This window comes from Phoenix dactylifera, chromosome 17, assembly GCF_009389715.1.
Source record: "Phoenix dactylifera cultivar Barhee BC4 chromosome 17, palm_55x_up_171113_PBpolish2nd_filt_p, whole genome shotgun sequence".
Lineage (NCBI taxonomy): Eukaryota > Viridiplantae > Streptophyta > Magnoliopsida > Arecales > Arecaceae > Phoenix > Phoenix dactylifera.
Window position 1 is genome coordinate 6,855,142 of NC_052408.1, and position 57,506 is coordinate 6,912,647.

Consider the following 57,506-nt stretch of genomic DNA (forward strand, 5'->3'; position numbering starts at 1 on the left):
GAGCTCTAGATAGATTTGTTGTCACAAACAAAGAAAAAAAACCACATCAAATTCAACTCAAGAATTAACAACAGAGCATGCACCCGAAATAGAGTTAGAAAATGACATAAAAAGAACGAAACAAAATGAAATTGACAACCAAATTCATAGTAGTATTCAAACATCTACTGAAACAATATCTAGTGAAGAGCACAATGAATAATCGGATGGAGATAGGATAAACAAGGAAAAATATTGTGAAACTAGTTCTATTCTTACAAATTTATATGATCCTACTCAATGGAAAAATATTGATACAAAGTTGAGAGACTTAATAGTGGAAAAAGGTCCAATTAGAGATTATGATATTCATTTTCCTATAGATGAAAATAATAGACACTTCTCTATAATATATTACATTCGTAAGTTATCAAATAGTGAAAAATATGATAGAAGGTGGTTAGTGTATTCGAAGGATTTGGATAGAGTATATTGTTTTTGTTGTAAATTATTTTATTCAAAGCCTAGCACAAGTCAATTAGTCAATGAAGGAACTAAAGATTGGAAAAATTTAGGTATCAAGCTCAAAAGTCATGAAATAACTAATGAACATATCACTAGCATGAATAGGTGGATTGATTTAGAAGGGAGATTGCTAAAAAATAAGACAATTGATAAAAGTCTCCAAGAACAAATAAACCAAGAGAAAGATCATTGGAAAAAAGTTCTATTGAGAATTATTGCTGTCGTGAAAAATCTTTCAAAAAATAATTTAGCATTTCGAGGAAAGAACGAAAAGATCTATCAAAACAATAATGAAAATTTTTTAAGTCTTATTGAAATGATTGCAGAATTTGATCCAATAATGCAAGAACATGTTCGACACATTCAACATAGTGAAATTCACAATCATTATTTAGGTCATAATATTCAAAATAAATTGATTCAAATATTAGCATCTGAAATTAAAGCTATAATAATTAAAAAAATTAAAGAAGCAAAATACTTTTCTGTAATACTTGATTGCACTCCTGATGCAAGCCATCAGGAACAAATGACCTTAATTTTAAGATGTATAGATACTTCAACAAGTCCAGTAAAAGTACAAGAATATTTTTTAGAATTTTTAGAAGTAGATGATACCTCTGAAAAAGGTCTTTTTAATGAACTTATAAATATAATAGAAAAACATAAACTTGAAATTAATGATATAAGAGGACAAGGGTATGACAATGGGTCTAATATGAAAGAAAAACATCAAGGTGTACAAAAAAGATTATTAAATATAAATCCTAGAGCGTTTTACACACCATGTGGATGTCATAACTTGAATTTAGTATTATGTGATACTGCTAACTCATGTTCTAAAGCTATATCTTTTTTTGGAGTGATACAACGGATTTATACCTTATTTTCTTCTTCTACAAAACGATGAAAAATTTTACAAAATAATATATCCACATTGACTCTTAAACCCTTATCATAGACACGTTGGAAAAATCGTATTGAAAGTGTCAAAGCAATTAAAAACCAAGCTCCTAAAATAAGAGATGCTTTAATTCAATTAGCAGAAACTAGTGAAGATCCTAAAATAAAGAGTGAAGCCATATGCTTAGCTGCATATGAGATTGAAAATTTTGAATTCTTATTAGGAATGAATATTTGGTATGATATATTGTTTGCTGTTAACTCAGTTAGTAAGACTTTACAATCTGAAGACATGTATATTGATGTTGCTATAGATCAATTAAAAGGTCTTCTTTCTTATTTGAAAAGTAATAGGGAAAATGGATTCATGAATGCTTTGAATTCATCTAATGAAATTGCAAATGAAATGGAAATAGAACCTACATTTCGTGAAAAACGTATGATCCGTAGAAAAAAACATTTTGATGAAAATAGTGTTGATGAGACAGCAAGATCAGCTGAAGAATCTTTTAGAATTGATTACTTTTTATATATAGTAGATCAAGCTATTTCTTCAATTCAAAATAGGTTTGAACAATTTACCATATATGAAAATATTTTTGGTTTTTTGTTTAATTTTAGAAAGTTAAAATCTTTGAATGAAGATGATTTGAAAAAGTGTTGTCTTAATCTTGAAAACTTTTTAAAGCATGGTGAATATTCTGATATTGATGGTCTTGATTTGTTTTCAGAGTTAAAAGTTTTAAAAGAAGTTTTACAAATAGAAACTAGTACCCCTATTGATACTTTAAGTTTTATAAAAAAAATAGATTCTTTTCCAAATGCATGCATTGCTTACAGAATATTGTTAACAATACCTATAACAGTTGCTTCTGCTGAAAGAAGTTTTTCAAAATTAAAGTTGATAAAATCTTATTTGCGGTCAAATATGTCACAAGAAAGATTAAATGGATTAGCTATATTATCGACTGAAAATAGTATTTTAATAGATCTTGAGTATAAAAATTTGATTAGTAATTTTGCATCTCAAAAAGCTAGACGAGTTATTTTTAAATAAAATTTTAAAGTATTTTATACTTATTAAAAAAATTTCATCATTTAAAAAAAAAGGCCTCGTTTTGTGAGTTCGCCTTAGGCCCCCAAATGTTTTGGGCCGCCCCTGATTGTCAGTACATCTCATGTACAAAATGTACTAACATTGCCTATCTTTGATGTGAAAACTGATAAACATTAGATTTTATCAAAAAAAGATTCCAAATGAGATTAAGACCTTCCACTGAATAGAACAATTTCCTATTATAATTAGCTCTAGATTAGTTTTATCAGTCTAATAAATCCATCATCTCTGATGCTAATTGATGGGGGGGGGGGGGGGGGCGAAATGGATCGTCCAACCCACAATAAAAAGGCCACCCAATTTCGGCCCAACAGACACCAACGCCGACCGGACGTGTCCTCGATCCGGCTCAGAATTAGCCCGACCTTGAACTCCACCGAAAGCTCCTCCGACCCCAGATATCTGCTGACGCACCCCAGCCAAGCTCGGGGCGCCTTTCTTATTCGCCGATGCACCCCGACCAAGCTCAGGACGCCTTCTCCAATTATACGCCCCGACTCCTGAGCTCGGGGCGCTTCGCCGGGCATATCTCGGCACCCGTCAAGCCGACCTCGCTAAAAGCATGATGCGACTTCTCAACGAGTTTGGACTTACCGACGGCTACACTCATGTGCGTGCCTACGCCCTCCTATGTGGCCGTATATTGTGACGCCACCACGACATACTACTCCGACCATACCCTGCTGATGAGAGCACAAAAGTACGATCTACACGCTGCTTAAATTAGTATTACTGCTAACATATAACGATAAAATCACTAAGTTAATATTATATTTTTGTTTGGCACAGGTTAGTATAAATTAAAGTTTAAATGCGCATTTGGTAGGGTTTAGAGGGATGCATCATGGCCCCAAACCATGCGGGCCCAATCCTGCCATGATCTGATCGAGCACATTTGCACCCAAACATTCGAGCCCGCGTGCGATCTCCCAGTGATCCTCGCGTTCCTTCCTTTCCGGATTAGCACCTGCACTCTTCCGGAATAGAGATTCCCACTCTCACTTCATCACAAAGAAAAAGAACTTTTTAACCTCCAATCCTATGAAGAATAGCTGAAAATACTATTCATTCCTGAAGTTACTATTCATGCTGTAATCACTGTTCATATGAACAGTGTTCCGAGATGACACTGTTTATATGAACAGTATTCCGAGATGACACTGTTCATACGAATAGTATGATGTAAAAACACTGTTCATATGAACAGTGTTACGGAAATTTTCTTTGAGTTCATTGTTCTTCTTCTTCCTCCCGCAGTGCATCCCAGCCGTCTATCTTCTGTGATCAACATCCACAGCATCTGAAGCTCTCCTACTCCACGATCCGCCCAGCCACGACATCCCACGCTGCAATCAAGCGTCTTCCATCCGATTGCAAGCCGTGCTCCCAGCGATCCCGAGAGATCACGCGTGTTCTTAGCATCCAATCTTCAACATCCCAGTAAGGCGTGATCTCAGACACCATTTCCAGCTTCTTCCGGAGCCGATCCAGCCTCCGTCGTGATCCATTTCTTCCGCATTCCCAGCTCCTTCCAATCCCGCGATCCGTGCGCACCTCCAGCCGTGGCATCCGTCCCAAATCCCAGCTCTCCCGTGCCATGAACGGCCCAGCCGGCACGTCCAAAGAAGGAAACCACGAATTACACCCGTCCATCTCCTCCGTGATTCAGATCATCCACCGCGTCCGTGATCCACCTCTTCCGCAACATCCCAGCTCCAAGCCATGATCGGCTCTTTCCAGCAGCCCAAGAGTCCGTCGGCATTCATCTTCCACGTCACAGCTCGCGATCTCAGCGTCCAGAGCATTCCACGCCCGATTTCAAGCCTCCCAACGCGTTCACAGCAGCATTTCCTCCTCCATTTCAGGATCCCAGCATCGCGGACGACCCATTCGTCCTCCGCATCACCCAATTTCATCCTCCGCATCACCCAATCCCAGCCGCCCGTGATTCTCCCCCAGATTTCCGCATCCCGCGGCTATAAGAGGGGAGGGGAGGCCATCGGTAGAAAGGGAGGAGAGAGCTCGGTGGGGGGAGGAGCTCACGTCCAAAAAGAAAGAGAGGAGGAGCTCTCGGCTGTGCAAGGGAAGGGGGGGAAAAAGAACCAAGAACAGGGGATGCTCTGTTCTTGGAAAGAAGAAAGAAAAAAATATATAGTATTTAATGTTCCACCGTGGGAGAGAGAGGGAGAAGAGAAGTGATTTATTTTTGTTTTGTTTTCTTTATTTTATTTGCAAAATAGAAGGAGTATGAGGCCTCTAATCTCTACTTTTATTTGTAATCAGTTTTTTTTTTTATGAAATCCATCAATTCTCTTTTATGCAATCCTTGTTCTAGGTTCAGTTTAATTTCTGCAATCCATAAATTTATTTTTATGTAATCTATGTTCTAAGTTTCAGTTTTCTTAAGCACTGTTTTCATCCATGCCCAAGTTTTCCTCCGAATAGTTAAATATTTCATTAAATATATAAATACTTTTCGAATCTATACCTGTCTTTTAGTTAATCTCAAATAGAAAACATTCTCTGGTAGACTAGAGAATCATTCCATATCTCCGAAGTAATGTTTTTTCTTTTGTTATTCAAAAATCCATTTTGAATCCGAGTGAATGTTTTAATTTTTATGCAACTCCAATCGCCTCCCTGTGGTTCAACCTCTTATGACCACTATTCTTCGAGTAAAAAAGATAAGAGTAAAATTAAATTAAACTTTGTTTGTCGGTTCTAACAACGACCTGTTTAGCATATTTTTAGGTAAACAGGAACCGAACAACACCTGCCAATGTCTTTTCGCTCCTCTTCCTCCGCACTCCGGCAGCTCCTCCGACTCCTCCGGCGTGGTCATCCTCGGGCCAGATTTGAACCACAACACTAATCATAATAGATTTTCACTTGTCATCATCCCATGATGAAAGTAAAAAAAAAATTATAGCTCATCTACTATATCAACAAATACCCTATTTTTAAATAACTTTCATCCCTTATCCTCATATCTAAATAATTGAACAATGAAATGAAACAAGTGAGAGAGCTCAAACAACTTTCTATTTAGGCATACTCACCTTTGGAATTATAATTATCTAATCTAAATAAAATTAAAGAAAATTTGCATTTTTTTAATCTGTGTCTAATTCAACCCATGACTAAGCTTTAAAACAGCATATATAATCATCTCTAACCTTGTGACAGGTGTTGAGGAAACTAGTCATCATATGAACTAGCTGACTTGCTGAAATTTAGACTTGATAAACTTTGGTGCTTATCTTTATAAATACTAATTGAAATTAGAGATCTATATGTCCTAATATAATCCATATTTTATAATTTTGACTCATTAAAATCTGATTACAAAATGATATGCTTATAGGATACCGATTCACAAACTACACTAGGTGTATTGGATTAGCCCTTGATGATATTTTATCCCATCCCTTTTTGATTCAATTTAAAATTTATCTGAACCAAGATCAGAGGTCCATGGTTGCAGGAAAACTTAAGATCCTAGAAGTAAACATGCAACTATAAGCTGTTACATTAACTACAATCTACCAAGCTAAAAATTAGGGTAGCACTCATGCGATTAAGTTGGCTGATCAAGATTGACCTAATGGCATGTTTGCACACCACTAAAGGCTCTTAGACATGCTTGGTTGGGTACCTAAAAGGGTCCAACTTGATAGGATCAAAGGTGCATAGATCTAGTCTTTTTTTTTTTTCTCTAAAGCACGTATTTCATACAGTATGTGTACGAATACACCCAATAAAATTAGAAAACAAAAGATAGCAGAGTGCCCGAGGCAACTCCCCATCTCCGGCTCACATGGTACTCCCAGAATGATTGGGCACGTAGGCAGCCACCCAGTCCGTAGCCCTATTAGCCTCTCTAAATACGTGCTTAGCTTAAAAGGCCCTTTCATCCCTAACCATCACCTAGATATCTCGGAGTAAGGGGTGGTCCATGCCACCACCCCTCGGGCCCCCTAGATCCAACTAATCACCATGGCTGAGTCACCTTCCAAGATGATTGAGATGGCCCATAGCACTCGCCACGCATAATGGAGACCCTCCTAGACAGCCTTCAACTCCACGCCGGAGACCGAGATGTCAAATAACTGGTAGCCGCCTACTGCCACCACTTTAGAGTTCGGGTCCCTAATGACAAAACCCGCACCTCCCCTCATGCCTCCGTCCGAGACGGATCTATCAAAATTGATCTTGAGGAAGCTCGAGAGTGGGGGCTCCCAGATGAAGAACACCGTACGGATAGCTGCATAAGCAGGATGCTTGCTATCAAAGGCTTGTTTGAACCTATGTCATGATTGATCTCCGCAGCCTGCGCCTAAGTGCACTCCACTACGAACCTCGGTGACATATTGCACTCTCCAAAGGCTCGAGCATTCCTTGCCAGTCAGACTGGTATACTGTATAAGTCACTCTAATAGCCTCCTGGCACGATCGTGGACTATCCGCCCATCGATGAATGGCCTATAAGAATTGATTCCTCTGACTCTAAGCATCAGGTGGAGCCTCTGTGATCCGCTAAGTCTTTCTCGCCCACACACATTGGAATAGTGCATGGTCTACTATCTATCAATACCACACATCTTGCACTCTGAGAAAATTCTCAGGCCACGTCTGCTGAGTACCAAACTCGTCGGAAGGCGCTCCCAAGACACCTTCCATACATAGATCTAGTATTAAAAGATCAGTTTTTCCAGAGTTCTAGTCCAACTAGGATTCCTATGAGATTTTCCTATTTTAAATACACACTTGTTGAGTAATTTTATGTGACTATCCTTTTCTAGATCTAATTAGAAGCATTTTAAGGTGTTGTACACATGCATATAATGTCATAAAAGTTAGGAATCCTGTTCAATTAAGATAGAGGTGGGTGGTCGCATATCAAGAAGCCTACTTTGACTAGGACAGGTTGACTAAGAAATCTATCCTTATTCAATTATCGAAGTTAATGTTAATTTTAGATTTTCCTAATCCGAATCCAATCCTAGTTTAGAGAGGAATCAATCATGGGGCTGCCTAAATAAAATATCTAACTTAGTTGGAATAGGAGCCCAGGTCCTAGATATAAAAGCAATATAGTTGGAATAGGACCAGGACTTACTATATGGGTATATATTGGGGCCAGCCACATGGGACTTGCTTTGAGGACATCCTAGACAAGGTTCTAGGCATGGGAGCAAGGTTTTATCCTCCAATTCAATAGAAAATCACTACTAAAAAAATGTAACAAAAATAGGGACACAAAGGATTTATCATATCATACAAAAATTTAATGATTCAATTAGAAGCCCTAGAGTCCTACTCCAACTAGGACACTAGTGTTCTCATGTCTTGGACTCTTGAAACTCATCATATGAATTTAGATGTGACTTTATCCATATTGAGGTTTCCATGGCTACCCTGCAAGCACAAGATGCAAGTCAACCAAACTAAAAGGTCCTCAAAATAAGGAATTACATTCGATTTTATCAAGCCAATAAATATACACCTATCTTTGTTAACCTAGGTATTGATTTTGATGATTACAAAATAATTGAATAGGTTACTAATGATAATATATTTTGGAGCAACTTAAGTTATTTTTCAGAAAAGCCTTAGAAGTTTGAACATGTAAAGAAGCATAGAGAAGCTCAAGAGACGAAATTTTTAAGTTGGAGACAAGCTCGAGGAAGTTTGGAAGCTTCTGAAGTACGAAAGTGAACTCTACTTGGCTGAGAGTTGACTTTAGGGTGTCCACCGAACCAAATGATAAAGAATCAATACTTTGGGCATTAGGAGTCGACTCCAGAAGCCTACGAGTCGACCCTCTTGGTGGACTTCGGCACTCTGGAGACAAGTGGCATGCTTGGTGCAGACCGGGAGTCAAACCTGGGGTCGACACCTAGACCAAGAATCAACTTGCATGTCAGCCCCTAATATACCACAAGTGAGAAATAGAGAGCACTATGTTCTAGTTCCTTCTGGGTCAACCCATGGATCACGAGTCAACCTGCAAAAAAGAAGCTTATTTAATGGATGCTATCCTTTCTTCAACGGTCTCTAACAACTAGTAATCACTCTCCTGCAACTTTTCGTCATAAATAGGCTTCCAAAAGTGCAAAACAACAACAAGAATCAAGAGAGAAAGCATTCAAAGCAAAAAGAGCATTCGAGTGAGAATCATTCAATTCAACTTCAACAACTACTTTAAGAGCATGCATTGAGCATTCCTAATTGAAATGCATATCAAAAGGCTTCTCCCAACATTTCCAAAGAGCGCGTAATTGGTTTTATATCTGCTCACTAAGGATCTTTTATTGTATTCATTGTATATTCATTGTTGTCATCATTGTATTTTCAATGTATTTGTGGGAACAAGTTACGGTTGAGCTGAAACTTGAGAAATATTGATTCATACACATACCTTTTTGATTATGACAAAAAGGGGGAGGATAATGAAAGTAAAGAGAAAAATATGGAAGTAAAGAAGTCTTTATAAAAAGGGGAAGAATTAACAACTTTTAAAAGGAAGAATTAAACCTCTAAAATGTGGGAAACAATATTTAAAACATAAAGGGAGAGAACTATGTTACAAAGCAAAATTATGGTAGTTTTCAAAGAAACTTCCCATTACTCAAGCAATATTTTTTCGCATGATTCAATTGAAAGTAAAAGTGAACTTTATAAATTGACTAAGTATCAAAAAGTATGTCATTTTTGTCTATACTATTTTTTTTCGATACTCAAATATTTTGTCATCATCAAAAAGGGAGAGATTGTGCACAAAAGGTTTGATTTTGATGATACAAAATGTTTAAGCAAAAAGTTTATAAATCAATTGCTTGAAATGTACTAGAATGCTCGTAAGAAGCTAAGAAGATGTCATTCTATAACTCTCAATATGAAAGAATGTAACTTAATTTTTTAAAGCTTTACACAAGAAAAATCAACTTTAGGACCACCTCGAATCGACCCCAAAACACTTACAGTCAAAGACTGAAGATTTGAACCTTGGGCTACTCAAGAGTCGACCCCTAGAATATAACGAGTCAACATTGACACACTAGTATAGATTGGTATGCTTTCACAATTTGACCCTCTAATCTCCGAGTTGATCCCCAAACAATTTCAGAAGACAGACAAAGAGCAATGAAAATTTATGCTTTCAGGAGTCGACCCATAAAGATTATGAGCTAACTCCTATGGAACAAGAGTCGATCCCAGAATGGCCATAGTAATATGGAGAGCAGTCAAAATCAGCATGTTAACGAGTTGACCCATGAAGATCATAAGCTGACTCCTGTGGAACAAGAGTCGACCCTACAAGAAAATGAGTTAACCTCAGAATGGTCATAGATAAAAGATAGAGAGTGATTAAAATCAGCATGCTGGCAAGTCGACCTATGAAGATCCCAAGCCGATTCCCGTTAAATAAGAGCCGACTCCAAAAGCAGACGAGTCAACCCTATAATAGCCACGATGGAAGACAAAAGACAACAAAATTTAGTATGTTAACAAGTCAGCATTGGAAGATAATGAGTTGACCTTGGAAGATAATGAGTCGGCCCTAGAAGATAACGAGTCGGCCCTAGAAGATAACGAGTCGGCCCTAGAAAATAATAAGTCAACCTTTGTCAATAGATGAGTCGACCCCTAAACTAAAAGAGTCAACCTCATAATGGCCACAGATGAAAGACAAAGCATAGCAGAAACAAGAGCTATTTCGAGTCTACCCTCGAAGATTATGAGCCGACCCTTGAAGATCATGAGTTGACCCCTAAAGAAGTCGAATCGACTTGTCTGCACCTTACAACAGTAATAACTAGTTTTTTTGTAAATCATAATGGCCGTTTTTGTCTCATAATGGCTCTTTCTACCTATTTAATGGTTAGAAGCATTTTCCAACCACTCTTCAATGGTATAAGGACATGGGAACACCAAAAAAAAGTGAGGAGGATTGAGCATAAAGAAAAGGAGATAAGAAAAGAAAGAATATATTTAAGGATATTTATTGAGAGCTAAAAGATCACACCTTTCACTATTAATAAAGAGTTGGTAAGAGCATTCAAGATCATTCAAAGCCAACTAACTGCTTCTAGGGCTCTATTAATTCTTTGCTCATTTATCTTTAAGGAGCTGTATTTTATTTTGTTTCTTATCCTTCTCATACTTTGTTGTAACAAGTTTTAGAGATTAAAACTTGGAAAAAAGGTCCATCCAAACTTGAAATTAGATTATATTGAGCCTAGAAAAAGGCTTGGTAGTGGTTTTAGTTGATTTTTAGTAAAAATCAACTGGGTTGATTGTGAGCATGGTCAAAATAATTGTTTTGGAAAGTGGATGTAGGTGAAGGGTTGGCATCAAACCACTACAACTTGTTGTATTTATGGTATTTGATTCGTGTGCTTTATCCTCTTGCATATTTTCTTACAGCTCATTTTTCAATTGCAAGTCACACACATATTAAGTTTTCATATCGCTGCATTTGCTTAAAGTTTTTTGAAAAGTCTAATTCATCCCTCCTCTTGGGCTGCATAGCTGGGCAACAAAGATGATTTCCAAAATTCTAATACACTAGCTTGTCCTCTCTATGATATCATTTTCAAAATCATTATATAATCACATATATGGTAGTTATTCAAAATATGATCACCATTACTAGTAGAATCTATAAAAGTATGATTACAATCACATACAACTTCCCCCTTGCTGCATGATTTGTAAGCTCTCTTCTCGCCTTAGCACATTCTACCTTCAACCTTGTTGCCTCATCTTTGATGTCATTAGCCTCTTTTTCAAACCTCTGATTCTTCTAACAAGCCGATTGTCTCTCCTTTCAATTCTCCACATGTTCCTTTAAACCATAACATTCTCCTCTATACCTTCCAATAATTGTAGATAATCTTCTCACCTCGGCTTTCATGTCTCTTGCTTCATCCCTTATGTCAAGAAGGGTAGCTGTCGCTCGACCCCATATCTCAGGATTAATCTTTGTCAAACATTTGCAATAGGAATCATTCAACTACTAACAAATATCCGCAAATATCATTACAATTAAACAACCCATAGTAGGACAATTCAATATTTAGGAAATTGAAAACATAAACTCAATATATTGATGACACTCACCTGATAGTTTGAACAACCCATAAATCTTCATCTAGGGTTGTCATCGCTCCATGAATTCCATATTTTAGGTATAATGCCACACTTGCACTGATATGGACTTTCATAGCTTCCGATTAAGTATATACTATACGATGGGGATTCTTGTGAAGACCTTCTTATCATTTCTACTAACTCTCCCTTTCTTTCTCATACTTGCTGTATGCCTTGTAGTTGGAGCCGAGCTCTAATCGCCAGATGGGCAGGAGGAATGGATTTAGGAAAGTGAAACCCTAGGCGAAAGAGGGGAAAAAAGGTGAAAGAAGGATATAGGGTTTTCTTGCACTATTCTTCTCTTTGGCCATATAAGTAGACATTATGTGGCAATTCCTTACGACATCCAGATGGAATTCATAGCTGATTCCTAAGAATATAATGCTTAAAAAAATAGTTTTGGTATTTTTGGTTGACTATAAAAAAGTAGTACATTTAAAAGTGGCTTATGTTTGGTTGGGCATGTATTTTTTTTGTAAAAGTTGTGTAAAATATCTATTATACCTTTAATAAAGTAAAAGACTTTATTCATGAATTTTGATGGCTTAATATTAGTTTTGGAAAAAAAAAGATTCCAATTTCTATCCGGTGAAAAAGTAGCTTTTTCATATTTCTCACTATTTCTTTTTATGGAATATGAACATCTTATTTTTATAAAAATACTATTTTTTTATTTTTGTAAAACTCGATCTAAATAAAAAATTAATTATTTTTTTTATTTTTGTTGGGCATGCTTTTTTTTTTTTTTACAAACCAAAACGAATTCTTAAATTCAGATTTTTTTTTGCATGATTAAATTATAAATTATATATATTTTTTATCACACATACATACATACATACATACATTCATACGTATATACATACATACATACATACATACATACATACATACATACATACATATATAAAGTTTTCATTGGCCCGAGGTCCTGGAAACTCCCCATTCCCTCTCTTATCCCTTTCGTTTTCCTCGCCGGCCCCATGGCGGCAGCAGCGATGGCCGCCTCCTCCCTTACACTTCTTCTCCTCCGCTGCCCTAACCGACAGCCCTCCTCCTCCCTCCTCCGCTTTCCTTCACGCTTCTCCTGCTTTCTCCCCTCCTCTGCTTCCATCTCTGTGTCCCACTTCCACGCCTCTCTCTTTGCTTTCCGTCTCACCTCCTCCGGAAGTAAAAGGCCCCGAACGGTCCTCGCGGTCGCAGAAGAAGAGGAGAAAACTGCGACAATTGAAGACAAAGTAGAGGATGTTGGGGAGGTTGGGGTCTCCCAGGAGGCAAGGGCTCGGGTGCGGCCCTGCGAGCTGTACGTCTGCAATATGCCTAGAAGCTGCGACGTTTCCCAGCTCTTGGATCTCTTCAAGCCTTATGGGACCCTGCATTCCGTCGAGGTACTTATGATATTTCATTCGATTAGACATATTTGAGGAGCTAGGTGAGTTTGTTCGCAAAAGGATTATCTGTTTTGCTTTTAATCTTGCTCTTGTTTGAGGAATTTCAAGTGTTCATGCAGTTTCGTGTATCTTTGATTACTTGAATCATTCATCAAGCTTAAATTGTCACAATTTGATGCCCCCTAAAAAATTATCTGTAATATTTTCTTTAGAAAATCAATCTTGAAATTTCATTAACTAAGACGACATAGATACCATCCTTGAAGGATTTGAGTAAACAAAAAACCGTCATACTTGTTCGGTATTTTCAGCAAATCTTGGAGGTATTAAACTTCTTATTCCATTGCCTTGATTCCTTTGTTTAAATTCAAATGATTTCTTGAGCTGACACATAAGATTTTCCTTGTCTTTTTCAGCAAAGCCTTGAGGTTGTTGCATATAAACCTTATTTAAAGATTGTAGCGAAAACATGCAGATTTCACATTTGAATCAAAGCAACATATCTAAGAAAAAGATGAACAGAGAACATTTAATCATAGGTGCAAAATTTTCAAAAGAAATCCATACTTTCCCTTCCTGTAAAGCCATTGGCAACTAATTTTTCTGGTACCTTTCAATTTTTCCATTGCTTCCTTTTTATTGATTTTCTATATCTATTTGCGTCCAATCACCTTCTAGCCCTTTGGTAGCTCCATCAAGTTCAATTTTTGTTCTTGTGCAGTGCAAACATTTTAGCCGCCTGCGTTGCTTTAGTTTGAGACCGAGACTGAGGGGATATCCGTAGGTACCTTTCAGATCCAGACTAGACTTTCATTGAAAAAAAAAGAGAACAACCACCATGATGATCTCTGAACCAAAAACAGATTCGAACTCCTTCATTACTTTGTGGGATCCCTAAACTTATCAGTACCGGCATCCATGCCAGAGCGTGAGTCGTAGCTCTAATCATCTTAATATGAATAGGGGAGAGACTCATAAGGGGATTTTATATAACTAGGGATTTTCTAGCCCTGACTCTTCTAATTCCTTCGACCACTCATTTGATGGCTTCATCAAATGAACTCAGTTCCTCTTGCTTGGTGACTAATGCTTGGAAAAAAGTTGGATTCATGAAGTTGTTGCAGTGCATCAGTGTACTACTCCCTTGTTAAGTGCGTAGTCATGCCCGGAGTTTTGCCTTGTTGTACATACATACTTTATATATATCTATATATATTATATAAAGGAGACTGTTTCCTGACATCATCTTGTTCTTCATCCTCACCAAATTTTGTTGGTGCATTCTCCAATCAATTGCCTTATCTGGTGATGAACTTGTAGGTCAACCTTCAATATCTTGTGTATTATGTTGAACATTCTCTTCCCTGCTTTCATGTTCCATGCTTTTTCAACATATTTGTTTCATCAAAATACACACTATAGTTCATCATTTTTGGTGTTCAATCAATAGTTCATTATAGTTGTCCCGTTGTGCTGGATCAGACTGAAGAGAGGTTGGATTCCAGGATGGGTGCACAACCTTAGATCTCTCAAGATTGTGCATCTCATTCTGCCCCAATGCATCCTAGCCATAACATAGTGGAACTGTTGTGTTTTGACACTTGGGATGGTCTGACATGTCAATAATTCACTGAGAAATCAATTTTTTATTTAATTTTTGTTTTCATCATTTTCTTTTTTCTTCGTGGTTATCTTAAAGTTTTCTTATTATTCTTTGTTTAAATTCATGTTCATGATGTGATTGATAAGTGGTGTTTCATTTAGATATATTATTATTTATCAATTTTTTTTAGAAAATCATAAATGCTATAAACGGTATCGACATCATAAACCAACCATCGACTCAAAAAGCCTTTTTAAGGGTCTAAGACATCTAATGGGTTCATTAAGAACAAGAAAATGACTAAAGAAAAAGGGCAAACCCTAGTGTTTCATGGGACACCAACCTGCCCAAGTGTTGGCGCGGGAGCATCTTAGTACTAAAGAAAAAGGGCAAACCTTAGTGTTTCATGGGACACCAACCTGCCCAAGTGTTGGCGCGGGAGCATCCTAGTATTATATCAACATGGCCCAGACCAGGAAGGGTCTTGGTACCAGAATTTCAACAACTTCCATACCTTTTATATACTGAATAACACATATATTTTGGGGATTAAACTGTTATAAAAATAGGGTGCAATTTTGAATTTAGGATAGGAAAGAGAAAAGGAAGGAGTCGGTGCAAAGGCAAGCTAAATAACTGTATTGTGAGATGATGGTGACTCTTTATGTATTGATTGGTTCCTACAAGTTTCAATTTCTCGTCTTTTGGTGTTTTTGATTGCGCTGTCTTCCTTATAGGGGTTGACTTCTGGAGTTTGTGGGGGCTAGCTATTACTTTTTGCATCAACTTCAGCTTTTCTTTTTTGTTTTTCCTTCTTCTTAATTAAGGTGATTTGAAGATAGGAATTATTTGTTAGATGGTAGCTGTTTTTGTAAAGGATTGTGATTCTTGATCAATTTATCTTCCTTGAAAATGTTTTGCATACATATATGGATGATAACAGTATTGATTTTTAAAACTAGGTAATGATAATGAATTTCATTTGATGATAGCATCAAACAATGTGATTTGGTCCCTCAAATTGTTAAAGCTATTTAATATCAACAAAGCAGTACAGATCCTGAATCTTTCTCAATGATGAATTGGATTTGACTGAGCTGTAATTTGTTAGAGATATTGGGTGTGGCAAGTTTCCCGGAATCAAATAAACCCGTATGTAATGACAAACTCCTAGAACTGGTTTTGTTTTCTTCATGATGCAATTGCATTAGGATGCTTATGTGCCATGGGGATGTGAAGGAGAATCTAACACCCCAGACATATATGAATGCTTTTATTTTGATCTTGCATGCACATATAAAGTTTATTTGCCAAAATATATTGATGAATTAATAATGTTGTTAGACCATCAAATGTTTGGTCTGAATATGAATTTCTTTAGATCATTAGATCTAAGGTACTAAGAAAAATGAGATTGGATTAATGCTTCTTTCACATGTGGAATCTGTTGGGATAGTGTTAGAGATGCAATTAGAGTCTTGGATATGTGTGGAAATTTTTTTTCTGAAGTTGACGTCTGAATTGTTTGTCTCATTTGCAAGAAGGATGCCTATGTGCATCAAGCAGGGTAATAGAGAGAATCCAATAATTAATTTCTGAATGAGCCTACATAAACAACATGGAAACTCCTAGATGCTTTAAGTGGTGATGGGGCTTGTTCGCATCTAGATTAACTTAAGCTAATCAAATAGTTACAAATACTTATTTGCCAAAGAGTTGGTCCATTCTGGTTAAGCAAGCCCATGGGATGGGAATTTGGAATTTGAGTGGGAGGTAGAAGATTTACTTGGATAGCTCGTATACCGAATAGCGATAGGACGAGAGTCTTGAATATGTGAATGCTTTATTAGAAAGAGTTTTCTTGAGCTGAGATTAAAATCCAAGAGTAAGAGTGTTTCTGAAACAATGTTTGTTGGACTTTAAAAGTATGTAATTGATTGTATCTTGATTTGAAGATATTTTATGTTGTTCATTTTATGATTTGTATTATTTTAAAGCAATAAGATGCATCATCTAGCTTAAACTAGGATCATAGAAATATCAGAAAATATCAAAAAAATCAAGAAAACATCAAAAAATATCAAATTATCTTGAATTTATGAAAAAAGTTTGAAAAAAGAGAGAACTCCCAAAAAAATAAAAAATAGGGGCTAAGGATTGCCAAACTGGGCCTACTAGTTCAGTACCAGTTCGGTTCGGTCTGAACCAGACCGGGCGCCGACTGGTACGGTATCCGGTACCAGTTCGGCAGTCCTTGGTTACCTCTCATGTTCTTTAACTATAACATGCTCTAATTAATAGGACAATGTTAGTAAAAAAAAGCCAAACTATATTTAATGTTTGATATTTTTGATTCAAGGGGAAAGCCAAAATCAAATCAAGTAAGATATGCTTTAAATAATCAAATTAATTTTGAACATATGGCTAGTGCATTTTTTGTAGTATAGAATCATAATATAACCATGAGAAGAAACCTTGTTCAAGTAAATTGCTTTAGCTTTAATAAATATTTATTTTTTCATATTTATCCAATACATTTTTCCCTTATTGGATCTATGTTTTTTCTTAATGACTATTTTCCTATCATTTAAATCCAGCTCGCTTTAAAAAAATACTCCACTTCCAAGTAGTTCCAAACCCTTTTTGCACTATTGTTGTGTAGTCTAGATCTTTTCATCATATACGTTTATCGGTACATGTATTTAAGTACAGAAAAGCACAAACAAGCATGCAGCATGCACTATTGCGCGGACGCATGCATGCATGCATGAAGATGCAGGCATATGCACACGTGTGTAGACACACACATACATGTGTGTGTGGACACACCTATATATATATATGTACGTATACATTGATAAATATACGGAAAGAAATAAATATGTATGTGTGCATGTATGTATTATGTACTTGTCCATATTTATGAACTATTCTTTGTCTTGCCACACAAGCATCTCAACATCAATACCCTTGCAGAATTGATCTACATGGAACTGCACTTTAGCCTGCAGTATTATCACTCTTATGAATCTTGCGAACATTTCCTTCAGGTTCATCATATTCTGATATTTTATCATGGTGCTGTCTACATTCGATTTATCTTGTTAGTGCAGGATATTTTAGTTTACGTAATACTATCAAATTATTACAATAATAATCTATAACTGAAGTACTCTTAAGGATATATAACCTTAATTACAGCCATCATGCTTTGTTCCAAATATTTGGATTTGGCTTTAGGATCCCCATTTGCCAAGCATTCCCATTTGGGGAACCCTGAACATACATTAGGGGGCCTAGCCTTATGAATACTCAATATGTATTAATCATATGTTACTAGTATTTTTGTGTTTTTTCTATGCTTAAATTTGTATCTGCTTGAGTATCATTATTAAGTCTAATGGGCTGTTATAATTGTGGGATTTTGTGATAAGCTTCCTAAGGAACTTTACCCCTTAGAATTAAATGATAAATTTGTTCACATTATATTTTAGCATTTATAGGTATTAAGCATTGCTTGAAAAATAGAAATTTTCATACTACTGCAGGTCGTACTCTTATTTGACTGCTCAACTTTACTATTCTCAGTGATGCATATAAATATGACATTTTTGGGGTGTAGTTACATGCCACTGATTTGTTGATCTTTAAAATTCAATGATGGTTCCAAAAAAATCTATTTATAGGACCATCCATACATTTATATTTACTTGAATTGATGTTGATAAATTATTAGAGTGAAAGTTTTAAGTTTTCAAGTGAATGATTAGCTGCCTGTTGCTTTTGTATTTTGTATATCATCGTTTCTTATTTATGTTAAAGCCACATCTTTGTCACTATACACAGAAAAAAATTCACATGATCATAGAATTTGTTGATTATTGTTGTACCTTTACTTTCTGTGATCTTTTGCAATTCATACTTTTTGTGTAACTATAATAGCATAATTCATAAATTTTGCAGATTTCACGGGATTCTGAGACTGGTATTAGCAGAGGGTGTGGTTATATTACAATGAGCTCTATTACAGAAGCAAAAGCAGCAATTGCTGCCCTGGATGGATCTGTAAGTTAAAAATTGGCTTATGTTAGTTACTCTAGATGTACCTAATCCTGATGTTTTTTATTTATTATTTATTTTTGTCTAACTAGGATCTGGGTGGACGTGAATTGCGTGTTAAATTTTCAGCTGATATGGTTACTGGTAGGAAAAACGTCGAAGCTCTGAATACAGCACCTAAAAAGGATATCGTCTTTGAAAGCCCACATAAAGTCTATGTGGGTAATCTCGCATGGTCTGTAAGACCTGAAGATCTAAGGGAGCACTTTAGCCAATTTGGAACTGTTGTAAGTACGAGAGTTCTGTATGACCGCAAAGGAGGGAAAAATCGTGTTTATGGATTTCTTTCGTTTTCTTCTGCTGATGAACTCCAGGCTGCAATAGAGACAAGTGGATTGGTACTATGCCATTTTCTTGTGCATTTATTTCATACAAATGTAAACACCTGTCAGTTTAACCACAAGCTTCATGCTTGCATCTGCTTTTCTTTCCCCTATAATTTATTTGTAATATCACTTTTTTCTCTATCAACCTAGTAGGTTTGATTGGTAACCGTTATTGTATTATGAGAATGCCCCTTTTGAAGCATTTTCTATTGGTAATTCTAAAAGTTCTATTTCATTTATGTTAATTCTTTGAACTTGGTGTTTCACGCAGGAATTTCACGGACGAACATTATTGGTTAGGGAAGTTATTAATAGGGAAGAACAATGATGTCAAGGATTTGATTGATATAATATTGAAGAAACTTTTCCCTTTAAATTCGTTTAAGGACCAGTGTTATGCTACCACATTCTCCTATTAAAGAGCTTGATGTGAGAAAAGGTACTATCCTCACAAAATGCTCCATTTTCTAATCATTTCTCAGTATAGAAAATATTGTTATATCATATTCATGATTTTGTCATTATATGTGAGGCTAGACATAACTTAGTACTTTTCTAGGTGGTAATATTTCTTGTATTGCATATTTCTCTCCTGAAACACGTTGATTATAGTTGAAGCAAGGTTTGAAATACCAAGTAGTTTGGTGTGGGTTGTTCGATACATACCATGCAGGGGCCTCCTCGGTATAGGGAGGCTTTTGATTTGGATGAAAATATTAAATCACCCTACCAAAAGTGGATTGAGCAGTTTGAGGGAATACTAAGGATGATTTGCCCCGAACTGATCCCAGACCAATCTTGAACTGAGCGATACACTTGGAGACCACATGGGAAGGGTTATAAGTGTGATCTCCTCTTGTTTTCAACCATTTGTATGTGGAAATAGACAAACAAAGAAATACTATTGGAGGTTTTCATGCTGGATCTACCAACTTACAAGCATTCTTTGAGCTAAAAATTCATTCTAGCTAGGATTCTTCCTTATACCTTTTGCTCAGAAAAAATGTTCCAACCATAAATTCATGAGTAATTGGCAAAATTAGAGGGAGATTCCATAAAAAATTGAGATCAAACCATATTTGATCATCGGATTCATGCCCTTTAAATATGTTTTTGTTTGTTTACTTGCATTTCAATTCTTAGTTCATATATATATATATATATATATCTTTTAGATGCATTTTTTAGGTTGCAAGTTATTTGATATTATGTGGTGTTTATTCTTGTTAATGATTTCAACAAACACAAAAGTCAAAACCTTAGGAAGTGAACTTAACCTAATACCACTACTTTATTTATTGCAAAGACGTATTTAAACAAGAAAACATGAGAGAAAAAAAAAAATCCAGCATTAGAGTTTGGTGGTCTAATGGGAATGTACCAAGGGTGTTTTGGGCATATCTATGCTTACCCATCAATACCCTTTGTTGGCACAATACTCGATGTTGCCTATGCTTTACCCACCCTTGGTCGATATGGTCTTGATTTTCAGTATTTAGAATCCTTGAGGAAGTAACATTTGTATTTCTCCTTAGATCTTTTGTCCTGCTTATATGTTGTATTATGCCCAAGATAGTGTGTCTACATGTATAGCCTTAATGATTGCCCTTAAGCTATACCCACATGACTTCTCCTATATGGCTGGAAAATATGTTTAGGAGGCAAGAACAGGTGAAAAGAGAAGAGTAATCATTACATTGAAAGATGATCTTGCAATCCATCTTCAAAGAAGCTGGAAATCACATCTTAGATGGGTTACGGTATTGAAAAGCCAAGCTTTGCAGGATCGGACTATCAAACATTCTCTACTTTTTTATTCTCTTAGCCATTTTCCCCTAGTGCCTTCAGATGTATTGTATATTAGTGTAAATTTGATGCACTTCCTTCTAGTACCATGTTATAAGCCAGAAATTGTTTCACCTTTTCTTCATTATTTCACTTTTGCATGGGTAGTCCTATGCTTTCTAATCTATTGGGTATCTAGGGAATTCAAAGATCTATACTGATCTTATAGCATGAAGTAAAATACATATACTAAAATGTGAACCGAGACTCAAGTTCTACAAGAATTTTATGTCATTCACTGCTGCATTAATTGTTTGAAGATGCATGGAGATCACATTGCAGAGTTATAGATATAAGCAAGGTTAGTCAGATCAGTACCAAAGGTCATACTGGTTGGCGGCTAGTTTGGTACGGTATTTGTATGTGTCATATTGATCCGAGGTGGACTAACCTCAAGGGAGGGAGAGGGATAGGGGGAGGAGGGAGGAGAGGGAGGCATATGGAGAGGGGGAGAGGATGGAGAGAGAAAGAGAGATGGGCCTTATGGAGTGGGGGAGGGGGAGAAGGAGAGGGAGGAAGAGTGGGACAAAGAGGGATGGAGGGTGAGGAAGTGGGGAGAGAGGGGCTTACCTCATTAGCAGTGGTAGCCGGAAGCCCTAAACTCTAACTCTTGAAGATATCGATGAGGGCCCCATGGCATTAACGGAGGATGAAAGCTTTGTCTTCGGCATCATTCGAGGGTGATGGTGCTGCCTTCAATGTTGATTTGAGGGCAATGGCATCGTCTTCGACATCAATCAAGGGTAACGATGTCATCTTCTGTATCATTCGAGGGCGATGGCATCGGTCAGCATCGAAGAGGGGAGAGAGAGAGAGAGCAAGAGCGATCAATGTCTTTAGTTGAAGGATTAGGGGTTTTTATAAGTCAAATCGACCCTAGTGGCTGAACCATCTTTACTTTATATTAGTTCGGTTTAGTACAAGCCAAATTGTCTGATTTGGGTAGGTTCAGCAAATGCTAATGCAAGTCTAGTGCTATGCGTTAGCACTTATTGTAGATTTGCAGTGTGAATCAAGGAAATCCAACAGATTGTTGTATGGAACATCCAATAGAAAGTCAAAAGATGACCAAGTAAGATGATAACCTAAGGACTAAAGAGATATACATTAAAGCAGACTGGCGATAAACCATGAAAAGAACTTTCTAGGAGGAAACACAATATAATAAAAACTCTTTCCCTCTTTTTGAAATGATCAATTTCATAACCCTTGGAACACCTCCCATCACCACCCCCTTTTTTTATTATTATTATTTTTTTATGGCCTGTACATATCAGTCCACAAAATCTTCCTTTCTAGGGATATGGACCTTTGTATATAAGTTGCCTAATTTTTCTCAATGCCTGCTCCAGGAACTCAAATTCCCGCTCCCATTCACTGCCTACTGTTCTTGAACTTTTTTAATGCCATCAACTGCGTCATATTTACCAGTAGACAATGTTTTCATCTATTTTTGCCTAAAAAGATCTTGATATTAGTAAACTCATTATAAAGAGCAAAGTTGAATCAACTTTTAAGATTTGTAATCATTAATATATGGGTTCGAGGAAGGGATCCACGGTTATTTTTGTTAAACTAATCGAAACATTCAATTGTCGGTGGGTAAACTTCGCTAGAACGTCGATCGGGATGGGATGGCCAAGCCCTTTATTGCCTACGTTAAGCCTACTCTGATCAGAACTAACCTTTTTGTTTTTTATATTTAACCTATCGGCTGGTCGGCTTTAAGCAACCTTTTCATTTCCTGCTGAAATTCTAAGTCTCCAAGTGGGCCCTCTTGGCCACCCACAACCTTGGCTTTCTAGAGAATCCCGCTCCTGTCTCGTGGGACTTGTAGCTTGGCAGACCACCGGGCAGGTGTGTTTATCCTTCAAGTTTCGAGTGTCTTCTTGGATAGCTATAGCGGTTTGTAGGCGCAATATGTACCTTGTGAGGGGCGATTGTCCCCTATACATAGTCCTTTCTAGCAATGGCTGTATGTCTTTCGTCTTCTTTCATCTAGCTAGCAGCCAATCTTGAACAATCTGTGATCTTTTGTCGATTTCTTAGATTCTTCATCCATCCAATTTAGGAAAGCTTCGTGAAGTGCTTCCTAAGTGAGTCCATATTTCGCTTCTTTTCATGCTCGAAAGGATGAAGAAAGAAGCTGCTTTCATTTTATACAAAAAGAAAACGTCTTCCATTGGACATTTCCATCACTCAACATTCAGTCAATGTTCTGTTGGATGGTTGGTGGCCCGGTCTCTCATACATCAAGGCACTTTAGCTCTTGCATATCACATGGTGGAAGCATACCTGATTCCCTAATGTGGTCTCATTCAAGCAATTTTATGCGGGACAAACTCAAACATCATTAGCTACAAAGTCTTTCTCTATGTCAAACATTTTTATCTTATTAGCTATTTATAATCGAATTTGCTTAGCATTTCTTAAAACAAAATTTGAACCATCTAGAGTAAAGCTATCATTTACATATATTTAAGATGTGTTCAGCTTTGCATATCTACTATCTACAATTGCTCAAAACTTCCGCTTGGTTTCTCCATCTCCTTTTGCATCTTCCTTTTTTGCCCTGCAATTTATATTAAACTCCAAATGCACTAATCAAGCTTTATTATGCTACAAGATAAAGATACAAGTGATGAAAAATTGAGAAGGTTGGACAAGGAATTTTTGATAAAGCACATGAACACTTTCCATCATTTCCCTGTCTGCCCACTTAACTTCTTTCCTTTTTCAACTTTGCCCTTGGATTGGGCAGGGGCTTTCATTTCCTTACCTTTCCACACTACACCACATGCCCTAATTGCAGATGAAGGCGAATTTTTATTTTTTTTGTTTTTCGATTATAATGTTGTATTATTAGGAACAAAAATTTCTATTGTATAAGACTGAATTAGTACTGTTAAACCCATTATAACAAACCATCAACAAAATTATTACTATCTATTATAACCATGGTTCACCGAACTGTGCCGAATCGGTTTGTTCGGGGCATACCAAATCAGACTGGTTGGGGACTGGCACGGTTCAGTCTCTCGAATCAAGACAAGACCAATTTGTCTATTAAATCCCCTACCCCTGTCCGCTTGCGTTATGGTTCACCTATTAAACTCCTTTCCCCCAGTACCCTAGTCTGCCTGCTCGCGAATCGGGATGCTTGAGGGGGCAAGAGCCCCCCTCACCCTTGCTTGAGAACATCACACCTCCTTGGCCGCTCGCCATGGTTTGAGTGCGCTGTTGCCTACATTCGATGGTAAGTCCCTCTCTCCATCTCTCTCTCTCTCTCCCTCCCTCTCACCCCGCCCCCAATGACAACAATAATGGCTTTCTTCCCCTCTCTCTCCCGACCTCTTTCTCCCCCTCTCTCTCCCTCCCTCCCTCTTTGGCTCTCTTGCTTTTTCCATTCTCTCCTCCCTCTCCCCCGTCCTCTCCAGCTCTCCTTATTACAGTATGCCCTAGAATTGCACGATACTAATCCATACCATGCCGAATCGGTCGCTGGCTGGTACGACCTCTGGTCTCAGTTTGGCGAACTTTGGTTTTAATGGATGCAACAAGTATTATTTGTTAAAAATAGCCATCATTAAAGTTATATGGCTTTAAAATAACAATAGAGATAACAATTGGTATGATAAATAATAATGGTGAGTAGCTAATAAGTGACATCATTATTTGTCTTAAGTCATTATTGGCTTAAAAAAATAATATTAACTATTGATTGAAAATAATTTTTTTTGTCCGGCATAAGATTTGAATTCTTTCTTACAAAAATATTTAAGGTAATGAAATTTAGAAATGGTAAAAATTACTACTACTTTTTAATATTTTTATAATAGAATGATAGTCATACAATAGTAGCCAATCACTGTCAGCATAGTTGGTGAGCGCCTTGCCTCTAAGGACTTCCCCTTATTTTGAATTAGACCAATATGAAGTTGGGCTGAGCCAGTACCATACATATTAGACTTTTGTCATAATGTCTGACATGGTTAAGTGAGTTGCAAGTCACGGTAGAGAAGAGTAGCTGTTATAATGTTACGTGACTGTCTTAACTCTTAAGCTTCTTAAAGTAGGTCTCTCACCATGCATATACCAATTATAATATCAATAACAGTCGTAATTTAGTCATCATTTCATTATAAGAGCAATGTTGTAATGTAAATATTGGCCATTATTTTATATTTGCATTATGCACGTAAATAAAATAATACATTTTAAGTTACAAATATTTGTGCTGCCAAAAGAAAATTACTTTGTTCAATAGCTAATAATTATTTTGTTTCTTGATCAGCAATCATTTGAGAAGAGAGAACCATTGGTTTTTTATTTTTATTGACCATTATTTTCTGATATAATGATAAAGATGATTGGTATCATTATCGTTATTTTAGTTCTAAATATTCTTAAATCGGTCAAATAACAAATTTTATGACAATAGTAGTTTTAAAGGAACATGATTGTTATTTTCTTAATCTAGTTCCATGTGCAATTGTTGATCAATAAGGAGTTTTATTCAATAATATGTTGTTATTATGCTTTTGGGCTTTTTTTTTTTTAATTTTATTTAGTTGTTATTGGGCCTCCACTATTGGAATGCATTAAGGACCACATTTATTTCATATTGACCGGTCCCTTGTTAAAGGCATTTGTCTTGTTTGCATTAATTAGTCACTGGTCCACCTTTTTAATAAAAAGTAGTTGCACAGTGAAGTTTAGATTGTGCAGTATCCTACTTTCCCTCCTCTTTGCCCTCCTCTTCTTTCTTTCTTTACCAACATTCATCTCTCTTACGACCTCTTTGTTTCTTCTTCTACTTGTTTTGATATCATAAAATAGCATCAGAACTAGGTTAAGGCTTTTAAGTGACATCCTAGATCCTTTAAGTGTATATTTTAAGATACTCATGCTCACAGAAGGGCATAGGTGTTACAATCCTATATCTACTAACTTCAGTTGTTACCTTTTATAAAGATATTTCGTAGTACTCTGAGAAAGGTCATTCCATGAAGGATACTCATGAAGTTAGTAATAAATATAAAACTACAATACCTGTTGATGAGCTGTCTAGCATATCTTAAGAAGTCTCAAACAATTTTTTACACCAAGAGGAAGAAGTCTAAGGCATCCAAAGACAGTTTTCAACCAATCAACCAATTCAGGTGGAGATCAAGGTTCGAGTATCAATTCTACATCTATTCATATAATTGATTGTTGTTTACCTACTATGCTTCAAAATTAAATAGAACTTGTAGCTCTCATCCCATTTGCAACTTTGTTTCTTTTCTCTCACTTTCTCCTATATACAAGTCTTTTGTTCTTGATCTCTTCGATAGCTATTCCTAAGAATTTCAAAGAAGCTCTCTCACCTTTTGGCTGGAAGAAGGCTATGATTGATGAGATGGAAGCATTACACAAAAAAGGAACTAGGATTTAGTGCCTTTACTTGAAGGGGAACGGACAAGCTGGATGTTGTAATGTATACAATTAATATAAATCTGATGGTTCTATTGAGAGATCAAAGATCGGCTTGTAACCAAGGGCTACACTCAGACTATGGAGTAGATTACTTCGAAACCTTCTCTCTATTGGCTAAGCCCAACTCAATTTGCATTATTATTTTGGTAGCTATTAATTTTGGATGGTCTTGTTTCAGATTGATGTTAAAAATGCTTTTTTTCATGGAGATCTTGGAAGGAGGTTTATATGGATCCACCCTTGGGCTTTTCTCCATCTAAAGGTTCAAAAATTTTCTGTCAGGTGAAAAAATGTATTTATGGATTGAAGCAATCTCCATGTGCTTTGTTTGGCAAATTTAGCCATGCTTTATTTGTCTTTGGGTTCAAATAACATCAAGCTGATTAGTCTCTCTTTATTAAGAAGACTTCTCATGGTATTGCTGTCCTTATTGTCTATGTTAATGATGCGTTCTGAAAGGAGACAACCAAGCGGAGTGATATTCTAAAAGAGATCTTGTAGAAGAGGATTGAGATTAAAACTTAGGACAGTTTCAGCATTTTTTTCAGAATTGAGTTTGCTCATTCCAAGAAAGGGGTGGTTCTCTCTCAAAGGAAGTATGTCATGGATCTTCTTGAAGATACTGGACTTCTTGGCTGTCAACCTGCAGAAACCCCTAAGGAGACCAACTTAAAATTGTATGCTAAGGGGAGCTAATGTGTGATCCAGAAATCTATCATTAACTAGTAGTTCCTGTCAGTGAGATAGCGTTTATACCAGCCCAGCCCATTAGGGTCTTAGCTGTATGTAAGTTGTATCATAACTAATGTAGATATCTTGCCATATTTAGACAATTATGTCAGCTGGAGATCCTCTGTATACAGCCTTCTATGGCTGCAGATCTTCTGTATACAATCTTCTATGGCTGTAGATCCTTTGTATCAAGGTCCGCCGTACCGGTACCGGTCGGCGTACCGGTGGCCGGCCGGACCGGTACGGTACCGGTCCGGTCCGGTACGTACCGGCTGGTACCGGTCCCGTACCGGCCGGTGGCCGGTGGTTTCAAAAACCACAGCGCGCGGCGCTGTGGTTCTAAAAAAAAAAAAAAATCGTACCGGTGCGAACCGGCCGGTTCGCACCGGTACGAGGTGCGTACCGGCCGGTACGGGCTCCGAACCGGCCGGTACGGGCCCGAACCGGCCGGTACGCACCCGTACCGGCCGGTTCGGATAAAAAACCGGAAATACCGGTTTTTTATCCGTTCCGGTACCGGTCCACGGCCGGACCGGTACGTACCGGCCCGTACCGGCCGGTACGGACCGGTACGGCATTCCATGCTTTGTATAGCTTTCTATAGCTGGAGATCCTCTGTATACAGCCTTCTATGGCTGCTAATCTTCTGTATACAACATTCTATGGCTGTAGATCCTTTGTACAGCTTTCTATAGCTGGAGATCCTCTGTATACAGCCTTCTATGGCTCCAATCCTCTGTATACAGCTCTCTAGTTAATGAACTGAACCCTCACGATGAAGGGGTATTCAGAACAATTGGCATGGTATCAGAGCAAGGTTTCTGAACTAGAAAATTCTTCACGTGAACAAGGTTATCTCCACCCTTGTTCCTCTCGGTTTTCCCTGGTATTTCTGTTTTTTTTTTTTTGGCCCTCTCTGGATTTTCTGATGTGTTTGTGATTCTCTTGGTTCTTCGTTGATTTTCTGGTAGTGTGTTTCTTTTCTGGTTGAGATTAATTTGTTTCTGGACTCTCGGCATTCGTCTTGGTGGTTGTTTATTGGTATTCTTTCTCTGGAATAGATTTCTTTACTGATTGTCATCATGTCTTTTGAAAAGAATGATAACTCTTCTGTTCGATTCACGGAAAAAAAATATTCTTCATGGGAATTTCAATTCTAGTTGTTTCTCAAAGGCAAGGAGTTATGGGGCCATGTTGATGGGACAAACAAAGCACCCTCTGAACCTACGAAGCTTTCTCAATGGGAGGTCAAAGATGCTTAAATTATGACCTGGATTTTGGGATCTGTTGAGCAGCATATTGTCCTCAACCTTTGACCTTATCGCACTACTAAGGGAATGTGGGATTATTTGAACCATATTTACAATCAAGACAATAATGCTAGGAGATTTCAGTTGGAGTTGGAAATCAGCAATTATGCTCAAGGCAATCAATCCATCCAAAGTATTACTCGGGATTCTTGAACCTTTGGACCAAGTATTCAGACATAGTACATTCCAAAGTGCCTATGGAAGCTCTCTCGGCTATTCAGAAGGTCCATGAAACCACCCAACATGATCAATTTCTGATGAAGCTTCGACCGGAGTTTGAAGTTACTCGGTCTTCCTTGCTGAACCGAGATCCTCTTCCTTCATTGGATGTTTGTTTGGGAGAGCTACTTCGTGAAGAACAAAGGAGGTTCATGTAGGGTTTTAGCATGTTATAATGCGCAGCGAAAGCTAGGGATTTTAAAAATTTCTTAATAAAGTCCCTATGCATGAAACCCTTTTAAGCCTAGATCACCTTAATGATTACAATCAAATGATATAAAATAAATGCAGAATTAGTAGAATACCTCAAACGCTAATCCAAAGTGTACAATCTCCACGAGGCGTCCAAGTATCCGCCCTCCAATGGTGATCCACACGAAAACTTGATCAAGACTTTAGCTCCAAAGACTTTTGATCCTTAATGCAGAATTCTTCTAAAGAACTCTAATGGCTTGCTTTCCTTCCTTTCTATTTTTCTTTAGCCTTCTAAAATCACTTCTAATCCTTTTGTCCTAAAGAAGACCACCTTGTCTTGGCTTAGGACACACTAGAAGCAATGCTAGAAAGAAAGAAACTAATGTAAGAAAGAAAGAAAAGAGGAGTGGGGTGGAATTAGAATGATGAAACTCATGGAGTGCTAACCTATTTATAATAGGTGTAGGGATGCATCTCCAAGGGATGCATCCCATCCACACATCCTCTCATGAAAGGGCATCATCTAAAGGGCCATATCAAATAAGAGGAGGTGCAGATCAAGTGAGGAGGTGTATCAAATGATATGTCTTTTCATGTGGTGCCATATTTTGACCAAGTCAACATCACATGCTAATCACATGTCCATCACGCCTCACCTCTTGATCTTTGATGATGATGATCCAAGGGCTCCAATGCAAGGCGCCATTCACTTGACCCATTATGTCTTCATCCAATGGTGGGATTAAGATCCAATGGTCAATTATGGTAGCCATCCTCTAACCCAATCCAATTGGGTTAAACCAACTCTCCATTATGTCTTCATCCAACGGTAGATCAAGATCTAACGGTCTAGATTGAATGATTTATTAAATCTAATCCAATTAGACTCAAACCAAGCCAATTAGGTGCCAACTCTTGGCTAACCCATATTAGAATATGATCTAATCAAATTAGATCAATTAAGAATCAGATTCGAATCCAATTCGAATCAGATTCGAATCCAATTCGAATTAGAAGCTAAGGTTTGCAACACCTGCTAGGATGTTTATCTTGCAAACATGATCTAATCCAATTAGACCCTTGATAAGTTTTCTTGTGTGTGACACATTGGGTTCCATACTTAGCCAGCAATAGGTGTGAGTGCGAGTTGACCCAACTTGATTTTCTCTTCTAATCGATTTAAGTCCAAACTGCGCGAACCCGAACTTAACAATTAGAATCCTTTCTAATTGGTGATCGAATTAACTCTTTAATTTGATCAAACCTATAAAACAAGATTGACGTCTAGCAACGTGTCATGTCTACCCGGAAAATATGGAATTTGGTGGAAATACCAAAAATACCCTTCAGTGGCAAGTTACCATGCAATTCAATCCTTTAATCAAACTGCATCCCAAAAATGCATATGAGTATGAATATATGTCAAACTCAATTTCATATTCATATTTTTCTCAATCTTTTAATGATAATTCAAATAATGAAACATTAGAAACTCTTTCTAATTTTCATTCTACTTTGATCAAAGGTTTCCTGAATTATCATATGATTAGAATAAATAGGATGCTATCTTCTCTTACTAGAAGTGATTAATTCCTTGTTGACCTACTCATAATCTTCGTACACAATTCACCATATCCAGAAGACCTCGTACATAACTTATTGTCATGAATGAGTGTAAACCAAAATATGAGTTCATGTGCACAAGATACCATGGTGATCTCAGGTCATAGGATCAGTTGCACAACTCCCACTAAGAGAATCATCTTTTGACATGTAAGTAAGACTTCATAAGATTTCTCTTTGTAGGTCAATTCAGTGAACTCATTCCTCTAATGAGCACCCACATCTTTGTATTAGTGTCTCCACACAAATGATTGTGAGATCAATCATCCTCTGCATCGAGCATACATAAGACATGCCAGTCTTTCCGGTAATCATTGATCCCCGACTCAATGTACCAATGACTGGGAATATTTAAGATTAGGATTTTAGGATTTTAAGTCTCACTAGTATGATCTCATCATAGTCTTAAAACCATTGCCCTAAACTAAGGAGTTTATCATAAATATAATCAACAGCATATGATAAAACATAACGCCTTTATTCATATTTAAATGTCATGTACATGATTTGGACAAATCAAAAGAAAAAACCTTTCGCAATACATATTGCGATTGGCTTGTAGGGCATCTACTCTTTCAGTTCACTCAAGGTGTTTTGGAGCAAGAAAGGATTCCTTCTAACCCCGTTAATGTTTGCTTATGCAGCCCAAGGCAAAACTCGGGGTAAGGATATGAGGCATCCCGAACTGCCCGGTTTGGGGCATCTCGAGCCGTACCGGCAACTTATCGGGACGGTCCGGTAAAGAAACTAAAACACCGTCGCTGGGGGAGGAGAAGGAGAAGGAAAGGAAAGAAAAGAGAGAGCGAGCGGGGGAGGGAGGGAGAGGGAGAGGGAGAGGGAGGGAGGCCTGCGGAGGGTGGCGGAGGCCGGTGCTGGTGCCGTCTTCACTTAAAAATTGCGAAATTTTTTACGGCCAGACCACTGTTTCGTTCGAAACAGGAGTTCGGTCGCAGCCTCCACCTGCACCAGCACCGGCCTCCGTCGGTCTTCGCCGGCCTACCTCCCTCTCCCTCTCCCTCCCCCTCCCTCCGCTCGTTCTCTCTTTTCCTCCTACGGTCTTGTATGTCAGTACAGGCCTGACACGGCACGGTGCGGGCCTGTGCCAACTCATGCCACCGGGCAATTGGTACAGTGCCCGATACCCGCACAACAGACCCTGAGTAGGACCATTGATAAACTTAATCATTACTAGACTTGATATGCAGTTGGTGTTAGCTGGTTTATGCATATTTCTTATGCTCCTCATATTGAAGTAGTGTATCAAATTCCTAGATATCTAAAAAGAACACTTGGTCAAAGAGTGTTGTACAATGCAAGAGGATATTAAAATGTTTAGGGATATTCAGATGCTGATTAGGTTGGATTTTCTTATGATAGAAGGATTATATTTGGGTATTATACATATGGGGGGTTTGGAATTTGATTCCTTTGAAAAGCAACAAACTATTTGTGGTGGCCAGGTCAAGTTCAAAAGTAGAATATAGAGCTATTGCATAAGCCACATTTGAGTTGATATCAATGTCTGCAATCTCGGTACTGGATACCATATCGGTATGATTCCGGTTCAATATAGTACAATTTAGTACAGTATGTACTTATATTGAAATAGCTCTTGAACTTTTTTCTCATTTTTTAGTTTGCTATACCTCGGTATAGGTCGGTACGCATCTTGCCATGCCTCGATATGGGGAGATTGGGGCTTGTACCAACCCAAATGAATTTCATACCGGTTCCAACCCAGTACGGTATGGTATGCCCCAAACTAGGCACTTCAGGGTTGTACGGTAGTTTATAGTTGATACAGCTTCATGCTTTATTGAGTGAGATTGGGATTTCAACCAGACTGCCATCTATATTGCAACAAATCCAGTTTTCTTTGCAAACATATTGAAGTACATCTTTATTTTGTTTGAGAGAAAATTGCCAATAAAAGGGTTGTTACTGCTACATGTTGGGTCTAGTTCTTAGCTTACAGATGTGCTTACCAAGGCTCGTCAAAGACATCAATTGAGCTGAATATGACTGATAGCTCCAGCTTGAAGGGGGTTGTTGATCAATAACGAATTTTATTTAATAAATTGTTGTTATTATTCTTTTGTACTTTATTTTGTTTTGTTTTGTTGTTACTAGGCCTTTATTAGAGTTCATTGAGGCCCAAACGTAGGTTGTAGTTGACTGGTCACTTACTAAGGGCCTTTTGTCTTTTTTGCCCTAACTTATGACTGGCCCACCTTATAATGAGTAATAGATACTGCACTGTGAAGTTTGGACCACGCAGCATCCTTCTCATCCCTTCTCTCTGCCTTTCATTCTTTCTCTTCCAGCATCTCTTGTCTCTCACCACTATTTATTTCCTCTTTTACATGTTGTTTTGATACCATGATAATAACAATGATTTATTAGAGTAGCACCAATCGTTTCTATTACAAGGGGTCAACAGCAAAAGGGACTCATTTAAAGCGGAACTTTTTTAGAAATATGGGGGAGGTGATGGCAACCGAGTTTGAAAGGAAGAACTCTCTCATGTGGAGAGGGATTTATTTCTTCCATCTTAAATTTTGATCTACTAAGAATTCTTATTTAGGAATTATCAATTAGACTATATCCAAATAATATGTCCAAACAAAACTATTAACCAATTCATATTGTCCATATGCCATCCATTACAGTGAAAACAAATAAATAATGGTTAACTCGATGATTATTTTTTGTTATTATAAAAATTTGAAAAATAGTGGAAAATGAATATTGTTAGTTGACTATAGAATTTATAGAAATAATATTATTGTTTTTGATTACTTGTATACTAAAAAATTATGGGAATAGTAGTTTATTCCGGTAATCATGAACAAATTAAATCACAGACATTGTTAATGCCCATTGTTTGTATTATTGACATAATAGGGACCTTCTAGAACCATCATAACATATATTGTGTTATTTAATTATGATTTTCATTTTTATATTCATCTTGATGCTATGTTATATATCAAAATGGTTGTTAATATTGTTTCAAACATATATAGTTGACAAGTTTTTCTTTTACAAGTTCACGGTAATCTACATGCAAAGCAGATGCCAATAAAATAATCTTGACATATATTGACATAAGGGTTGCCTCAGTCGTACAATCAGAGGTTCTTGGATGCTGCATTCCCTAGGATTTTGACCTAGGTAATCAGTAATATGCGAATTAGTATCCCACCCTTTCTCTCTTAATAAAAATAGTGTTCAGCTTTTTATAAATTGAAGCTTAATGCAGTGCTATAATTTAATTTGATACCACTTTACAGTGACTCCAATCAGCAAGTGAGCATGTAGAGTTTTCGTGTGCCTAGTTGAGTATATAATTTGTATATGATATTATTATAATTTAATAGTATGGAATTCACGCCCTTTTTTCTCTCTTTTGTGGATTTGTTTCACTTCATGCCATTATAGATACCTGCTGATGAAGGCCTGCAGAGGTAAATGCTATCTCATTTAATTGCATTTCCTTTGGTATTTCAATTTATTTTCAGCTCAGTATGTAAGTTGAGATATGTAAATGCACAGATTTCACATGAATCCACAACCTGAATCTAATCTCAATGACCATTTTCCACCTGAAAGTTTGGAGACTGGATTTTAAATGAATTCGGTATTTGTCATTGATATGCTACCTTGGAGTTGCATGTGAGAAAAAAAAAGAAAGAAAAATAGTGCCTCTTCAGTTTGTACTATGCTGTTTTAATCTTATTCCATTCAGACTAATCACATGAGCTAGTCTTTTGCAGGACGTTTCTGAAGTTGAAAATGGCTGAATGCTACAACTGGTTGATCCATGAAATTATGTTGTTTAGTGATTTATTAGATGACCACTATTAGGTGCGTATATGACATGGAGGTCATGTTGCTAACTTTGAGAGTTGAGAAGGCAACTAATTCTTGTACTTGTGATTGCATTTTCAATTTGTGCATGTAGATATCGGCATGACATTTTGTTCAGAATATCTGTTGCCAGGTTGTACGTGCTTGTTCTAAGAATACCTTTAGAGTCTGTTTAGATATTCTATGGGATGAGACTGAAAATTCTGTAGGAATCGAATCTGGCTTTTATTTTTCTAAGTGCTTATCTAAATCTAGCCCAGATCCTAACATTTGGGATGTAGGAAGGAAAAAAAAAACCATTGAGGTTTTTTTCCTTCTCATGTGATTTGGGCTGGGCCGTCATGCTTAAATGGACGGCCCAATCTACAAATTCTATATGATTTTTAATCCAATTCTGTAGAAATATCCAAGCAAGTCCTTCTCTGATATTACTGTTATGAGTACATGACATTGAATCTCATATAGAACTGTGATAGATAAAACATTTAATTATCAACTTGGTATTACAAACTCAAAGCTCTTAGTCCAACTAAGGCTCAAATTTTATAGGTGTTTTGTTATTTCAGTCATGAAGGAATAATAAACAATGCATCAACAGCTAGGGATTTTTTTTTTTTTTTCATTTTATGCAACTCCACGTTCCACATCACTCTTAAGCCATTCCCACTTCAGGTGAAACACAAACCTGCACATAGGACATGCAGCATAAACAAGAAAATATTTGATTTCATGTCCAAGGCCCTGACAGGAGGTTTAGTTGCACCGTGACTGAAATGTCAGATGAGAGCATGTGAAATGATACGAGTTTCAAAACAAGATTCATATAAAAGACAAGTTTGAACAGTGATTTTTGAGAAAATTATTGGAAGATGTTTAGCGATTGTTTGAGGCGTTAGGCAATGACTTATAAGTACCACCCACAATGAGAGAGAGAGAGAATTAGTTGTTTTTTTTTTTTTTGTATATTTGTGTTTTAATTTCTGAAATCTTGCAACCAAGCTCTTATACATCCAATGGATGCTGAACTACTCTGAACCAAGTAGTTTAGGGTATATTAAACTGAATCGGCTAGGAACCAATATGGTTTTACTAATTGAATAGAATGACTATGGAATTGGGTACAATTGGGCCGAATTGGTTGAACCAACTAGTTCTGCTTGGTTTCTAATGGTTTTAACTTAGTTTGCTGGCTAAACTAATTGATTATAATAAAGCCCACTTTCCTCCTCCCCCCTCCCAACTACGTTTAATTTCGATCTCTCACTCTCTCTCTCCTCTCTCTTCTTCAAACCCTAGCTAACATTATCACTCTCCATTGGTGCCAATGCCATCACTCTTTATCGACACCAATGTTATCCCCCTCCAGGCATTCGAATTGGTCGTAAGCCTCTTTAGTACTCCCTTTCCTTCTCCCTCCCCACCCCCCCTCTCTCTTTCTCCCCTTTGTCTTTCTTTTCCCCCTTCTCTTCTCTTGATTCTTCATCTATGGTACACATCGGCATGGTACGATATGTACTGGTACTATACCGAAGCAATAACCGACCGATGTGAGCTTCGATACTGATTTGGCAAATCTTATCTAATTAATAAGATAAGAATGGAATGCTCTACTTTTGTTCAATTGATGGTGTTAAATTTTATATTTGATGGATATTTTTGCCCCTAACTCTCAAAGTTAATCAATCTCTTAACCCATAACCCTCTATCTAGTGGCTAACAAGAAGAGGACAAAATGAGGAAGAAGAGGCCTACTCTTGAGTCCTATTCACTTTTAAGATAGTAGTATCTTTATCCTTATGCAATCTTTGTCAACTTTACCCATGGTTTAGTCAATGAAAACTAGAGGCAGAACCAATTTGTGCCAATAAAAACTTGATTGTTATATAAATATGAAAATATAGGGAATATTATGCAAATATAGAAGTTTTAAGGGACTAGTCTATAAAAAAAACTTACAATTGTGTCTAGGGAGAAAGATAGTGGAGACACTTTGAGAGCATTTGACTCCAAATACTTCCTAGTTGAAATAATGAGTGACCTCTTAAAATGGAAAATGGCATTCTTGGTCATGATCTAAAAATTTTAGACTGATTAAAACCCAAAAATTGCTCATTTTTGAGGTTGTTTTCCCATCCATTAAATAAATTGGCCATTTTAATATTATGATATCATGTTTCAATTTAATTTATGGTTTAAAAATATTCAGATTACCAGAAATTTGATCTATATGTGCATAGGCCAATGGTCTAGAATTGGAAAATATATAGCATATACTATGTTTTTCCTCCCTAGATAGTTTCTACAATTCACTCTTTTCCTGCATGATGCATAGGCAAGAGATTTCAGAATTAGAAAACTTCTAGTCTATAGGTATTTTGTATATCTTAGGTAATCATCTACTATGCTAATTTTGATTTTGGAAGGCCTTTCATTAGTTTTGATTAGGAAGTTTTGGAGTCAAATGCTCCCAAAAATATTCCATCCCCTCCCCCCTCCCCCCCCCCCTTCTCTCTCTATATATATACATACATCTATATATATATATATATATATGTATGTATGTGTATGTATGTATGTCTTTCTATACGTATATGTATACATATATAGATATATACAAAAAGATATAAGAAAGGTTATTTGCTACTCTTGGGTTCAAAATCAAGAATAGAGTATCCAAATTAAATATTCACACCGTTGATTTGCTATATATTACAAAAAATACATGAAAATCAAGAGTATATATTTTCGTAGTCTCTATACGTATCATATGGATATAAAAATGAATAGTTTCCATTGTGCTATATGCTAAAATATGATAAAGCATCTAAATCAAGAATCCATCTTATTGATGATAATTTACACATGTTAAAACATCATATATTGGATCATTATGGAGCTCGCTCTTATTGTCGATGCTCATACTTTGTTGGCTAATATGAAGGACATCAAAGCTCATGTTAGCCATGCATTTTGAGAGGCGAGTCCATCTACAAATTGGCTAGCTTGTTCTAGCATCTCCTAGGACTTCTCCTCACATACTACTATTTCCCCCAGGTTATCTATTTTTAGTAAATGCTGATAGTTCTAGCTACATGTTTTCCATTCAAAAAGCTATGTGATTCAGGTTGAAAATGCACTAGCCTATGGTAACATGACCCTGGTCCCCCTCTTCAAATTTCATGACTGAAAGTTACATTGGGTAAAGGAAATTGGTCAAGTATCATCAACTTGGAGGAAGATGTTAAGGAAGCACCGATCTAATGCTCGAACAAGATCGATGGTTGAATCCACACTTTTCACTATTACAAGTCCCTCGGACGATCTTTGGACCTTTCCAAGATAAATTAGGAGGACATGAAGTGATGCTTGACTTGCAATCCAATAAGCTTAAGTTTTGCAAGCAATATCAATAATAGGTCAACTTGTAGTCTAGTACCAATTAGGACCTAAGCTGGCATTACCATAGTCATTATAAGGTGCATCTCAAGCTTAATCTAATCCATTTGATATCAAGTAAGCATTCCAATGCATCTTGAGTGACCCCATTGGGAACTCAAGCAATAGAACGGAAGAAGTGCCCCATCCAGATGTGTCGTAAGGCTCACTGGTGGAGTCCCATTCAGATGTGATAGAGGAGAATAGTCACAAGCTAAATGATGCAGGTTGGTAAGCACAGGTGTGACATCAGTAGCGGACCAACTAGAAATTGATCAAAGTGAGGATAGAGAGCAATATGGGTCTAGATGCCTTGATTTTCAAGAATTTTCGCCATCATCTTATACCATTCGAATGAGATGGATAAGAGATATAACACTAAGCTATGGTATAGGTGTAGTATTGGATTATGGTAGAAATCTAAGTTATGCCTACTCTTAGGGTAAAAGATAAAGTAAAACTAAGATAAAATAAAGATGCATTGGCTTAATTGTTGAAGGATCTCAAGGTCACTACAAAATACAATCTACTTATTTATATTAACAAATAATAACTGCACACTCTGACAGTTGCTCCTATATCGGGCTTCCACTACTGGTGATTCTAGTAACTAATGTTAGTTATCCTCTACTATACATGTTCATCGGCATGGATGCTTTGCAACTGTTGACCGATAATCATATTTTTTTTGGTTTAAGATATAGTTCTCTATTTGAAACTATCCTTGTGACTGCTTTAATTAGCTTAGTCTATTTCTATATATTGCAGTTGATTATGGCCAACTTCTGGACTTTTCACCTACTTTTGATCGAACTCTCCTTCTCTGGTCTATACCTCCATACTCAGTGAAATTTATCATGGTTGAACTCTTCCTAGACTAGCAAGGTTCATATAATTCTCACCTACTCAGATTTCATCAAATATAATCCACATGGCTCTTGCTCTCGGTCGCTAGCTAGATTGTTGACATGGGGTGTAAATAGTGCCCCCACATCTCATCGATCGATGATCAAAAGGTTGATGAGATGTCCGCCATCGCCTCTTTTTTTTGTGGTAGAAATCACCTCCTTGATACCTATAGAGTAGAAATCTCATAATTATGTTTTTGATCTGTTGCTCGAGTGCGCCCTTTTATCAAAGCATTATTTCTAATTTTAGTAATATATTTGCATCCCTTCCAATTCCTTGGAGCTTTCTGCTCCTATCACACCTTCCATTATGAAATGCGCTTCTAGGAACCAAAATAGCCTTCAGATTATTTAAGAAATCTTCCACATTCGTAGGGATCCGATATTATCTTCCATTAATAGGCTGCTCCTTTCTTTCACATGTTCTCTTCTCTATAAATAGTCCTTGCATTCCTCTCTTTGGTGCTCATCCCTATTCTTTCTCCTGACTAACCTCATGCCTCCTCCTGATCTCCTTTCACTTATCATGGTGAGTGAGACTAAGTATTCAGGAGCACAACCCATTTCTTTTGATCAACCAATTTTTGATTGGTTTATCGAATATCATCACAAATTAGGTGCTATTGCAAGCAGATTCCAATGCCGAATTGGAATACTATTACCACTAACTTGTTACCTAGTTGAGGGCTTCCAAATTGTCAAGTCAATATTTTTTTAGTTGACATTTGGTTAATTCCCATCTTTAGATAAGTTAAGACAGACCTATTGCATTTCTGCTTCTATTAACTATGCTTGCTTTCTAAGCCCAAAGCTTCCTACACTCGAACTACCTCTACTATAATTGATGATGATATGCCATGAGTAGATCACTGAATCATCCTGAAGCTTTGATGAGACAACGATGAAGGACCTACTAGCCTTAGTTAGGAGCTAAGTAAACACCTAGAGAGTGTCAATCTAATAGCCCTTATATTCATACTTGTGTAATTGAACTAGCCAATAGTAATGAAATAGTGCGACCTTGTTACGTGCCTCTTTCAATGTAAGCTTCCCATTAATGGCTTGGGCATTAGCATTCTTCATCACTCGGCCTTCCTTTTGGCAAATCAAGTCGAAAATTTTGAACGTTGGTCAGAAGAGCCGGATTGAGTCCTTCGAAGCATAGCTGATTGATATCCACTAATAAGTACGAGTTTTGAATAGGGGTGGCAATGTTAATCGTTTAGCCCATTTAACTTATTTTAACCTGTTGTAGACTGAGCTAAATTACCCGTTTAATAAAATGGTCAGGTTCGGATCTGAATTTTTGATCCATTCAATAAATAGGTGAAGTTTGGGTGGGCAGGTTTTTGATCCATCATGTATCCGATCCAATTGCCACCCCTAGTTTTGGAGATGATTACAAACTAGCATACACAGTTCTTCAAGATGAGTGAAAGAAATTGAGAAGTTGTGAAATACCTGTAGAATAGAAGAGCATCATTATCTGTATTAGCCTATTGGCCAAAATTTGAGTGGAATTCCTAACTAGATAATACAATACTATTTATTTATTCCACTTTTAGATTGAATTCATCACTTTTTCGATCTTCCAAAGGCTTCTCATATAGCATCAAGATCTAACTATCCATAATCCATGTGAGGGACTTTAATTATATGTAATGCTTTGTACCGGGCTGAATCGGCCCTTGTGCTGTCATGTTGCCCTTCGGCATACAGAATGCACATTACATCGAAAACCTTTGAAAGCTTCTTTTGAGAAGATTGCCCCTTAACATATGCACTTAAAACATATGTCGCATGGAAGTCCAGAAGCATCTCGATAAGGTTACCCTCCAACCCTTGTGATGCCTGCAACTGGTGCTATAAAGTTGTTATATTTTTGCTCTTTATTCACAGGAAAATGATTAAGAGCTAATATTGAAAAAGATTTTCTGATTTCATTAGTGATTTTCTGTAGCTCATTTTGACCGATAGTCTCAAACAATATCGAGGCATTGACCAAAACATTCCTCAATAGTTTGGCTTGATGTAGCTTTGTTGGCATTACTTCTATAATGCCTTAACTAGTAGATTTTGAGGGTTCTATTAAATAATCTTCATCTGTTATCTCCTGGTGAGCCGAAGTCTCCAACTCTGATTCTATATATGATGTAGCACTTTTAGGTACAATTGATTCATTCCTCTGCCAGGATGGGATCAGTCCCCTTCTCTACAGGATGTGTCAGAATGTACTATGGTTGAACATATCGACTTTCAATCATGGAAATATGTCTTTGAAACCATTCTATTAGCTAAACAAAAGATGGTACATATCAATCCAAAAGTGGCCTTAGTATAGTGGCCACTTTCTCTGTAGCTGCTTCCTTGACTTCCTTCCATAGTGGCATGATGGAAACTATGCAGTTGTCCTATTAGAAATAGTATGATGATGACTATGTGAGGTCTCACTAGTTGTGCCACAAGATTCCTTCCATCCTATTCGGACATGTCACAGTGCCTGCTAGTGGTATCCCATCTAGGTGCAGTGGATGAGAGTGGTGACAAGTCAAATGGCATAAGTTGGTGCGTGCAAGCATGCAACCAGTATCAGATCAATCGAAAAGTGATCGAAGAGAGGATAGAGAGTAGCATAGGTCCAGGTATTTCGAACTTTAAGAATTTTCATCACTATCACACTATCGTTCAAATGAGATGGATAAAGAGTATAGTACAGGGCTATAGTAGAAATTTAATTTACACCTACTACTAGAGCAAAAGGCAAAGTAAATTAAGATAAGATAAAGATGCATTGAATTGATTGCCGAAGAATCTTAAGGTCACTATAAAGTACAATTTTTACTTATTTAAATTAACATATAATAAATGCATGTTCTAACAGTTGCTTCTACATATGGTCTCTACTTTTGGAAGTTCTGCTAACTAACATCAGTTATCCTCCACTCTGTATGTTTGTTAGCATATTTTTTCTAAAACTATCATATCGATGATCATATTTTTTTCAGCCTAAGATATAGCTTTGTATTTGAGACTATCCCTGAGACTGCTTCAATCACCTCAATCTATTTCTATATATTGCAATTGATTATGGGTAAGTTCTAGGCTTTCGGCTTGGTTTTGACCGAACTCTTTTCCTTTAGTCTATACCTTCATACTTGGCAAAATTTATCATGGTCAAACTCTGTCTGGTCTAACAAAGATTACGTGATTCTCACCTACTTTGGTTTTATCAAACCTAATGTATATGGCTTTTGCTTTCGGCCACCAACCGGATTGTTGAGATGGGGTATAAACTAGTGACCACGACCAACTTGGCACCTGGATTGGACTAGTTGCCTGCAGAAACAAGCCTCTACAAATTTTTCACGACATGAACGAGCGCTTCCTCTTCGACTTGGTCCGAAATTGATAGTGGAATTTGTTCCAATTTGGGGAAGTATTCATGGAAGATTCTAGTCCTAGAAAAAATCCAATTTTTTATATGGTTAAGGTTTCTCAGTAAAAATTCTGAAGGCCGACAACCTCCAGAAGCTGGCATGGAATAGCCCACACATAGATCGATGACCAGAATATTCCAAAGGTATTTGGACTCATCTCCTATGAAAGTTCCAGACTATTTCTAGTCCTTTTGGACTACTTGGCGTGATGCCCATGCACCCAACAAGCTGAGGTTAGGATCAGAAAGCTTAGTTGCCACCACCTGCTGATGCCTTTGGAAGGAGAGAACCAATATATTTTCTCCTTCAAAGTAGTTTCCATTGCTCCCACCACTTGTCAGATTCTATTGCGGCTAAAAGATTGCTTGCTTCTCTATTGCCAATTCCAAGTTGCAGTTTGATCTGGATCATTTTTTGTCTGCGCTAACTCCAGCCCCCTAATTCACTTCGTTTGAGTTTGCTTAGTTCCTATCTCTTCCACTTCAATTTTTAAATAATCCTAAGTTTTAAAAAACTGTAAAAATGAAAAAAATAAAATATTGTCTAAAAGTGGGTATCCACTCAACAAACATGCGTATGCATGTGTATATATACATACATATATTTATTTATATTTGAATAACTGGGTTGGGGTTTTGGTTTTCCATAGATGAATCTATCTAAACCAAAACCCACCCGGATAAAACTATGAGTCTAATTTTGGAATCCAAACCCAAACCAGTAGTTTTTTGTGTTTACCCATTATACACATACCCTATATTTTGACTAGGTCTTGGATTGAGGTAGCAGGCTATCAACCTCTATTGACACCTTAATTTTAGGCCTTTGGCCTCTCACATTACTCAAAGAGAAATAGTATTGTTGATAAGAAGTAAGAAAACCCGGATTGGATTAGCTAATTGAACTAGTTAAAACGTCAACCAACCAGGTTTGCGGTCCAGGCAGGCCTTAAACCTACTCCTTCTCAAGAATAGTCTTAATTTTGAGGAATCATAAAAAGGGCCAGTTTAGCCGGTGATTCATTCGAATCGGTGTCGGCTCATAAGAATCAGACAGTTTTCTGAGAGCATATTCGATACAATTTAGATGGGGAATCAAGGCAAGTGGATCCATGGAAGTCAAAGCCTTAAAAGAGACTTCTCCTTCACTCCACGATCTCTTCCTCTTAACTTCCTCTTCCTCCAGCGGATGACAAGTGGAGGAGTGCCGTTGAGCAGTGGATCTTGAACGTTCAAGATCTCTCTCTCTCTCATATCTCTTCATCCCTCTACTCCCTCTGCTGCCAGATTAGCAGGCAACGGCAGTATCTCATTTTCCCTCTCTTTCTCTCATCTCTCTCTCTAAAGCACTATCAGTCCAATGGGCTATGTTCTATTTTCCCTCTCTTTCCCATCCCAGGACTCATATGGTTTTTGGAAAAAAATTTACCTCACTAGAGTGCATTTCCCGAGAAGCTAATGCCTAGATTTATTATACCGAAAAAAAAGTAGTTTTGACATATTTAGTTGATCATAGAAAAGTAGCATAGAAGGCATATTTTTCGAAAATATTTGCATTTCTGAAAAAAAGCATAAGCCATAGGATCAGTGACATTTCTTTAAAAAAATGATTTTACCTCGATTCCGAGGCCGTGGGAAAATGCATTTTCCATGTCTGCATGAGAGGCAGAAAGTTTATTCCCATATAAATGCTATTTTTTCTATCTTTTTTATTAAAAACCTTCAACCAAATATAATTTACTTTATTATTTTTCTATTCATCATACTCTTCCTCCTCTTCTTTCCACAAACCTTAATCTCTTAGTCATGGTGGCATTCTTAGATGAGAACATTCAATGATTCTATTAAACTTTCAAGTGCAATCAATTAAACCATAGTAACTTGTGTCCCTAACATTAATTTATGTTACAGATTAATAAAAAAATAATAATGTTTTTAACTTGTCAATTTTATTCAAGTCCCAGAGAGTCGAGGAATTTAGTAATTACAAATTAGAATACTAGGATTCTTTGCTCTCATTTGATTTTCAAGTGAATAAGCGCAACTAATTAAAATGCCAATCTTATTAGATTTCTTTTATAATTGATATGTAATTACTGTATATTATGCTTAACCAATGTTATGCATTTTTGTAATGTCATATTTTTGTAGAGATTAAAGAATAGTAAAACTTGCTAGAAAGTATCAAAAAGTTATTTTTATAATTTGTCTATATATATTGATAATTTTAATATGTTTATTGTATGATCATGATATTGCGATTCATCACAACGTTGAACCAGTGACCAGTAATTGTATCCATGTCCGGTTTGATGAATGGTCCGAAACAAGTAATTAATAAATAGAGTGAGCCATGTAGGATGCAAATGCATTTCGATAGTCACGCAAATGGACTGCAATTCTTTGTACAATGACAGCTCATATATTGCGGATGTGAATGCGACCAACAAAATTAGAAAATAGAAAATTACGGATTACAGTTATGAGGAACAGGTTTAAATTTTTCGGGCGAAAGAAGGATTCATCCTCCTACGGGTGAATCCACCGTTGGATCGCGCAACAGTGGTTTTTTTTGGGGTGCAAAGGCAATTCACACCCGCTGCAGGTGGGCGTGGCCAGCAGCATCAGAAAACAAGAGATAGCTCAGTGGTTGGGGCACAGGCACCTGGCCTCTCCAAATGAAGGCTCCTGAGTGGTGGGCCGCGTATGAGGCAACCCAGTCAGCCGCTCTGTTTGCCTCCCTATAGACATGTTTGGCCCATGACAGGCCATCCACACCCACGAGTCGACGAACGTCACAGATCAGCGGTCCCGACTTGATGTTGGACTCCATATCTTGAATCCACACAACCACCGCGGCCATGCTGTTCGCACCCAGCTTCTGTCTCGCATACACGACTCCCTCCCATGCAGCCCTGAACTCCGTGCTGACTACAGATGCGTGGAAGATCCGCCGGCCTCTTGCCGCAAGTAGACGGGCATCGTGGTCTCTGATAACAAAAACCACACCTCTAATGCAGCCATCATCGCCAACGCTGCCATCGACGTTCACCTTGAGAAAGCCAGGGGGTGGGGGTTCCAATGAGATCTGAATGGTCGTAGGCGCTACATGAGCAGTAGAGGAACCCTAGATTTCCCTCGTCAACCCCAGGGACGCCAACAAAGCACCACGGATGATCTCCTCCACGTGAAGAAGAGCCCTCTCAGCTGCTAGACTCGGGTGCACCCACTTCCCTCGAAGATCCGAGCATTCCTAGCTAGCCAACAGTGGTAAGCTAGGTAGGTAGCCCTGGTCCTGAGAGTCTCCATGTCAGGCCTCCTCATTGAAGTCTCCAAAAAGAACAGAAAGTCCTAACTCGTGGACCACACCAGCCCTAGGTCAAGGGGACCCCAAGCACATCCCTAGATTTGGGTAGCCCTCGGGCACCCTCTGATGACATGGAAAATAGACTCCTCCGTCTCCGGGCAATCCACGCACGTCGGGGGCACCTGCATCCCTCGTCGAACCAGCAGACCTCTGGTAGGCAGACACCCCCAAGCCACCTTCCAGACAAAAAAAGCGACTCTAGGATGAATACGATGTTAACAGGAAGTTTTCTTCTTTTTCGTATATTCTCTTCAGAACCAAGTACAATAATATATAGATACAGGAAGAAAGTTTCGGCACCTATTATAGACTATACATTGTCTAAGGCTAGAATTATGGTTGACCCATGAAGTATGGGATTTTACAAATAAACGGGTTCCTATAATTGCTCCATTCTAACAGCTCACGCCAACAATAAATGGGTTCCTATAATTGCTCCATTTTAACAGCTCACGCCAACACTCCCCCTCAAGTTGGTGCATAGATATCTCTAATGCGCAACTTGTCGAGTGAGCTATAAAAATTTTTATTGGACACTGCCTTCGTAAGAATGTCTGCCAATTGGTCCTCTGATTTGACAAAAAGGAACCGAATGATTTTCTCTTCAAGGTTCTGTTTGATGAAATGCCGGTCTACTTCAACGTGCTTAGTACGATCATGCTGGACAGGATTATGGGGGATATCAATGGCTACCTTGTTATCACAAAACAAGTTCATTTCAGAGCTAGGAGCTAAGCCAATCTCAGTTAGCAACCTTCTAAGCCAAAGGAGTTCGCAAAGACTCTTTGCCATTCCTCGGAATTCAGCTTCAGCGCTGGATAATGCCACCACCTTTTGTTTCTTACTCCTCGACATAACCAGATTGCCTCCTACAAAAGTAAAGTAGCCCAAAGTCGATTTCCTATCTGAAATATTTCCTGCCCAGTCAGCATCTGTGTAGCCATCAACGTTCAGATGATTATTCTTTGAAAACAAAAGCCCTTTTCTAGGAGAGGACTTTAAATATCGAAGAATCCGAGTTACCGCATCCATATGGTCTTCACTTGGGCAGTGCATAAATTGACTCACTACACTCACAGCATAGGCGATGTCTGGCCGAGTATGAGATAGATAGATGAGTTTACCAACTAACCTTTGGTACCTCTCTTTATTTGTTGGCACCTGATCCGAATATTCTCCAAGTTTATGGTTCTGAACAATTGGAGTATCAGCTGGTTTACTGATGCCGCACCAATTCTGGAGGAAAACTTCAGTGGGATTTTAAATCAGAACAGAAGAAGAGGGAGAAGAGAAAGAGGAGGAGGAGAAGAGGGAGAAGAGAAGAAGAGAGGAGGAGAATAGGTGGGGAGAAAATTTCTTAATTCTTCGTTAAACCCTAATCATGAAAATAGTTCCCTATATATAGGGCCCAAATACACAATTTGCATAAACCCCCTACATAGAAATAAATCCTAATAAACCCACAAATAACACAAATAAACCACAAATAAGCCCTAAAATGCAAATAAGCCCAAAAATAAAATAATAAAATAAATATGCAAATAAATGAGTCTGGCTCAATCCGGAGGCTCAGGATCATCTGGATGAAGGGCTCTGATGTCCCCATCAACTCCTCCCGGGTGAGAAAAACTCGACCCCGTCGAATACAAGTCTGGCCGGCTGTTGTACTGCTCCAGAAGATCCGGGTCAAGGCGCTGCAACTGTGCTCTGGAAATCCACGTCACATCAGACTTTGGTCGACCTTTCCACCGAACAAGGTAACGTTGGTAACTACCATTCCTGGTTGAAATAACCTGCTCATCCAATATATGTTCTATTTGTTCTCTGCGTGCATGAGATTTGGGAGGTGGTGGCTCAACAGCAGGTAAGAGGTCAGGGTGTCCAACATGGGTAGGTATATCAATAAAGGGGTCAGAAGGCATGAATATTAACTTTTTGTATGGAACTAAATCTTCAATATTAAATGTCGGACTAATCCCATAGTCATCAGGAAGATCTACAACATATGCATTCGAACTGATTTTCTTTAAGATTTTGAACGGTTCTGCACCACAAGTTTGCAATTTCTTAAACGTTTCCGAAGAAAGTCGTTCAAACCTAATTCTTATCATGACGTAATCTCTTTCACTTAACTCATTATAACGTCTGGTTAAATCAGCAAGAGATTTATATTTTAAGTTATTAAAGTGACTAAAATTGCTGATTTCTTGATGCAATGAATGTGGATGTGATGCAATTGATTGTGCAGACTCAAAGACTCTATACTGATGAGACATGAAAAACAGGTCTATGGGTTGCCTAGGTTTGTAATCATGCACCACTCCAAACGGATTTATGCCTATGGACTTATGAACCGAACTATTATATGCAAACTCAACTATTGGTAATATTAAATCCCAGGTCCTAGCGTATGCATTTGGGTTGAGCCTATGATGTGAAAGGTTGGGTAGAAATACTCCGGGAACTAGATCAATCGTGTGTTGGATATCACGCATCGGAGAAAGTGCATCCGGAAGATCATCAGGGACTACAATATTAAACTCCTCTAGAAGAAAAACTACTATAGAGGAATGTTCAAGATTGGACTCCACATGGGTATCTTTAGCTACAAGTGCCAATTCTGGTGACTGGCTCTCAATATCTGTCACTACCTCTTCCACAATAGTGATGTGAAGTGGCTTGGTTGTACTTAGATTAATAGTCTCTCTTTGGGAATCATTTTGAACAAAATCTAATTCTATAGGTTCATCTTCAAAGTCTTCTTCATAGTCTCCTTGCTTGGCTTTCTCTTAGCTTCCTTCACTTGTCCCATATATGAAGAGCAAGAGGAATCGGGTTCGGTCTATATTTGGTTCATAAACTTCTTCAACATATTCGACCTCTTGGCTCCTAACTTCTGGTTCAGTAATCAGGTAGGTCCTAATGGGACATTGGAATGCTATGTGGTCGAATTGTTGACACATTGAGCATTGGGTTTGGTGCCCAAGAGAATGGGGAAGGATTACAGGTGGTGCAACCAAACCGATTTTAGGTTGGGCTGCAATAGGGGTTGGCGGTGTAGGGGTCCTAGAATTTTGCATGAGCTCACGGATCTCTTGTGTGAATTCCTTATATCCAGCCCGCATAGCAACGATCTGTTCCTTGATAGACCTCAAAATGTCGGAATTCATGGTAGCTACAGGGATTTTAGGTTGACTGAGATAGTACTCCATATCACTACAGGTTGGCATGCAATGACGACACTGGGTGATGATGTGAAATGCAGTGTCACTAATGAAACCCTAATAACTATGATGTAAAACCAAATTTAATGCAGGACAGCCTACTAATGCAATCTATTATGATTTCAGAAATCAGCAAGTCTTCACAAGAATAACTTAAAATTTAAATATTGCTGATTTTTTACTTCGGTTATTCAGAATTAAGGATTAAGATTATTCAATTTAAGAAATTAGATTGCAATCAAGTAGTACAGTTGTTCTGATCCTAAATTAATCTGATCGAATAATGTTGAGAAACGTCCTGTTACTAGGATGTGCTAATTTAATATTCAGATTTTAAAGGGTAATAGGACGGGTTCGGAAGCGAAAGGTTTAATGTTCTGACTTTTGACAACAATATAAATTTTCAAGACTATGGCTATCATGCAAGAGAACTAGAACATAATTAAATGAACAAGCTAGAAAAAGTAGAAACCTATCACCTGTCGTGAAGTAGTCGACCAAAATCGTGTGCTCGTGGGCGATGATCAGGAGTGCGGTTGCAGCTGATGGACCCTTTCAGTTGGCGTCTACTTGGATCTTTTCACAGTGCCTCTGCGAGTTTGCTGGGCTTGACAATTGAAGGAGAGAAGGGAGAAAGTACTCTGATCTCGGTTTGGCGTAGCCCTTGCTGGTTGTCCCTGTGGGGACTGGGGAGGCAGCCGGGCGGACCCGAAACTTGCGGGTTGCGGGCTGCTGGTTCGAGGCCTGTAAAGTGGAAGCTGGCGCGGGCCCGACACCTGGGCCCCAGGGAAGTAAATACGGGGGCGTGCGGGTCGGTGGGATTGGGTGAGTGCGAACACAGGGGTGGGGCGAAGTGGGTTGTGGGGAAGAGGGGAATAACAGCAGGATGGAGCCGGGAGGGCGGCCGCGGGATGGAGGTGCTTGGCCGCAGGTGGGCGGCGTCTCAGGCGACGAAGCGGCTCGGAAGACGGGTGGTGGAGGGTGGTGCTCGGGGAGCCAAGGCGGTGGCGGGGTCTTGAGGTGGACGCGGACAGCGGCGACTTGGCAGTGATGTGACGCGGCGACGGTGGAAGAGGAAGGGGCGGAGCGCGGCGGCGGGGAGACAAGGTGGCGTTGCAGTGGAGGCGGTCGCAGCGTGGGGGCGGCGCTGCGTGTGGGCGGTAGAGGAAGAGAGCGGCGCTGCGGGCGGGCGGAGGGGAAGCGGGCAAGAGCGTGAGGCGGCGATGGTGAGTGCTGGGCGGCGGAGGCGGAATGGCGACGACGAAGCAGCAATGACGGCGGCGGCACGGGCGGAGCGGCGCAACGAGGGCGGCGGCGCAACGTGCGGTTGGGGAAGATGAACAGAGGTAATTTTTTTTTTTTTTTAAAACTCAGACCCGTTAGGATTCGGGTTAACGGGTTTGACCCGATCCGATATCCTTTACAGACCCAACACGTGCGGGTCACGTGAAACGTTTTTTTTTTTTTTTTTTTTTTGGACCCGGGTTACCGGGTTGTGGGTTAACGGGTTGAGAACTTTCCGTTACCCTGATTCTTTCTTCAACCTCCCGACGGATTTGGGAGGGCGTCGATCTTCGCGGCGGCGGCTGTGGGCCGGGGCAGGGATCACGACGGCGGCTCCACGACCTGCGGCGGCGGCGAGATCACGGCCACGGCTTTGTGGCCTGCGGCGAAGGTCGGCGGCGGTCCCCTCTATGGACCCGATGCAGGCGGTTGGCGGCAGACGCGGGTGGCCCGGGTTGCAGCGGCGGAGGGAGGCGTTAGGGCGGCGACAGAGAAGGAGAGCGGTGTCCCACTCCCGGATCTGGCCACGGACGGTGGCCACAGGGATCGCGGCCGAGAGCTTCCTCCGTCAGGACGGTTGCCGCGCGGTTGACACCAGGACGGTGGGCTTCCGTGGGGTCACGGCGACCTCCGGCAGCGAATCGAAGCGGCGGCGCTGGTGTTGTCGTCGGCGAGGGATGGAAGCGGTGGCCGCGAGCGCGGTGACGGGTGGTCACGGGAACAGGGAACCTGCAAAGGTTTTTTTTTTTTTTTTGTTTTGAAACCGGGGGATTGTTCCCCTCTATTCCTTCTTGTGACAACTGAGAGAGCGAGGGACCCCTTTTCCTGGTGAGCAGAACTGATGGAAGGAGGACCCTGATCTTGTTGTTGATGGGAACCGGAGGAAAGAAAGATTGTTGTTGGATCGGGGCTTTGGCAATAGAAGCAAAACCAATTGCTCTGATACCAAGTTGATGCCGCACCAATTCTGGAGGAAAACTTTAGTGGGATTTTAAATCAGAACAGAAGAAGAGGGAGAAGAGAAAGAGGAGGAGGAGAAGAGGGAGAAGAGAAGAAGAGAGGAGGAGAATAGGTGGGGAGAAAATTTCTTAATTCTTCATTAAACCCTAATCATGAAAATAGTTTCCTATATATAGGGCCCAAATACACAATTTGCATAAACCCCCTTACATAGAAATAAATCCTAATAAACCCACAAATAACACAAATAAACCACAAATAAGCCCTAAAATGCAAATAAGCCCAGAAATAAAATAATAAAATAAATATGCAAATAAATGAGTCTGGCTCAATCCGGAGGCTCAGGATCATCTGGATGAAGGGCTCTGATGTCCCCATCATTTACACTCTAGTAATCCCACTTCTGACAACAAGTCTAGCATGTACTTTCTTTGGGAAAGAAATATGCCTTGTTTTGATCTGGCCACTTCAATTCCAAGAAAATACTTCAGCCCCCCAAGGTTCTTCATTTCAAATTCAGTTGACAATTGCTCTTGGAGTCTAGTAATCTCTTCTGCATCATCCACGGTAATAATCATGTCGTCTACATAGACTATTAGGGTTGTCACTTTTCCCATTCGGTGTTTTAGGAAGAGAGTATGATCCAAATTGCTTTGTTGAAAGCCATATTTTCTCATAGCCGAACTAAATCGACCAAACCATGCTCGAGGTGATTGTTTCAATCCGTACAGAGCTCGATGCAGCTTGCATGTAGTCTTTGCCTCTGAAGATGCAGTGTATCCTGGTGGAATATTCATGTAAACTTTCTCTTCGAGATCACCATGGAGAAAGGCATTCTTTACATCAAACTGGTGCAACGGCCAATCTAAATTTGCTGTAAGAGATAACAAAACTCGTACTGTATTTAGTTTGGCTACAAGTGAGAAAGTTTCCTGATAATTAATGCCATATGTCTGTGTATATCCCTTTGCCACAAGTCTTGCTTTGTATCGATCGATGGATCCATCCGCCTTGTATTTAATGGAGAAAATCCACTTGCACCCCACGATCTTCTTTCCTTCAGGTAGAGCGACCAACGTCCATGTTTTATTTTTCTGCAACATCTCCAATTCCTCTTTGATAGCTTGTGCCCAATTTGGATTTGATAAAGCTTCTTCGACACTGCTGGGGATGACACAAGGATAGCGTGTGAGCAAAAGCTTTAAGAGGTTCAGATAATCTTTGAGTGGACACATAGTTAGCAATCAGATACTTGGATCTTCTTTCTTCCACGTCCGGAGACTATCGATTTGGTGGTTTGCCACGATTTTGTCTGAAAGGTAACACATAACCCGCAGGTGTATCCAAAGCATTAGTATGGGAAGGTGTAGTAGGAGAGCTTACCTCAGGAATATTCTCAGGAGTAGGGTCTTCGGGTACTAAGGAGTGGGGAAATTCATCTTCAAATGCCAATGAAATAGGTTCGGCTCGTGGAGCCATATCAACTTCTGAAGCAGCTTCAACATTCGGTTCTATCACTTTATTTCCATCATTCGGTTGGGTTGGGTTTGAGTTACCTTCAAATCCTTCCGTTCTCTGCAAATTCCGACCCTTCAACACTCAACCAATTCTGCTCTTCATCTCGGATCTCCCCCTGAGGAGGAGAATTGGATACTGGTGGTGAAAAAAAAGTGTCGGACTCTAGAAAAGTAACATCCATAGTGATGTAGGTATGTTTGGTGATGGGGTCGTAGCACCGGTAACCCTTCTTATGTAAGGCATATCCCAAAAACAGACAACGGACTGCGCCCGGATCCAACTTAGCGCGTTGGTTCTTATGAAGATGAACGAAGGCAACACAACCAAAGATTCGGGGAGGAATCATCAAAATGGTAGGCAAGGGAACATGGTTAGAAAGAACCTGTAAGGGAGTCTTAAAATTTAAGACTTTTGTAGGCATGCGATTTAGTAAGTACATGGCAGTGGCGACCGCATCGTCCTAGTGGCGACTAGGCACATGTGCCCCGATCAACAAAGTGCGTGCAGTTTCTAAGATATGCTGGTTCTTCCTTTCGGCAATGCCATTTTGTTGTGGAGTCTGAGAACATGAGGTTTCATGGAGAAGACCATGGTTTTGGAAGTATGTCTGAAATCGCTGGTTTACATATTCTCCACCATTGTCAAAACGGAGGATCTGAATCTTAGCTAAAAATTGTATTTGAACCATGAAATGGAAGGATTGAAAAACACTAAAAACTTCATCTTTGTGTTTCAGCCAATAAAGCCATGTCATCCGAGTGCAATCATCGACAAAAATCACAAACCAATGATAACCAGATAAAGTAGTAATAGGAGAACGTCCCCATACATCAGAATGTATTAAAGCAAAAGGAGTAGCACTCTTATTCATGCTCAGAGGATAAGGAACTCTATGACTTTTGGCTATAATGCAAGTATTACATGTAAAGTCTGAGTGTTTTTAATTTGAGAAAAGATCCAGAAATAAGTGCCTTAAATAACCAAAAGATGGATGCCCCAGGCGGTGATGTAACAGCCAAATATGCCTCTCCTTGCTACTAACCGTGTGATGTATGTGATTGGCTCTTCCTGGACTGAAGTCATCCATATAGTATAATCCCCCCTCTCTTAGTACCACGCCCAATGATCTCCTTGGTAAGAATATCCTGAAGAAGACAAAAGTAGGATACATTAGTACCACACAATTGAGATTCGTAGTAACTTGGCTCACAGACATTAGTTTATTGGAGAGAGATGGAACTAGTAAAGTATGAGATAAAGAAAGAGAAGGGGATAGGGTCACAGTTCCAGCCCCTGTAACTGGATATGTGACCCCATTAGCATTAGCAATATGACTTCGTCTTGGTGGAGTAACATGAGAGAAATTATTGGAATCAAACGTCATGTGATCGGTTGCCCCGGAGTCGATAATCTAGACGCCATCATCACAGTGATTAGGGCTAAGAAACGCCTGACCACAGTTACCTTGATCATTGAGAGCCATAGAATCATTCTGATAGTCTTCTTGGGAGATGAGAGATAACCGGGGTTCAGCAATAACCACAGCAGCTCTACCCGTGCCTTCATCAGTGGCTGTAGTCTCACATTTTTTTCGTGCCTGAAGTTCATTCCACCAATCTGGGTACCCATGTAACTTGAAGCAAGTTTCACGGGTATGTTTGGTGTTGCCACAGTGAGTGCATTTCCCACCATCAGATTGGCCCGGTTTAGACTTGAGGTTTAGGTTCAACTTTCCATTGCTCAGAGGAAGTGACACTGTTTTCGACTGTGTGTTCGATTGGCCAGTCTTAATTCTTTTAGATGCCATAACAGCGCTAGGACTAGAATCCGCACCTGAGGTCATCACGGTCTGCCGAACATCTTCCCGTCGGACATGAGCATAGGCCTGCTCAACCGTAGGGAACGGTTTCAGCTGTAGCACATCACTCCGAATCTTGTCAAACCGATCATCCAATCCATGAAGAAAGATATAAACTCTATCTTCCTGTAGGCTTGAGTTATATTTCTGGATATCACCAGGGCAGACCATAGGATTGGGATGACGAAAATCAATTTCTCGCCATAATCCTTGAAGGTCCCTGTAGTATTTTTCAATAGATCCACCGGCTTGTCTCATGTGAGTCACACGACGTCGGAGATCATAAACTTGAGAAGTATCAGTCCCATCAAAATAAGTTGTAGCAATAGAATCCCATACCTGTTTTGCAGTAGGGAGGCGAATGAAGTTTGCAATCAAGGACGAATCCATCGAGTTGATTAGCCATCCTTTGACAATGGCATTCTCGGTTCGCCATCTCCGAAAAGATGGGTCAGTTTCCTGAGGCTGGGGAGAGTCTCCATTGATATATCTCAATTTATCTTTGCCAGAGATATACATCTCGACAACCTGGGACCACAAGGCATAGCTGGAACCATCCAACTTGATGCTGATTGGAGCCGTTGAAGAATTTGCAAGCGGTGGGTGTGGGGAGGTCTGGGCTCTGATCAGAACTTCTGTCATCTTCTTCATCAGGTCATTAAGAATGGATTCGGCCTGGGAGTTGTGGTGTTGCACCATCTCAGATGAATCCTCCATGGATTCCACAAGGTCTGGAGTGTTTCCTGGTCAAGGGGTGGGTAGAGCAGAGTTTTTCGTACCACGCTCTGATACCATGTTAACAGGAAGTTTTCTCCTTTTTCGTATATTCTCTTCAGAACCAAGTACAGTAATATATAGATACAGGAAGAAAGTTTCGGCACCTATTATAGACTATACATTGTATAAGGCTAGAATTATGGTTGACCCATGAAGTATGGGATTTTACAAATAAACGGGTTCCTATAATTGCTCCATTCTAACAGCTCACGCCAACAATAAATAGGTTCTTATAATTGCTCCATTCTAACAGCTCACGCCAACATACGAAGCCTTCAGATCCAGCCCCCCTCCAGCTGACGGATCGGGGCCTTATTGATCACCTGGGCAACATCCCGGCCCCTCACCTCTAGTTCCCGGTCGTGCTCCAGACCCTTCTGTCCGGCATCTCCTCAGTCGGGATTGGCATAAATAAAACTTGCTCGGCCAACTGCTCCCCAAAAGCCTGTCGAACCTGCTCCTCATCCCACTCCCGCTTGGTCGGGGTAAACAGGTCACAGACCCTGCACCCCCCAGGCATCCTACATTGAGTATGGTCGGCCATCCACTGAGTGGCCTCTCAGAGAGCCAGCTATCCTCCATAACATCAATATCCCGACCATCCTTGATCTCCGAGCTGATCTCTGGTAGAACCACCGACGCTCGTGCACAGATCTCATGCCAAATGAATGAGCTACGGTGCCTAGTACGAAAGACGGCCGGGCTAAACGGGTCCCCATACTTCTCCTGCATTAGGATGCCCTAGAGAGAGCTCGCCTCTAAGATGAATCTGGTTGCTAGTCTAGTCGCAAGGATCTCCCGTTGCTCAGTTAGCGAATGAATCCCTAATCCTCCACTGCTGGTCGGCTAATAGGAGGTCTCCCAAGCCATCAAATGAACGCCACTCCGACCCCCAAGTCGGCCCCAAAGGAAGCTCCTGAATTGTAGTACTCCCATCGGCACCATGGTGTGGGATAGTAAGTACACATGAATTGAGCTTAGGACCGATTGAATCAGGATGACTCTACCCATCATAGATAGTGCCGTGACTTGCCACCCCTCCAGTCTGCGTCTAATACCCTGCTCCATCTGAGTACACTCCATCCTCTGAAGATGTCTGCCAGAGATCAGTACCCCTAGATAACACATAGCACCCTCCAGCTCCCCAATTTGTAGTATGCCAATGATCGTCGCCTTTACCTCTGGGTGGACCTTCGGGTTGAAGCTGACGGTTGACTTTGCCAGATTGACCCACTGCCCCGAGGCCGCATAGTACTCTCTCAGAATCCTTCGGATGCCTTAAGCCGACTGCCTGGTCGCCCGAGATAGCAGTAAGCAGTCATTAGCAAACAACAAGTGTGAAATCTGGGTAGCCTCCAGAGCCAGCCTGTAGGCCTCCACCTCCTGCAGCACTATGGCCTGACGAAGCGCTCAAGATAGATAGTCGAAGCAGATGATGAACAGTAGTGGTGAGAGAGGACACCCCCTGTCGCAGCCCCACTAAGGACTCAAAGAACTGTGAGGGGATCCATTCACCAGAATGACAAAGGTCGGAAAACGGATACACTGCTAAACCCATTTGATCCACAAGGGGTGAAAGCCAAAAGTCTCCAAGGATAGTGTCACGAACTCCTAACTCATCCTGTCGTAGGCCCTCTCTATATCAAGCTTGATCCCCATCAGACTCCGACTCCTCGAGGCCCTCTGGAGGTTACACATGAACTCGTGGGCAACAAGCACATTATCGGAAATGGACCGACCATCCACAAAGGCCCCCAGCTTGGGGCAAATCAGCTTGGAAAGTATCCCTCTTATCCTCTAAACCAGAATCTTCGCCACAACCTTGTATAGGGTTGTGCATAAGCTAATCGGCCGGAAGTGGCTTGGCTTTACTAGGTCCTATCTCTTCGGAATCAAGGTGATGAATGTCCTCTTCCAATCCCTAGGCATCGCCGATGACAAAAAAAGCTGCTGGACAGCCGCCGTCACCTCCTGCCTAACAATCTGCCAACAACTCCTGAAGAAGACTGGGGGAAACCGTCCGAGCCCGGAACTTTGTCCTTGCCCAAGGATTAGAGAGCATCCCGAACCTCCACCTCTGTCACTAGGCTAACCAAGGCAACGTTCTCCTCCATCATGACTCGCGCCCTTGGAGCTAGCTCCTCCGAGACACTCTCGCCGCCCTCTAGGTCCGTCCACCTCGACCTAAAAAACTGCTCCAGTGTCTGTTTAATGTCATCCAGATCCTCCGTCATCTGACCACTACTGTTTCTGATCCTGTAGATTCGGCTCCTCTATTTTCGGATGATGATGGACTGGTGGAAGAATCTTGTTTTTCTGTCATCCTCTGTAATTCACTAAATCTGCGA

The 57,506-nt window shown here is 39.2% G+C and overlaps 1 protein-coding gene across 3 annotated transcripts; it reads left to right on the plus strand.

Annotated features, from left to right (window-relative positions):
* Nucleotides 1–12,602: 12,602 nt before the first annotated feature.
* On the plus strand, nucleotides 12,603–34,628 carry LOC103696528 (28 kDa ribonucleoprotein, chloroplastic). Of its 3 annotated transcripts, XM_026800933.2 has the most exons (6): nucleotides 12,603–13,068; nucleotides 18,638–18,739; nucleotides 18,826–19,131; nucleotides 19,391–19,558; nucleotides 33,963–33,988; nucleotides 34,298–34,628. In XM_026800933.2, the coding sequence occupies exons 1-4, from the start codon at nucleotides 12,664–12,666 to the stop codon at nucleotides 19,445–19,447; spliced, it is 870 nt and encodes a 289-aa protein (XP_026656734.1). In that variant the 5' UTR covers nucleotides 12,603–12,663; the 3' UTR covers nucleotides 19,448–19,558; nucleotides 33,963–33,988; nucleotides 34,298–34,628. The 3 variants fall into 3 exon arrangements, with proteins under 3 accessions (XP_026656734.1, XP_017695956.1, XP_008776411.1); XM_017840467.3 differs by lacking the exon at nucleotides 33,963–33,988 and having other exon boundaries at nucleotides 34,288–34,628; XM_008778189.4 differs by lacking the exon at nucleotides 33,963–33,988.
* Nucleotides 34,629–57,506: the final 22,878 nt, after the last annotated feature.

Bases quoted from the DNA above. Each gene is read 5' to 3' on its own strand.
- LOC103696528 (XM_026800933.2), top strand. From the start codon at position 12,664: ATGGCGGCAGCAGCGATGGCCGCCTCCTCCCTTACACTTCTTCTCCTC. The intron at 13,069-18,637 runs GTACTTATGATA...TAAATTTTGCAG, and splicing joins GGACCCTGCATTCCGTCGAG to ATTTCACGGGATTCTGAGAC. The intron at 19,132-19,390 runs GTACTATGCCAT...TGTTTCACGCAG, and splicing joins CAATAGAGACAAGTGGATTG to GAATTTCACGGACGAACATT.